Below are 72,089 nucleotides of genomic sequence, written 5' to 3' on the forward strand. Positions count from 1 at the left end.
CCTCATCAGCACGCCACTTAGTTCCCGAAACTTCTTCCATGCACATCTCACTCGAGCAACCGTTGCCGAGTCTGATCCACCTTCTCCATTCAGCATGTCTCCGAGGTAGCAAAATGTTTTCACACCTTCCAGCTTCACGCCGTCTCCAAGATCCAACTCAACATTTCCTCCATCTGCAGCTCCCTCTGTGCACACCTTACATTTGAATGTAGCTGCCACACTGGTAAATGACCCTCTCAGACCACTACATTTTTGATGAACCCAATCAGCGCACATTGTACATTGAATGGAGTTCACTCTGACACCCTTCCTGCACACAGCACACAGCCACTTCCCAGTTCTTTTCACCTCACCACATGCTTTACCACTTGCCATCACCTTCGTCTTTCCGATATTCACCTTCAGACCTTTTGTCTCCATACATTCCTTCCACTTGTTCATCTTTTCCTACAGTCCATCCATACTTTCCGCAATCAACACCAGATCATCTGCATACAACAACTCCCACGGTAAACCCTCCTTTACGTTCTGAGCCAGCACCTCCATCACAGCTACAAATAGTAGTGGACTTAGTACCGACCCCTGATGCACTCCCACCTTCACCTCAAACTCACCACTGTGTCCGTCCTTCGTCCTTACAGCTGTGCGCGCTCTTTTGTACATTGCCATCACTACTCTGATCAACCATTCCTCCACTCCTAACTTCCTCAATGCCCATGTCAATACTTTGCGTGGAACCCTATCGAATGCTTTCTCCAGATCAACAAACCCAAAAAACAACTTCTTCGTCTTCTCCATGTACTTCTCCTGCAACTGCCTCACAATGAAAAGCGCATCTGTCGTTCCTCTTCCTGGCATAAATCCAAACTGCATTTCGTCGATATTCACTTTCTTCCTTATCCTCCTCTCCAACACCCTTTCCCATACCTTCATTCCATGCTCCAATAACTTTATCGCTCGGTACGAGCCACACTCCAGAGGGTCACCTTTCCCCTTGTATAGAGGGACGAGGGTACTCATTTCCCAATCCACTGGAATGCGGCCTTCTTTCACCACCAGATTACAGATCTCTGTCATTCTCTTCACACCCCAACTTCCTGCTGCCTTCAACATATCTCCCACAACTCCCGTCGGCCCTCCCGCTTTTCCACTCTTCATTGCTTTTATCGCTTCCTCAACTTCCTTCTCAGTTATCTTCTCTGCCGGTCCTAAAACTGGGTTACTCTCTATGTTGCCATCCCATTCATTCTCTGTATTCAACAGCATTTCCATATATCTTTTCCATCTTCCTTTAATTCCATCTGGGTCGACAACGATTTGTCCCACTTCATCCTTAAAGCAACTCACCCCCATCACATCACACCTCTCTTTCGCTATGTGCTTTGCAATCCTGAATACTGCTTTCTGACCCTCTTCCGAATCCAAGCGTTCTCCGAACATTTTCCTACATGCCTCCTGCGCCTTTGCTACCTCTTTCTTTGCAGCCTTCCTGGCTGCCTTATAACTTTCATGCTCTGCTGTTTCTGCTCCCGTACCCTTCGCCTTCTGCCACTCCTTGAACTTCTTCCTCTTCTCGTCAATCCTCTTTCCAACTTCATCATCCCACCACCATGTTTCCGAGTCCCACCATCACCACCATCCCACCACCATACAAACAACTTATTTTACACACTCAGGTGCAGCGGCTATCATGAGACAAATTTCTGTTGGGGGTGTATTATTGGTCAAAATAACAGGGGATGGCACATGGTGGATGGAATATGTCTGCCTATACAGACCGACCAGCCCACAGCATCATCAGAACTACTAGTTGTCATCTGCTTTAGATGTGAACTAGAACCACACTGGCGAGAGCGCATATATCTCCACCAGGTCGAATATTTCACATTTCGCATCCCACTGATAGACCGGATCTGCATCCAGACGTGAACCAAAATCGAATCACCTTGTACTTGTCACCTACCCGACTCAAACACCAAGTTTTGTCCGAATCCGTCAATACCATTTTTTGATATCATGATGTATATTGTGCCGATTTGGGAGATCCCGGGGAGATTCATACCAACACATAAGGGAGTCCTAGTGCCGTTATCTCTGTAGTATATTGTTTAGCTAAAATACCAACTACCCTCATATCGGTGGAAAGGGAAGATGCGTTGTGTAGTTAAAGCTATCCCATTGATCTTTTTCTCACTCCCAAACTACTTCTCAAACTCCATTCTAAAACTCCCTTCTGAAACACTTCTAATTCTCAAGCACCACTAAACTCTTTAGTCTCAAACTAGATGGTATTCATAGAATACTTACTCTGCGCAGTCAACTTGTTGCGAGCCAACTCTTCTGTTTTTGAACATTTAAAAAATTTGATCCAATATGGCTGCCAGACCACGTGAGCAATGACATCATAAATTTATATTCGCTCATATAATTGTTGCATAGATCACTCTCAATAAATTTCAAACTGATCAGACCAAGCGTTGTCCCTGTCGAATTATGACGTCATAATTGTGGCACCAATGACGTCATCGTTAACAACACAGATTCCCCATATGGAGTTCTACACAATGAGCCATGTTTAAATTTTTTCCATGCAGCGGTTTTCCAGATAGAGCAGTGCAACATTTTTCGGTTTTTTCAAGATGGCGCCTGTACCACATGACCCTTGACGTCATGATTATCATTAAAATATTTAAAAGGAGGAGGCGCTCCTATGATGAAAATTTTGTGTCCATCAGACCAACAGTTGCTGAAAAAAATGTAATAATGATCGGATAAGTGTTTGTCTTGTCGAATAATGACGTCATAACGAAGGCACCGATGACATCATCATTAACATATCTTATTCCCCATGGGGAGTACTTGACAATGAGCCAGGCCTCAATTTTTTCCATGGAGTGGTTTCAGAGATGCAAAGTTTTTCAAAGATGTGCGCCTGTACCACGTGACCTATGACGTCGTAATATTCATTAAAATATTCTGCAGGAGGAGGGCCTCCTATGGTGAAAATTTCATGTCAATCGGCCAACGGTTGCCAAGAAAATAATTTTTAATATGCGGACACGTACGGCACACGGCACACGTACGTACGGACCTGAATGCTTAACCCCGTTTTCGCTTCACGAGCGCAGGGCAACAACACACAACATTCATTCCACAGACCACACCATCCATCCAGCAAAACTTCAAATGTGTGTGCTTGACATGGTGCCATCTGCAGCGAAATAGCTTTGGGTTCAGCACGGTGGCCTCGTCATCACTCATTGCCATGCCGCCGGGGAACCAGCAGCCCGCCCACTGCATTCCTGCAGCCAATCATGATGAGTGTATCACAGAGAACCAGCCAATCGGAGTTGCTTGATCATGGAAGGCGGACGTGGGAGAAGACAATAAAATGGCACAATAAAAAATGGCACAATGGCACAATGGCACAAAATGGCAAGGCACAATAAAATGCCTGGCAGAGTTGAAAATTGAGACAGAAAAAGAGGGTGGAGCTTCTGTTAAGGCGTGAACGTGGTTGGTGAGGCAGAGTAGTTGTTGGAGAAAAAAAGTCGGAGGAGTCAAAGTCAAGGTGAGCCCCACCTGGGGGACAAAGGAATAAGTGCTGGGAAAGCCACATAACAAGTGCTGTGAACGCCACAAAATGAGCGCTGGGAATGCACGGAATGAGCGGGGAGTCGCAGGCACTCAAGCATGGTCACCACCTCCTCACTGACATGACCTTACATTCTGACTTTGTTAAATCCAACCACAAACTCTCGGGCATCAAGAGAATCAACAGTGGTTCACCTCAGAGATAACTTATCTCCTTAAACACCTTACTTATGCACCTTACATTATTGCACCTACCACTGAAGGAGCTGGGGCTCCCACGTCGATCGGAAGAATGGACGCGACAAAAAGCTGGAATTCATCCGAGTTGCTTTAATCAAACCAAACACTCAGGCACTCTGAAAAGCCCGTTTATCGGGCAGCAATATATATACATATTATCCCGGAGCGTTTGCCCAGGAAAGGCGAGAGGGGGCGTGGCCCAGCATCCTGGCTGCGGCCTGGCAAGTTGAGGGCGAGCCTGCCCGGGCATGCCCGGGCGTCCCGACCGAGGCCTGGCAAGTTGAGCGCGGGCCTGCCCGGGCGTCCTGGACGAGCCCGGCATGGTGACCGCTCCGCGTCCTTGATAGGTGCAAGGCGATTGTGAAAACCCAGCGGTAGCCGCTACACCACCACACACAACTCATTGACTCGTTCGTCCTGGTTTTGCGGAGTATCAACAGAGTCCACAAGTCCTTTTCAGGACTCAGGTACACTCACCTGCATACGCAGCACGTCTCACCTGCACCTTTCACTCACACACACCACACCCTCTTCATTATTACGTGAGCTGTCTGGCTCTTGTATAGGTGAGGACGGGGTCGACATCACACCTCACCTGCCTCACTCCTTTGTCTATAACTCTTTATTATCTCATTTTCCAAGAATGAATGAGACACCTGTGTTGTCGAACCTGTGATTAAGTGGTTGACTAAAATGGGCTACTGCGCTTGGGGTAAGAGCATTCTTCTGTGACACTGTTTGTAAATACGTGCTTTTAAAATCCTTATCAACCGTTTTTCAAACTGCCCGATCGTCTTCTTCCATTGGTTAGAACATAGTGTGTGGTTGGTGACAGGGAGTTCCACCCCCACCGTTTTCTTCTGTTTCGTCATTAGTCAACGTTATGCTTCCGGTATTGCTCGGCTGGTTTTGATTAATATCAGTGGAGGACTTGGAAGCACAGACTTATCTGGGGTGATTCATTTACCGGGTAGGTAAAGTTGGATTAGAGTGCTGGATTCTACAGAAATTAAGCATCCCATTTGGTGTCGTTGTTTGCTTAGCAACCAGTCATGGTAGCAACAAACCTAGCAACCTGTTTGCCTAGCCTAGCAACCAGTCAACAAGTCACGGAGTTATCCTCGGTTCGTTGGCGTGAGGGTCATCATTTGCGAAATGGATCTGAGAACTCCCTTCGCTAACCCCATCGTACCGAACCCGCAACATTGGACGTCAGGGGTAGGATTGGACCTGAGGTGTGACCATCTGTACCTCAACATTTTATAACGGAGTGTAGCGAGGGTGAACATTTAAATAAAACTAGAAGGGCACTCAGCAGAGCGCATACCTCCTCCACCAGGCTGAACAGTTTCTGATTTCTATCTCATTGATCGGCCGAATCTGGATTCGGACGTGAAACAAAATTTAATCGGCTTCTTCTTGTCACCAAACCAACTCGTCCACCAAGTTTATTCACAACTTGTGCACAAGTTTTTTAAAATATCATGTTATATATCGCTTTCCACCTGATTCAATGGTGAAGAATCACTTCAAAATTAAATAATTCTCGTATCCGAATCCACATTCAGATTTTCACCAAAATCGAATCGATTCGGTCTTGTCACACACCCAACCTGTCCACCAAGTTTCATCCAAATCCATCCATAACTTTTTGAGATATCGTGGTCCCAAAAAGAAAGACAGACAGGGGTGAAAACATAACCTCCATCCACCTATGGTGGCAGAGGTAAAAATGTCTGATCGAGACGGGCAGGATCAGGTGGGTTTATTAGAGATGGAAGAAGGTGCGTCCCCAGATGAAACTGTAGAAATATTCCCCTTCAGAACAGAGCCGGAATGCGAGGTAGAATATAGGTTATGAACAATGCTCGAATGGCACAGTAAATTATCATTTAAAATGAAGAGCAGGGGTCAAACACTAAAATATTTATTGCTTGGGCCAGGAAATTAAAGGGGAAGATAAAGCAGGCTTGGCGGAGGAGACTGGTGGCACATGACCCATCGGTGAGCACATCCATGCAACAGGAGCCGGCAGTGTATCCCGAATGAGGTGGAGCCGGCATTGACCACGAACAGGTATATGGGCACACACACGAAGGTATTGTTACCATATGTCCGGTTTTCCCCGGACATGTCCTCCTTTTCGGTCCTTAAACGTGCGTCTGACCAGATTTTAAAAAAATACCAGATTTTAAGATTTTTTAAAAATAATTTGAATTTTTTTTTTTATTATTTGCTTTTACATTTTCAAAGGGATACATTTTATGTTTTGTGATACTTTTTTAACCTTCGCCGCTTGAAGTGCGTCAAGCAGTCGTTTCCAGTTGACTAACAGTTCGTCTACACTTGCTCCACCGCAATAGAGATAATCGGAGCAATAGAACCGCAATAGAATCGGATAATCGGACCTCGGAGGAGGAGCTACGAATCCGAGAGGATACCCAGAGGACCTCGGATGAGGAGCCACGAATCCGAGAGGATACCCAGAGGACCTCGGAGGTGGAGCTACGAATCCGAGAGCATACCCAGAGAACCTTGGAGGTGGAGCTACGAATCCGAGAGCATACGCAGAGGACCTTGGAGGCGGAGCTACGCTGCCGAGAGGCTATCCAGAGGACCTCGGAGGAGGAGCTACGAATCTGAGAGGATACCCAGAGGACCTCGGAGGAGGAGCTACGCCGCCAAGAGGCGAGGACTCGGGCTCTGTCAGCGGGCTGCCTCAACCATTCCCGTCTTATATAGGTGGGACGAGTATGCCGTAGGCCTTACCCCACCCTGCCTCATATATATACTTGAGCTCGATTCTGTCAACAAAAACAAACAAAAAAAAACCTCATCCCTCCCCACCTTATATAGGTGGAGGAGTTTGCGGGCTCTCTTGGCGTGCGACCTAACCCCACTCCGCCTTATATAAGTGGGGCGAGGACTCAAGCTCTGTCAGCGGGCGGCCTCACCCATCTCCGCCTTCTCGAGGTGGGGCGAGTATGCGGGAGGCTTTAACCCGCCCTGCCTTGTATAGGTGGGGCAACCACTCGGGTTCAGTCGCCGGGCGGTCCCAACCCACCCCGCATTTTATTTTTTATAAAAGACCTCGATATAATATACGTTTCCACACCAAAAGAAGGTTTGAAATTTAAATTTAATATGTACATCCTTTGCTCTTATGTTGTATTTTGATGATTGTATTAGATTATTAACTGATTGCAAAGTGTTTAACATGAAAGATTTCGCAAACGGATATTGGTTTTATTTTTGAAGTCCACTGAAGTTGATTCTTTGAAATTGTTTTCATGTTGAATCAATGCTATGAGACATTTTCAATCTTTGTAGACAAGTAAAAATTTGAGAATTTTCGAATAGTGTAGGCATTTTGTGTTAAAAGTGATTAAACAAGTTTTTTAGGATAATTCGAGGGTGCTGAATTCAAAAATGCTGTTTAACCGGTTCAATTTTGGAGTCTTAACCTTCAAATTGTAAAAAACAAAATGCCCGCCATTTTCAGCATATTTTTTGCCATAACTTATAATAATAATAATAATAATTATAATTCATTTATTTTGTATAGCGCTTTTCCAGAAGCCCAAAGGCGCTTTGACAGAGTGGAAAACATAATGCATAACAATACATGAAAACAACAATTGCAAAAAGACAAGAATCAAGAAAACAAACAGCAGCGATATACGGCATATATATAAGACAAGAATCAAAAAGACAAGACAAGAATCAATAGGGAAATATTTAAAGCAAAAGGAGGGAGAAGGAGAAGAGATAGTCAGGGGTTAAATGCTGTGGGTTGAATGTTGAATGCAGCGTTGAACAGGTGGGTCTTTAGTGATGTTTTGAATGTGGTGAGTGAGGAGGAGTCTCTGATGGTGTGAGGTAGTGAGTTCCAGAGGGTGGGAGCAGCGATGGAGAAGGCCCTGTCCCCCCAGGATCTGAATTTGGTCCGGATGGAGGGGGTCAGGAGGTTGGTACCAGCAGAGCGGAGGTTGCGGGTGGGAGTGTGTCTGGAGAGGAGGTCAGCCAGGTAGGATGGGGCCAGGTTATGGAGGGCTTTGTATGTCAAGAGGAGGATTTTGTACTGGATTCTCTGGGGGATGGGGAGCCAGTGAAGCTTGTAAAGGACGGGGGTGATGTGGTCACGGGTCCGGGAATGAGTGAGTAGACGGGCAGCGGAGTTCTGAATGTATTGGAGTTTATTGGTGATTTTTGAGGGTGAACCATAGAGGAGGCTATTGCAGTAGTCCAGACGGGAGGTGATGAAGGCGTGGATGAGGGTTTCTGCAGCCGTGGAGGAGAGGGATGAGCGGAGACGGGCAATGTTTTTCAGGTGAAAGAAGGCTGACTTTGTGATCTGTTTAGTGTATTTGTCGAAGGAAAGGGTTTGGTCAAAGATGACGCCAAGATTCCGGATGTGAGGGGAGGTGGATACTGGGATACCGTCGATGTTGAGGGCAAAGTTATGGGTGGATTTTGTGAGCGTTTTTGGGCCAATGATGATTATTTCAGATTTATCACAGTTAAGCTTGAGGAAGTTGATTTGAAGCCAGGATTTTATTTCAGTGATGCAGTTTGTCAGGATAGAGTGGGTGTCGGTGGAGACGGACTTGGTGGAGATGAAAAGCTGGATGTCATCGGCGAAGCAGTGGAATTGGAGACCATGACGGCGGATTAAGTGACCGAGCGGGGACAGGTAAAGGATGAAGAGGAGGGGGCCAAGAACTGAACCTTGGGGGACACCTTGGGGGAGGGGAGCAGTGGGGGATTTGCAGTTATTGATGGAGATGAACTGGCATCTGTCAGAGAGGTATGATTTAATCCAAGAGAGGGCAGTGCCGGTGACGTTAAAGGTGGATTCAAGTCGGGTGAGGAGGATAGTGTGATCGATGGTGTCAAAGGCAGCGCTGAGGTCGAGGAGGACGAGAATAACTTGAATTTTAAGCAACGTAGAAGGCTCAAAATAGTGGCAATACCCATGTTTGTGATACTGAGGATTCCAAATTTACTGTTACCTAAGTTGTAACTAGTTTGGTTGCACCGCCATGTTGAATTCCAAGATGGCCGCCATATTTTTGGTAATTTCTGGGGTGTATTTTTTTATGTACATCACTTTCACTGGTCAAATGCGCTTTTAATTTCTTTAGAACCAAAAAAATGATATTAAATCATTTCTAAAGTGCATTTAAAAAAGGGGTAAAGTTCCAAAATGGCTGCCCTTTAGTAATTATACTTTATAAATACCGTATAGCTCAATATTGGCATTCTCAAATGTTTACCTGTCTATCTTAGTCTGTTCTGTTTCTGCATTCTAGTTGTCTGTTGTATGCACATGCACATCCTCCTGTGCATGTTAGCCCAGCTTTTCTGCAGCTGCAACGGCCATTTATTTATACATCCTTTGGTACATCCGCATGTTACTATCTCGCGACACGCCTTAGGAATTGGAGATAGCGTCATCAACTTTGGCACCAAGTTCCCATCGATGTATGTCCATCCCATGTCTGTTACTTGGGGGAGTACTGGAGTAGCGATGGTTGCGCGCTTCCAAATAAAAGCCTGGTAATGTGCACGCCTTATGTGTAGTCTCACAGCATCTGATGTTGGTGGCAGAGTCTCCTGTGGACAACCCTTAGAGAAGAGTATTACACGTGCCTTGTCGCATCTGTCCACATCATCGGGTACCTTGTAAAGACGGCATATGAACTTTTCTGCATCGTTGATTACTTCTTCAGTGATATCTTCTGTGCCTAGATCTGTCAACAATTGGCTGTGTGTTTGAAACACCTTCCAGGCTGTCTTTTTGCCGTGGCCAGCAAGCTGTGACACACTGTCACAACCAGTAATTGCATGGAATGGCAGCAACGCTTCCACTTGGCAAGGTGGCAGTTTCTGGTGGAGTTTGTGGATGGGAATGTATTTTGGCTTCTTAAGAGTTCCTGCCTTCATCCACAGCTGAGTGCATGGCATCTTATCAAAATGAGCAGCTAACAAGACCAGCACGTCAGTGTCACGCACTAAAACCACCACTGTTTCAGCATTTGTGTCGACGCAATGAAGAACAAGTCGTGTGTCCGCCTCCTCATGGTTGGCCTGTAGGGATGATGTGTCCATCTCTGGATCTGAAGATTTCACGTCTGTGATCTGTGCAAATCCTCCAGCCACTACAAGTGTTGTGGGTGCAATAGACACCGCATTTGTCATGAGCTGCTGAGAAAGAAACTCTGCTAGATTTGCCTTATTCTCTCCAAGTGAGAGAAAGTTGGTCCATTTGTCTGGTAGAGGAACGTTTTGGTTTTCTATTACCCGACGTATTGGTCGAGAGGCCCGGGTACGTTTCATTCTGGTTCCAGTCTTGATGGAATCCTGCTGGTATCGGTCGAAAGTTACGTCAACTCTCTCAAATTTTTTCCCCATGGCAAACACTGAATTCACAAACGCATCTGCATATTCACCAAATGTGGTTATTCCGCTGGGCTTTCCAAGAGCCATCACCAGTGCTTGACCATCAATTACTAAGCAAGTACTTCCAGTTAATGTCACTTGTTCTGGGGTTGAGACATCTTGAATCAACTCATTTGCCAGTCGAGATTTACCGCTACTGCCTGTATGTAGACTCCCATTCATGGCAGCAAGTGAAATTGGCACAGGCATAAGCTCATGCTGCAGAATCAGGTCCAGGTTTATCACACGCCCTGCTTTGGAAGCTGTCACAAGTCGCTGTAGAATGTTTCTATCTGCCTTGATGGTCGCTTCTTTGCCTTTGCTTTCTTTGCAGTCTACAGCATACAGAGACGAGAAAGTCTGTGCTTTGTTCCTATGTAAAGCGGCATTGAAATTGATATGACATGTGCCATCAGGAGGCTGAAGAAGGCGCTGATCAACAAACTCATCCAGCTGCACCTGTCCAAGTTTTTCTGCATTAAGCAAAGAATATTGAATGCTCTCCGATGCCAAATCCTTGGTAGCAATATTCTGCAGTACAGAAGATGACATTCCCTTGCTGAATACATCGAATCGTCGGAAAGCTGAGACGACTCAGCACCTCATCAAGGTTGTCACGCCCTTTCGTGGAAGGTGTAAGCTCGTTGTACACATACTCACTTTCCTCCCCTTCGATCATCAGCATTTGTCTAGTTTTACTCGATATGCAAGTTCTCAAGTTATATGATAGTGCCCATCTGCCGAATGCAGAGATGCTTCTTGTGATGCCCACAATGCCACCGCTCTTCTTTCCAGTGCCATTCAGCCATTCTTGGCTATGATCAGGTGATACTTGATTGAATCCTCAGTATCACAAACATGGGTATTGCCACTATTTTGAGCCTTCTACGTTGCTTAAAATTCAAGTTATGGCAAATAATATGCTGAAAATGGCGGGCATTTTGTTTTTTTTACAATTTGAAGGTCAAGACTCCAAAATTGAACCGGTTAAACAGCATTTTTGAATTCAGCACCCTCGAATTATCCTAAAAAACTTGTTTAACCACTTTTAACACGAAATGCTTCCAACATTTTATATAAGCACAAATTCTCAAATTTTTACTTGTATATTACTCAATAATCTGTTTTTGGAAGATAGTTTCAATTTGATGGTAAAATACTTGTGCACTGGTGCAAACAATAGGGCCATTATAGTTGTAAAAACATCAGCATTTACATGTTATTGACTTTATTATTTTCACCAGTATCTTGACATGTTTTGGATTTTGAAATCTTCCATCACAATCTTAGCCATCAATTCCTCTCCTAAAGAAGTTCACCAATCTCTATGATTGAGGACCAGGAAGCTCAATGATAAATTGCAGTTTTGTTTTCTGTGCAAGTGAAGATTATTTTTCAGCGATAAACATGTGGCAACCCTCACTGACTGCTTGGGCTCTGGAGACCACATCAGGAAGCAGATTCTTCACCTTATTTGGTCCAAGGTTGGTGAAAAATTCTCACTTATTTCCTTTGATGGTGAAGTGGAGATGGAAGTAATAATGGATGTCCATCACTTTGACGGGCGAGTTTGGGGCCCGTCAATTTTTTCCTTCGGTGGGCATGGTTGTGGATGTCTTAGTTTTATATCTTGTTTTTTCATTCATTCAGAGATATCCTTTTTGTCTTTCGATTGTCAGAGGAAGGACCTTTTTAGGTGTTGTATTGTTTTTATATGGTTCAATCACGACTACATTTTATGAGAAACTGTCTTGCAACTTACATGAGATATATGTCCTTTCTAGTGGAGAGTAAGTGTGGTCCAACCCTCACCCCAGTGGGCGACCTCACCTCGCTGCGCCTTCCATAGGTGGGGCGAGTATGCGGGAGGCCTGACCCCGCCCTGCCTTGTATATACTTGACCTCAATTCTGTGTTTAAAAAATGTATATACATATATATATATATATATATATATATATATATATATATATATATATATATATATATATATATATATACATACATATATATATAAATATATTATATATATATACTCGATCTCAATTCTGTGTACAAAAAAAAAAAAATACATGATGATGTGACTGTGTGTATGAATGATGCATTATGATGTGACTGTGTGTATTAATGATGTATTGTAATGTGAATATGTGTACTAATGATGCATTATGATGTGAATATGTTGTCATGTATGCAGTGCAAATGTTCACCATTGTATCCCTACACCGGGACCGGGTTGTATCCCTACGCCAGAGCTCGGATGGCGCTGCTGGGAATCGGGCCTTGATCGACAGAGTGAATAAACGCGTATGACAATTGATCGCAGTTTGTCGAGATACTTTACATGGCGACGAAGGTAAACATCTAGACCATGACATCTTTCGGCCATATCGATGAATTCGACCCTCATGAGGGGGATTTTGACACGTATTCTGAGCGGTTGTCTTTCTACTTCGAGGCGAACGGCATCGCGACCGAAGGCCGGATGAAGGCCGTCTTCCTGTCCGTTTGCGGAGGTGAGACGTTCACACTCGTTAAAAACCTGATTCGGCCTCGGACAATCCAGGAGCTCACGTATGCAGAGCTCAAGGCCGCTTTGAAGGAACATTGCAACCCATCTCCTTCAGTCATCCTGTGTCGGTTTAATTTTTACATGTGCAGACAGCAGCAAGGTCAGTCGATCGCAGACTTCATTGCACACCTCAAAAAACTGTCACATCTGTGTGAGTTTGGGGACACGATCGATGACATGCTTCGTGATTTGCTGGTGGTTGGCATGTCCGATGACCGCACTCGTAGACGCCTGCTTGCTGAGAGAAGACTGACGTTCCAAAATGCCAGAGACACCGCCATTTCCATGGAAAGTGCTGAACGCAACGCTACAAGCATCGGTGCCACTCGCTCATCTGGTACCAGCCCTGCTGTGAATCGGTTGGATCATGTTCAGCCACAACGTTGGAACAAGGCTCCTCGTCAGAAGCCAGTGCAGTCTCAAACCCACAACAACTGTTTTCGGTGCAACGGAAAGCACCCTCCGGAGACGTGTCGGTTCAAAGATGCCACCTGCCATTTCTGTTCGAAAACTGGCCATATTGCTCCAGCTTGCATCACTCGCAAATCGGGAAAAGGAAAAGCTGCTGACAAGATTCATCAGTTTATCGGTTCGGAGGAACCCGAGCTTGACCAGGTGAGCTCTGTTTCCGACAACTCAGAATCGTATGACCTGCTTCATATTGATTCTCACCATAGGCGGGACCCTCTTCTTGCCAATGTTGTCGTCAACAATCGACCATTGCAAATGGAGGTCGACACTGGTGCGGCCGTCTCGCTCATCAGCCATGCTGTTTTCACAAACCTGTGGAGTGATGCTGACCGACCCCATCTGAAACCTACTACCTATGGACTCTCCACCTATACAGGTGAGAAGATTGTTCCCTGCGGTACATGTGATGTCACGGTGGGCTACGATAACTGTGAGTTTCACCTACCCCTGATCGTCATTCCTGGAAAGGGCCCTTCCTTACTCGGCAGGAGCTGGTTGAGCATAATTCGACTGAAGTGGGAAAGCATTCATCAACTCCGGGCAGCCAACGTTTCTCCTACCGCAGCATACACACTCAAAAATGTGCTGGATACGTACCCGGATGTCTTCAAGGATGAGCTTGGAACCTTGAAAGGACATACGGCTAAACTCAGGGTTGACCGGGATGCCAATCCTATATTTTGCAGGGCTCGCCCAGTCCCTTTCGCCCTGCGTGAGCGGATTGACAAGGAACTGGATCATCTTGAAAATCTGGGGATCATCGAGCAAATCCAGTATGCCGAATGGGCGGTGCCCATCGTTCCGGTCATAAAATCGGACCAGTCCATCCGCATATGTGGAGATTATAAAATGACCGTGAACAGGTGTTCTTCATTGGATAAATATCCAATCCCGAGGATCGAAGACCTCTATGCTCGTCTTACGGGAGGCAAGACTTTTACGAAAGTCGATCTCAAATCCGCCTATCTACAGCTCTGCTTGGACGAGAATTCGAAACAGTATCTTACCATCAACACGCATCGTGGGTTGTATAGGTACCACCGACTTAGTTTTGGAGTGAAATCTGCACCTGGAATTTATCAGCGTGTCATGGACAGTTTGTTTGCCGCCGAACGCAACGTCGTTTGTTACCAGGATGATATTCTGGTTACTGGTCGTACGGACGCGGAACATCTACAGAACCTGGAGAGAGTTCTGAAGAAGATTTCGGACTCCGGCCTACGTTTGCGTCGAGACAAGTGCAAGTTTATGGTGCCATCAGTCACGTACCTGGGTCATACGATTGATGCCGAGGGTCTACACCCAACAGATGAGAAAGTCCGAGCTATCAAGGATGCTCCTTCTCCACGAGATGTGACCGAATTGAAGTCATACCTCGGTTTGCTTCAGTTCTATGGTCGTTACATCCCGAATGTGACCGACGTTTTGGGCCCCCTTTATCGGCTTTTGAGGAAAGGAGGCTCCTGGAGCTGGGGGTCTACTGAACAATCAGCATTCCAGACCTCTAAGGATCTGCTCAAATCGTCCAATGTTCTCGTTCATTTTGATCCAGAGAAGGATCTTGTGCTGACATGCGATGCCTGTCGGTATGGAGTGGGGAGTGTATTATCGCACGTGATGCCTGATGGTACGGAAAGACCGGTTGCATTTGCATCCAGAACGTTGTCCCCGGCAGAGAAAAACTATTCCCAACTTGACAAGGAAGGATTGGGAATCGTTTTCGGCGTCGGCAAATTTCGCCAGTACCTTCTTGGACATCATTTCACGATTCGCACTGATCACAAGCCGCTGATCAGTCTGTTTGGTCCAACTAAGGCGACATCTGACACACTACCGCCCAGGATCATCCGCTGGTCCCTGTTTCTCGCTGCTTATGACTACACCATATGTTATAAGCCCGGTTCGTCTATCACAAATGCAGATGCCATGAGTCGGTTACCCCTTCCAGAATCCGTTGATGATTCGCCTACACCAGGATCCATTATCGCATTGATGGATCATCTGGAAGATTGTGCTGTCGATTCTGGCCAGATCCGCACTCATACTCGACGAGACCCCGTTCTGTCCAGAACTGTCCAGGCTGTACAGCTTGGATGGCATTTGCTACCTGAGGGTGACCCAGATTTTGCGGCTTTTAAAGCACGTAAAAACGAACTCAGCGTGGAAAATGGTTGCCTACTCTGGGGATCTCGTGTCGTGATCCCGAAAAATCTGCATTCCAGGGTCATGGATGAAATCCATGACTGTCACCCCGGGATTGTGAAGATGAAGTCACTCGCCAGAAACTATGTGTGGTGGCCGAATCTTGATGCTGATATCGAACATCATGTTCGACATTGTTACCCCTGCCAGAGCACCCGGAATACACCTGCGAAAGCGCCACTGCATCCCTGGGAATGGCCCAGCGAACCGTGGCATCGCCTACATCTCGATTATGCCGGGCCTATTAATGGCAGCATGATTCTAATAATTACGGACGCGCACACAAAATGGATTGATGCCTATGTGACGCGTGGTACTACGTCAGCCATTGTCATCGAAAGACTCAGACGCTGTTTCGCCACTCATGGTCTGCCCAGGATGATCGTGAGTGATAACGGTTCGTGTTTTTCCAGTACCGAGTTTGCCAAGTTCACACGTCGGAACGGCATCAAACATAAGTTTGTCAGCCCACATCACCAGGCTTCAAATGGCTTGGCCGAATGATCCGTGGGAATCATCAAATCCGGATTGCAGAAACTTCAGGAGGGAACCCTGGAAACAAAGCTGTCTCGTCTCCTGTTCAAATACCGCATCACGCCACAATCAACAACCGGTGCAGCTCCGTCTGAGTTATTGATGAAACGACACTTGAGATCGACACTTGACAATCTCAAACCAGACATATCATCAAATGTTTATCAGAGCCAGCTTAATCAAAAGTTGGTGCACGATAAGACGTCCAACAGTCGATGTATCAACATTGGAGATCCAGTGTTTGCCCGAAATTTTGGTGCAGGTGCGACGTGGCTACCGGGAGACATCATCGAGAAGCCAGGTCCACTGTCCAGTGTGATTCGCCTGCAGGACGGCCGCGAAATTCGTCGACATCAGGACCACATAACCTACCGTCACTGTGAGTCGATGGAGCCTGTAGCATCGTCACAGTCAGGACAACAGTTCGACCCGCCACTGCCGGAGATCGTCGTGGCCGCTCCAGCCGGCTCGGATGCCCCGAAAACCTCTGCAAACGCTACACCCTTTGTGGAGACCAAAGGAATCACCTCGGACTCTGTATCCACTGGTACACCGCGACCCAAAGGAATCACCTCGGACTCTGTATCCACTGGTACACCGCGACGCTCAATGCGTGAGAGAAAAGCACCCGACTGGTTGAATCTTTGAAGATGTTTTTTTTTCACGTTGACACATGTTCTATTTTCACGTATTTTCATTATTCTCATAACCGTTTGCACACATATTTTCACATGGTTTGGAAATGTTGCTTTTGAAATGTCAATTCTGGAAATCTAGCACGTATTGCTCTTGGTAATTTTGGACTTAAAGGGGAGGATGTCATGTATGCAGTGCAAATGTTCACCATTGTATCCCTACACCGGGACCGGGTTGTATCCCTACGCCAGAGCTCGGATGGCGCTGCTGGGAATCGGGCCTTGATCGGCAGAGTGAATAAACGCGTACGACAATTGATCGCAGTTTGTCGAGATACTTTACATATGTGTACTAATGATGCATTATAATGTGAATATGAATCACCCAGAGGACCTCGGAGGAGGAGCTACGAATCCGAGACGATGCCCAGAGGACCTCGGAGGAGGAGCTACGAATCCGAGAGGATACCCAGAGGACCTCGGAGGAGGAGCTATGAATCCGAGAGGATACCCAGAGGACCTCGGAGGAGGAGCTACAAATCCGAGAGGATACCCAGAGGACCTCGGAGGAGGAGCTACGAATCCGAGAGCATACCCAGAGGACCTTGGAGGAGGAGCTACGAATCCGAGAGGATACCCAGAGGACCTTGGAGGAGGAGCTACGAATCCGAGAGGATACCCAGAGGACCTCGGAGGAGGAGCTACGAATCCGAGAGCATACCCAGAGGACCTCGGAGGAGGAGCGACGAATCCGAGAGGATACCCAGAGGACCCCGGAGGAGGAGTTACGAATCCGAGAGGCTACCCAGAGGACCTCGGAGGAGGAGCTACGAATCCGAGAGGATACCCAGAGGACCTCGGAGGAGGAGCTATGAATCCGAGAGGATACCCAGAGGACCTCGGAGGAGGAGCTACGAATCTAAGAGGATACCCAGAGCACCTCGGAGGAGCTACGAATCCGAGAGGATACCCAGAGGACCTCGGAGGAGGAGCTACGAATCCGAGAGGATGCCCAGAGGACCTCGGAGGAGGAGCTACGCCACCGAGAGGATACCCACAGGACCTCGGAGGAGGAGCTATGAATCCGAGAGGATACCCAGAGGACCCGGAGGAGGAGCTACAAATCCGAGAGGATACCCAGAGGACCTCGGAGGAGGAGCTACGAATCCGAGAGGATACCCAGAGGACCTCGGAGGAGGAGCTATGAATCCGAGAGGATACCCAGAGGACCTCGGAGGAGGAGCTACAAATCCGACAGGATACCCAGAGGACCCTGGAGGAGGAGCTACGAATCCGAGAGGATACCCAGAGGACCTCGGAGGAGGAGCTACGAATCCGAGAGGATACCCAGAGGACCTCGGAGGAGGAGCGACGAATCCCATAGGATACCCAGAGGACCCCGGAGGAGGAGTTACGAATCCGAGAGGATACCCAGAGGACCTCGGAGGAGGAGCTATGAATCCGAGAGGATACCCAGAGGACCTCGGAGGAGGAGCTACAAATCCGAGAGGATACCCAGAGGACCCTGGAGGAGGAGCTACGAATCCGAGAGGATACCCAGAGGACCTCGGAGGAGGAGCTACGAATCCGAGAGGATACCCAGAGGACCTTGGAGGAGGAGCTACGAATCCGAGAGGATACCCAGAGGACATCGGAGGAGGAGCTACGAATCTGAGAGGGTACCCAGAGGACCTCGGAGGAGGCGCTACGCCGCCGAGAGGCGAGGACTCGGGCTCTGTCAGCGGGCTGCCTCAACCATTCCCGTCTTATATAGGTGGGACGAGTATGCCGTAGGCCTTACCCCACCCTGCCTCATATATATATATACTTGAGCTCGATTCTGTCTACAAAAACAAACAAAAAAAAACCTCATCCCTCCACACCTTATATAGGTGGAGGAGTTTGCGGGCTCTGTTGGCATGCGACCTAACCCCACTCCGCCTTATATAGGTGGGGCGAGGACTTGAGCTCTGTCAGCGGGCGGCCTCACCCATCTCCGCCTTCTAGAGGTGGGGCGAGTATGCGGGAGGCTTTAACCCGCCCTGCCTTGTATAGGTGGGGCAACCACTCGGGTTCAGTCGCCGGGCGGTCCCAACCCGCCCCGCATTTTATTTTTTATAAAAGACCTCGATATAATATACATGTTTCCACACCAAAAGAAGATTTGAAATTTAAATTGAATATGTACATCCTTTGCTCTTATGTTGTATTTTGATGATTGTATTAGATTATTAACTGATTGCAAAGTGTTTAGCATGAAAGATTTCGCAAACGGATATTGGTTTTATTTTTGGAGTCCACTGAAGTTGATTCTTTGAAACTTTTCATGTTGAATCAATGCTATGAGACATTTTCTATCTTTACTCAATAATCTGTTTTTGGAAGATAGTTTCAATTTGATGGTACAATACTTGGGCACTGGTGCAAACAATAGGGCCATTATAGTTGTAAAAACACCAGCATTTACATGTTCTTGACTTTATTATTTTCACCAGTATCTTGACATGTTTTGGATTTTGAAGTCTTCCATCACAATCTTAGCCATCAATTCCTCTCCTAAAGAAGTTCACCAATCTCTATGATTGAGGACCAGGAAGCTCAATGACAAAGCTTGCAGTTTTGTTTTCTGTGCAAGTGAAGATTATTTTTCAGCGATAAACATGTGGCAACCCTCACTGACTGCTTGGACTCTGGAGACCACATCAGGAAGCAGATTCTTCACCTTATTTGGTCCAAGGTTGGTGAAAAATTCTCACTTATTTCCTTTGATGGTGAAGTGGAGATGGAAGTAATAATGGATGTCCATCACTTTGACGGGCGAGTTTGGGGCCCGTCAATTTTTTCCTTCGGTGGGCATGGTTGTGGATGTCTTAGTTTTATATCTTGTTTTTTCATTCATTCAGAGATATCCTTTTTGTCTTTCGATTGTCAGGGGAAGGACCTTTTTAGGTGTTGTATTGTTTTTATATGGTTCAATCACGACTACATTTTATGAGAAACTGTCTTGCAACTTACATGAGATATATGTCCTTTCTAGTGGAGAGTAAGTGTGGTCCAACCCTCACCCCAGTGGGCGACCTCACCTCGCTGCGCCTTACATAGGTGGGGCGAGTATGCGGGAGGCCTGACCCCGCCCTGCCTTGTATATACTTGACCTCAATTCTGTGTTAAAAAAATGTGTGTATATATATATATATATATATATATATATATATATTTACATATATATATATATATATATATTGTCGCGTAACCGTGGTTAACACCACAGTTACGGATGACCGATTTGCGAGACTTTAACTCCCGAGGCGAACACTCAATGGCGGACTCAAGTTCAACACCAACGCGCGGAATGGCGGGGCGCAGCGAAGGCTCCGCAACCTTATCTATTAAAATCAAACACCCAGGAAAACTGCGTTCAGATATTATGTACAAAAAGTAATATAAGGGTTTATTAGGAAAAGTAAAGCCAGTGAAAAAGCCCGCCGGTAAATCTAATAATTCTAATAAACCTAAATCGGGACGTCCCCACACGACTGACAGCAACCACAAACGAGGGAGATTAATCACGAAAATAACACGTCCCGTCGTTCAAAATATACGCGGAGATCGGGCTTATCTGTCTTTGTCGTCTTGTATTGTTGGTGTCCAGCACCGCTCCTTCCGGCCCGATCGCACACCACGAGGCCCCTCGCTCCAAGCACCACGCGTCCGACGCAGGCCAGCGGCTCCACTTGACCAGGGACAGGAAGGACTCCTTTCAACTCCACTCGACTCGACGACGCGGGAGTGCTGGCAGCCAAGTGCCAACGAACTGCTCAGTGCCAACTGGGTGTGCTCTCGTGTGTCTCCTGCGACTCCCTACAACCCGAACTGCACTCGAACTGCGACTGGAATGGCGTGTCCTCTCCAACTCTCCACCACCGCTCAACTCTCTGGTGCCTGCCTGCGTCTCCCAGTGCCTGCCACGAACTCAACTCAACTCCTCAAATGGCGTCCGACCGTCGCCTATATTGGTGGCCGATGACGTCACTTGCGCACTCCTCAGCCAATCAAAGCCTCCCGCGACTCCTGACATCTCCCCCGTTACGCGACCCTGCGGTCCTGGCATAACACGTGCCGGCCAGGTTTGTAGGCCTTTGGAGGTGTACACGGTGGCGGCCAATCGTGGCGGTGTTTTTGACCTGGTTTCCTGTCAATTTATTACGAAGTCCTTGTCAGGGAAAGGGGGATTATTTAATGTTGCACTAAGGACCTAACTAATGTTTATGTGGTTTGCAGTGCCATAAAGGACAAAGGTTTGATTACTAGGTGATACTCACAGGGGCGTTACCTTTAATCCCTCACTATTTAACACTCGGACCTCCAGGTAGATCCACAATCATACATCTTACCCCGACAACCGCCTGAACATCAATAACTTATTACATGTAGAGTCCCTGTCACGACAGCCGAATACCTACCTATTCAGATCTACCTAGCTCTAGATGTTGCATTACCAAATTCATAACACAGCCCCCCCCCTGGAACCGTAGCTCCTGCAAGGTTCACCGCAGGGCTACCATTCCAGCCTTAACACTTACTGTCACACACTTAATTAACCTACGAAATAAATCAGGAAGGGCTGTGGGAAGTGAGTCGGACTACCTACCTACACTTCCTTAACATGCTGAACCCCTTAACCATCATGCAAGTATGTACATCTTCTTCGTTGTTCCTGTGGAGGGAGGAAACAACAACACACAACACTAACTTAACCACAAAACTTAACCATCTTTCCAAAACTCAAAACTCTAACCTTTGTACATACCCCGGTCTACAGACCGCGTCCCCCGGTGGATGCCACAAGACTCAACCTTACCTGCGGGGCCATCCCCAATGCATCCCCCCTAAATTTCCACGGGCCCTGTCCAGATGTTACAGGTGAGTGACACGGCTCGGTGGATTTCGCCCACATTCATGCTACACAGACCCCTTAACCACTCATTCTCATTCCATAGGTCATCAAGGCATTTCAAAAATCAACAAAGCACTTATTCCCAATACACCCCCTGCAGGACCATGGCATTGATGTCATTCACGTGTGTGTGCATTCCTCAACTAGGCAGCGGGGAGGTACCGCACAAAAAGATGGTGGGGGCGCATCAGGCTGTGGTGCCCGCAGTCCCAAAAACAAGTCAACCGACTTACAAATTCATTGCCCCCCCCCCCCTTTACCTCTTGGCCCCGTGACAGCCCAACAGCCCCTTTCCGCCGTTACCTCGCCGGTGAGGGTCTCCACACACACCAGGCTCCTTTGCCTCCTGCTTTCGCGCAGCAACACGGGTCACCGGGGGACTTCCTCACCCCGCGGCGCCCAACCAGACCCTCCACCGACGAGCTCCAATTTCCAGTTACCACCGGCTGCCAGGGGTAATTGCCGCAGAGGGGGGGCCCGCAGGCATCGCTCCTCAGAGCTTGCTCTGTACCTGCGGACACACACACCTTCCCCACCCACAAGACCCCAAAACACACTTCCTCCCCCGCTGCCATTCAATTCTCCACACAACTCAGCACAATTCAGTACAATTCCATAGATGGTGTAAAAGGTGTTACAAGGCTTGCCATGGCCTGCTACATGTGAAATTCCCCCAGTTCACATTTAAACCATCACATCTTCCCAAAAGCACATTTCCAAAAGCACAATTATCACCCCTCATTATCTCCAATAATCATCACACACTCTCCAGGTTCCACTCTCACGACCACATCAAAACACGTAACCACAATACAAAAACATACGCCACCCACAAGACACTGTGGCTCCCATTCCATCCCCTCACCGGCCATGTCATCACTCACACCCGCCTCCCAACTCCAATTTACATGTCCCCAATTTCCAAAGCAAATCCTGAAGCCTGGGACAGTACTCCTCAAAGCACTCACCTTAAGTGCAGGTAGTTGCAGGTTGGTCAGGTTCAAGGGTGTCATCCACCACACCTAATTTCCCCCTCGCCCTTCCAATCCACTCCGGAGCCTCTCGACCCATGTAGGAGCTCAATCTATCCCCGTGAACTATCTGTGGAAGGGTATGCGGGCCCATCTGAATTTTGAACACCACATCAGTCACCTGCCGAAGCACCACCCCCGGCCCTTTCCAAGGTGAAGTGAGTTTTGGGCACACCCCCTTCCTTCTCCGGGGCCAGTAGAGCCAAACAAGGTCTCCAGGAAGGAAACGAGGTGTGTGAGCCCGAGCGTCATACCGCGTTTTCATCTGCGCAGAAGCCAAGTCAATTTGCTTCCTCGCAAACTCATGAGCCTTTTCCATGCTCGCTTTCAAATTGGTTGCATAGCTCTCCACAGTTGGCTCACCCGGTTCCCCTGCCTCCTCCTTCTTAGCGAAAGGGAGCCGCCTCGGCGGTTGGCGAACAGGCCGAGCCTCGCCAGTGCTAATTTTGTGCCTGACGAGACTCGTGCGTCCAACATCCTCGGGGGAGAGAGAAAAAACACCCAAGTTCTTACCAACCAAATTGTGCAACGTCTCTACCTGCTCCGATGTTAGGCCCTCTTCAGAGCGTGTCATCATGTCCCGCACTCCCTCTGACCAATCACATTTCCCCAAATTTTGCCCTCCTTCCGGCTGTACTGGCAAGCATGTGGATCCACCTCCTCCGGTGACCTCTACTACACTACTGCATTTGGCTACGATGGCTCCGCCCCTTATAGTGCGGGGGCTGTCGGACAAGTTGAGCAGCCTGACTGCCAGTATAGGCCCACGGGTGTCTATGAGGGTGCGACCCACCATTAATTCCTCCGTCCCCTGCGAGGACCACGACTCCACTAGCCCCAGCTGGCCAATGGGTTGAGCACCTGCTGCTAACTCTGCCATCACGACTCTCTCGGACCTGGGAGGCACGGTCACAGTGCGCGGCACCTCCAGCCACGTCCCCTGCACCTCCTCGTCATCCCCCAGTCCCATTAACTGCAGCCTCTCGGTGCCCAACCACATATGACCACGCCCAAGGTCTAATTGGCAGTCATGTTCCACCAGGAAACTCAGTCCCAACAGACACTGATCGCACACCCCCGCCACCCACACAACCACGCTGACCTCCAGGCCACCCAACTCCATCCTCACCACTCCGCGTCCCAATATTGGTGCCGTTGCCCCCGTAGCCAGTTGAAGGCTGTGTCCTTCTACCCTATCAATTTTGTCCCAGCCTCCAACACTCTGGTCTAGCACACCCGGATTGATAATGGTGTCACTGGCTCCAGTGTCCACCACAGCCTCACAAAATTCTCCCTCAATTTTGCATCTAACCCTTAGATTACCCGTGCCAATTTGTCCGCAATTCACTACTTCCACCAAAGGAGGGCGCTTCTCCACACACTTGCCAGCCGAGCATGGCCCCGTATGCTCGGCTCGTTCTAGTTTCCCGCACACTCTACCGCTATTGGCCCAGGCGGAGGTGGTGGTCCTCTGTCTGGCACCTGTGGACCTCCTCTGTCTGGCACCTGCGGACCTACTGGGGGCCCCCTCCTTTCTGGACTGCGAAGCCTGTCAGGAGGTGGGGGCCCATATGGTTGCCGACAATTCCTCTGACTGTGCCCTCTTCTCCCACATCTAAAACAAGTCCCCAAGAACGGACCCCTCTGGTAGCCAGGCGGAGCCCCCCTTTCTCCCGGCCCAGCCCGATAAAAATCAGGCCGTCCCGATGACCAACCTGGACCACCCTGTCGTGACTCGCTCCCTGCAAATTGTCCCCCCATCAAATTTGTCAGCTGGCGGCTGATCCCCCTTAACATTCGCCCGATGTCATCCTCTGGCTTTTCCTGATCCCGCACCTCGGCCCGCCGTACCGTCACAGGTGCCCTCTCCGATGCGCGGTTCGACCTTCTCAAAAAGGTCAGTCTCGCCGCGCATTCCGCTGCCCGGTGCACCGTGGGTGGGTCCTGTAACTCCACCAACGTCCGGACCTCAGGATCAGGGAGAGCCGCCATAAATTTTTCTATCGCCAGCTTGTCCCACGCCTGTGCTGGTAGGTCCCTGTATGCTATCCTCACAGATTGGTATATATCCTGGGCCAGCTCCTGCAACGTCTCATTAGGCTTTTGCCTGCGATGCAGCAGCTGTGCCCTGACCAGGTCGCACCTTGCGCCTGTCCCGTACCTGTTATTCAAGGCCTCACAAATGGCCTTGCTGGTCAATATTCCCTCTGGGACTACGTTTAACACGTCGGCGGCTGACCCCCGCAGTGTCGCCACCAGATTCCCCATGCGCTCCCGCTCTCCCCAACCATTGAGCTGAGACACGCACTCAAATTGTGTCAGGAAAGCCTCGAGGCTCCCTGACCCGTCAAAATGTACGAGGGGGATTGTTTTTCCAGAGACTCTATTCCCCGATTCCTCTCTGTCCAAATCCAGTCCGGGGCCAAAACACCCCCCCAACTGGGTATTCCGTTTCGGAGCCTCTGGTGTCCAAATGTGGCTCGTGGTGAGGGTCTCCTGGGTCACTTTAATCTGGTCCTGAAGATGTTTAACCGACCTACTCACCTCTTCCTTCAGGCTCTCTTGAACCCGACCAACCTCCTGCTTGATGGTATTGTCCCAGATCTCCAGTCGCTCCTGCATAAAATCACTCACCCTTTCATTATCCATTAGTGGCCCCCACAGGCCTTTCTCAATTAACCCTTGCTCCTGCTCTTTTATGCGGGTTTCCAACCCCCTCACCTCCTCGGCCAATTTGCCCCCTTGTCGGTTGAGCAGTCCCCATTCCTCACTCTGCTGTAGCATTCTGGCATCCACCCGGCCCCGATAGCCTTCCAGGTCTCCATTTGCTTTATCAATTCGAGCATTTGTGGCACCAATCTGACCCTCCAACTTTTCCCCCATTTGGACAGCCTGCGTCACGCCCTCTTCTATTTTCGACATTAATTCCTCCCGTTTCAATTCAATTTCCACCCCTATGGCTTTTTCCATCTCCCCCATTTGAGTTTCTACTTTACCCTCAAATTTCCCCAGTCTGTCCGTAATTTGGTTTTGCACTCTCCCTTCTATGCCATCAATTCGTTCCCCCAGCTGCTGTGCCATTTCCCCAATTTTTCCTTCCATACTGTTTTCTAACCCCTCTAACCCATTTTTCACTCCCTCTATCTGATTCTCCTGGGCAGCCATTCTATTTTCTACCCCCATTAACCCATTTTTCACCTCTTTTATCCCGTTGTCTAACCCCTCAAAATTATTGTCTAACTTCCCGATTTTCTTGTCTAACTCCTCAAAATTATTGTCTAACTTCTCACCGGTACCCCTCGCTTCGTCCCTCATTACCCCCATTTGCACACTCTGAGCCCTCGCTTCGTCCCTCATTACCCCCATTTGGCCCTCTAATCGCTCACCCTGAGCCCTCATGTCTTTTATTAAATTTACTATGGTCTGGAGATCTATCGGGGCCGTCCCAGCGGCGGGGAAAGTTCCAACGCTATCCTCCTTATCCCCCATTTCCGGCTCACTCCCGACGCTGACGGAGGCCTCACTACGCACCTCCATTTCGTCGACCTCCGACATCCGCTTTCCGGAAGGTCGTACCCCGCGCGCGTATTTATTTTAATAATTCCTGAAACACAATTTAAATTTGACGAAGACGCGATATCGCGCTCCGTTTGCCCAATTGATTATCAAATTTCTCCGCCTCAACTATAAAAATTTTGCGTTCGAACGTCGAGCGCAATGTACGCCCGACCGTGTCGATGTTGCCCCGCGGACAAAAAAATTTGTCCGACCGTGTCGATGTCTCGCCGCGGACAAAAAAATTTGTCCGACGGGTTCAAATCCTACACTCCTGACACCACTTGTCGCGTAACCGTGGTTAACACCACAGTTACGGATGACCGATTTGCGAGACTTTAACTCCCGAGGCGAACACTCAATGGCGGACTCAAGTTCAACACCAACGCGCGGAATGGCGGGGCGCAGCGAAGGCTCCGCAACCTTATCTATTAAAATCAAACACCCAGGAAAACTGCGTTCAGATATTATGTACAAAAAGTAATATAAGGGTTTATTAGGAAAAGTAAAGCCAGTGAAAAAGCCCGCCGGTAAATCTAATAATTCTAATAAACCTAAATCGGGACGTCCCCACACGACTGACAGCAACCACAAACGAGGGAGATTAATCACGAAAATAACACGTCCCGTCGTTCAAAATATACGCGGAGATCGGGCTTATCTGTCTTTGTCGTCTTGTATTGTTGGTGTCCAGCACCGCTCCTTCCGGCCCGATCGCACACCACGAGGCCCCTCGCTCCAAGCACCACGCGTCCGACGCAGGCCAGCGGCTCCACTTGACCAGGGACAGGAAGGACTCCTTTCAACTCCACTCGACTCGACGACGCGGGAGTGCTGGCAGCCAAGTGCCAACGAACTGCTCAGTGCCAACTGGGTGTGCTCTCGTGTGTCTCCTGCGACTCCCTACAACCCGAACTGCACTCGAACTGCGACTGGAATGGCGTGTCCTCTCCAACTCTCCACCACCGCTCAACTCTCTGGTGCCTGCCTGCGTCTCCCAGTGCCTGCCACGAACTCAACTCAACTCCTCAAATGGCGTCCGACCGTCGCCTATATTGGTGGCCGATGACGTCACTTGCGCACTCCTCAGCCAATCAAAGCCTCCCGCGACTCCTGACATCTCCCCCGTTACGCGACCCTGCGGTCCTGGCATAACACGTGCCGGCCAGGTTTGTAGGCCTTTGGAGGTGTACACGGTGGCGGCCAATCGTGGCGGTGTTTTTGACCTGGTTTCCTGTCAATTTATTACGAAGTCCTTGTCAGGGAAAGGGGGATTATTTAATGTTGCACTAAGGACCTAACTAATGTTTATGTGGTTTGCAGTGCCATAAAGGACAAAGGTTTGATTACTAGGTGATACTCACAGGGGCGTTACCTTTAATCCCTCACTATTTAACACTCGGACCTCCAGGTAGATCCACAATCATACATCTTACCCCGACAACCGCCTGAACATCAATAACTTATTACATGTAGAGTCCCTGTCACGACAGCCGAATACCTACCTATTCAGATCTACCTAGCTCTAGATGTTGCATTACCAAATTCATAACAATATATATCTATATTATAATAGCCGTAGATGATTCTGTCTGTCTGTCTGTCTATCTGTTGGGTGTCTGTCCGGGGTGTGGCTTACTCGGTTTGCAGAGTAGCTCCACCCATAGCTCCACCCATTCTGGGAGTGGCTATAAACAAATATCCACCATTTTATTAACTCGCATAGCTTTGAGTCCTGTTTTGTAGGCCCGTGGTGTCTTGCTCTCCCCCAGTTTTATTTCAAATCAAATTCGATAAATCATTTCATTTTTCACAGTCGCTAACATAGTTTTAGACTCGGTTGAAAAAAAACGGGAAGAAAATCCGATGAAAGTTGCCGTTTATAGAACGAAATGAATTCTCAAAGGCCTGTAACTTCAAGGCCATTGAGTCTCTCTCACGCCTTTATCTCCAATCTAACTCACCATATGATTTCATTTTTATCGATGGTTTTACTTTTAGACTCGGTGTCAGCAATAATTGAGAACAATCCACACACGCGGGAAAATGCAGAGATATATTTTTTAAAATCGCGTCATGGTGTATCATACACCGCCCAACATGACACCGCCGGCAATGTGTCGATATATATTAAAAATTCGCTTTTGCTTTTCCGTTATGATATATTACTATTTCGTTTGATGATAGTCGTCACAAAAACGTCAACAATGATGCCGACATATATTTCTTCGTTTTTATTTCATTCAACATATTAGCCGGAAGTAAAATATGTTTCAGGAAATTACCGAGAGATATTTCTTCGTTTTTTTTATTAGTTATGTGCGCATACACTTTAAATAGGTTTATTTGAAATCTTTAATTTTCCACAAACATTCCACACACGCGGGAAAATGCAGAGATATATTTTTTAAAATCGCGTCATGGTGTATCATACACCGCCCAACATGACACCGACGGCAATGTGTCGATATCTATTTTAAATTCGATATATCATTTCATTTTTCACAGTCGCTAACATAGTTTTAGACTCGGTTGAAAAAAAACGAGAAGAAAATCCGATGAAAGTTGCCGTTTATAGAACGAAATGAATTCTCAAATGCCTGTAACTTCAAGGCCATTGAGTCTCTCTCACGCCTTTATCTCCAATCTAACTCACCATATGATTTCATTTTTATCGATGGTTTTAGAGTCGGTGTCAGCAATAATTGAGAACATTCCACACACGCGGGAAAATGCAGATATATTTTTTAAAATCGCGTCATGGTGTATCATACACCGCCTAACATGACACCGACGGCAACGTGTCGATACATATTAAAAATTCGATATATCATTTCATTTTTCACAGTCGCTAACATAGTTTTCGACTCGGTTGAAAAAAAACGGGAAGGAAATCCAATGAAAGTTGCCGTTTATAGAACGAAATGAATTCTCAAACGCCTGTAACTTCAACTTCAAGGCCATTGAGTCTCTCTCACGCCTTTATCTCCAATCTAACTCACCATATGATTTCATTTTTATCGATGGTTTTGGACTCGGTGTCAGCAATAATTGAGAACATTCCACACACGCGGGAAAATGCAGAGATATATTTTTAAAAATCGCGTCATGGTGTATCATACACCGCCCAACATGACACCGACGGCAACGTGTCGATATATATTAAAAATTCGCTTTTGCTTTTCCGTTAAGATATATTACTTTTTCGTTTGATGACAGTCGTCACAAAAACGTCAACAATGATGCCGACATATATTTCTTCGTTTTTATTTAATTCAACATTATTAGCCGGAAGTAAAATATGTTTCAGGAAATTACCGAGAGATATTTCTTCGTTTTTTAAAATTAGTTATGTGCGAATACACTTTAAATAGGTTTCTTTGAAATCTTTAATTTTCCACAATATAATTTACTTGCCATTTATCATTTGATGATTACGAGACAAATTCCTCTTGAGGATCGTGACAATTCATGCGCTGCGTGGAAACTTCTATTTCCAAAATGAATGAGACGATCGATGAAGAACGCAGACTTGAACAGGATGCAGCAAGAAAACGAATGAGACGGGCGAACGAGTCCATCGACGAACGTCAATGCAAACTTGCGGGGTCACCCGTGGGAATCCCACGGGCATGGATGTGTGTGACATTTCGACATATTGAGTTAGATGCTGCACATTCATTTTTACAAAATGGTTACTGGCAAGTCATCAGATCCAGAAATGGTGTAAAAACCACCGTTTAGAGGCCATTTTTCCCCGCAAAGCGGGGGTTGGCCTTTTCGGGGACCGTGGTAGTTGTTGTTTTTTTGTCCCCTTTTTGAAGCAATGTTTTACGGCCGGATGCCCTTCCTGACGCCAACCCTTTTTGCCGCCTTCAACGACAAACAGGGAATTACCAGTGAACTGGTACTCAATTAGCCGACCTCGGAAGGATGACAGGCTGAGTCAACCCCCCTGGCATTAATTCGGCGATCGACCGAGATTCGAACCCAGGATCCTAAGCCGGCACCCTAGCCGCTAGCCCAACACCAGAAATGGTGTCATGAACACAATTTATTTACGCACAAGCACAAAAGCAAGACGGGCCGATTTCCGATTCCGACGGGCCGACGGGCGAGACGGGCCGATTTCCGATTCCGACGGGCCGATTTGGAGCAAGAAAAAGAACGAGATGGGAGAAAAAGGAGAGAAACGAGACGGGGAAAGCCGATTGGAGAGGCGAGTGAGGCGCGATTGGAGAGGAGTGTGAGGCGCGATTGGAGAGGAGTGTGAGGCACGATTGGAGAGGAGTGTGAGGCGTGATTGGAGAGGAGTGTGAGGCACGATTGGAGGGGAGTGTGAGGCACGATTGGAGAGGAGTGTGAGGCACGATTGGAGAGGAGTGTGAGGCGCGATTGGAGAGGAGTGTGAGGCGCGATTGGAGAGGAGTGTGAGGCGCGATTGGAGAGGCGTGTGAAGGATTGCAGAGGAGAGGAGTGTGAGGGATTGGAGAGGTGAGGGATTGGAAAGGAGAGGGATGTGAGGGTTTGGAGAGGAGAGGAGTGCTAGGTGGAGAGAGGAGAGTGTCAGGTGGAGACAGGAGAGTGTCAGGTGGAGACAGGAGAGTGTCAGGTGGAGAGGAGTGAGGGGTCACATATTATGTGAAATAACTAAATTCACACCATTTCTGGATCTGATGACTTGCCAGTAACCATTTTGTAAAAATGAATGTGCAGCATATAACTCAATATGTCGAAATGTCACACACATCCATGCCCGTGGGATTCCCACGGGTGACCCCGCTAGTCTATATTATAATAGCCGTAGATGATTCTGTCTGTCTGTCTGTCTATCTGTTGGGTGTCTGTCCGGGGTGTGGCTTACTCGGTTTGCAGAGTAGCTCCACCCATAGCTCCACCCATTCTGGGAGTGGCTATAAACAAATATCCACCATTTTATTAACTCGCATAGCTTTGAGTCCTGTTTTGTAGGCCCGTGGTGTCTTGCTCTCCCCCAGTTTTATTTCAAATCAAATTCGATAAATCATTTCATTTTTCACAGTCGCTAACATAGTTTTAGACTCGGTTGAAAAAAAACGGGAAGAAAATCCGATGAAAGTTGCCGTTTATAGAACGAAATGAATTCTCAAAGGCCTGTAACTTCAAGGCCATTGAGTCTCTCTCACGCCTTTATCTCCAATCTAACTCACCATATGATTTCATTTTTATCGATGGTTTTACTTTTAGACTCGGTGTCAGCAATAATTGAGAACAATCCACACACGCGGGAAAATGCAGAGATATATTTTTTAAAATCGCGTCATGGTGTATCATACACCGCCCAACATGACACCGCCGGCAATGTGTCGATATATATTAAAAATTCGCTTTTGCTTTTCCGTTATGATATATTACTATTTCGTTTGATGATAGTCGTCACAAAAACGTCAACAATGATGCCGACATATATTTCTTCGTTTTTATTTCATTCAACATATTAGCCGGAAGTAAAATATGTTTCAGGAAATTACCGAGAGATATTTCTTCGTTTTTTTTATTAGTTATGTGCGCATACACTTTAAATAGGTTTATTTGAAATCTTTAATTTTCCACAAACATTCCACACACGCGGGAAAATGCAGAGATATATTTTTTAAAATCGCGTCATGGTGTATCATACACCGCCCAACATGACACCGACGGCAATGTGTCGATATCTATTTTAAATTCGATATATCATTTCATTTTTCACAGTCGCTAACATAGTTTTAGACTCGGTTGAAAAAAAACGAGAAGAAAATCCGATGAAAGTTGCCGTTTATAGAACGAAATGAATTCTCAAATGCCTGTAACTTCAAGGCCATTGAGTCTCTCTCACGCCTTTATCTCCAATCTAACTCACCATATGATTTCATTTTTATCGATGGTTTTAGAGTCGGTGTCAGCAATAATTGAGAACATTCCACACACGCGGGAAAATGCAGATATATTTTTTAAAATCGCGTCATGGTGTATCATACACCGCCTAACATGACACCGACGGCAACGTGTCGATACATATTAAAAATTCGATATATCATTTCATTTTTCACAGTCGCTAACATAGTTTTCGACTCGGTTGAAAAAAAACGGGAAGGAAATCCAATGAAAGTTGCCGTTTATAGAACGAAATGAATTCTCAAACGCCTGTAACTTCAACTTCAAGGCCATTGAGTCTCTCTCACGCCTTTATCTCCAATCTAACTCACCATATGATTTCATTTTTATCGATGGTTTTGGACTCGGTGTCAGCAATAATTGAGAACATTCCACACACGCGGGAAAATGCAGAGATATATTTTTAAAAATCGCGTCATGGTGTATCATACACCGCCCAACATGACACCGACGGCAACGTGTCGATATATATTAAAAATTCGCTTTTGCTTTTCCGTTAAGATATATTACTTTTTCGTTTGATGACAGTCGTCACAAAAACGTCAACAATGATGCCGACATATATTTCTTCGTTTTTATTTAATTCAACATTATTAGCCGGAAGTAAAATATGTTTCAGGAAATTACCGAGAGATATTTCTTCGTTTTTTAAAATTAGTTATGTGCGAATACACTTTAAATAGGTTTCTTTGAAATCTTTAATTTTCCACAATATAATTTACTTGCCATTTATCATTTGATGATTACGAGACAAATTCCTCTTGAGGATCGTGACAATTCATGCGCTGCGTGGAAACTTCTATTTCCAAAATGAATGAGACGATCGATGAAGAACGCAGACTTGAACAGGATGCAGCAAGAAAACGAATGAGACGGGCGAACGAGTCCATCGACGAACGTCAATGCAAACTTGCGGGGTCACCCGTGGGAATCCCACGGGCATGGATGTGTGTGACATTTCGACATATTGAGTTAGATGCTGCACATTCATTTTTACAAAATGGTTACTGGCAAGTCATCAGATCCAGAAATGGTGTAAAAACCACCGTTTAGAGGCCATTTTTCCCCGCAAAGCGGGGGTTGGCCTTTTCGGGGACCGTGGTAGTTGTTGTTTTTTTGTCCCCTTTTTGAAGCAATGTTTTACGGCCGGATGCCCTTCCTGACGCCAACCCTTTTTGCCGCCTTCAACGACAAACAGGGAATTACCAGTGAACTGGTACTCAATTAGCCGACCTCGGAAGGATGACAGGCTGAGTCAACCCCCCTGGCATTAATTCGGCGATCGACCGAGATTCGAACCCAGGATCCTAAGCCGGCACCCTAGCCGCTAGCCCAACACCAGAAATGGTGTCATGAACACAATTTATTTACGCACAAGCACAAAAGCAAGACGGGCCGATTTCCGATTCCGACGGGCCGACGGGCGAGACGGGCCGATTTCCGATTCCGACGGGCCGATTTGGAGCAAGAAAAAGAACGAGATGGGAGAAAAAGGAGAGAAACGAGACGGGAAAGCCGATTGGAGAGGCGAGTGAGGCGCGATTGGAGAGGAGTGTGAGGCGCGATTGGAGAGGAGTGTGAGGCACGATTGGAGAGGAGTGTGAGGCGTGATTGGAGAGGAGTGTGAGGCACGATTGGAGGGGAGTGTGAGGCACGATTGGAGAGGAGTGTGAGGCACGATTGGAGAGGAGTGTGAGGCGCGATTGGAGAGGAGTGTGAGGCGCGATTGGAGAGGAGTGTGAGGCGCGATTGGAGAGGCGTGTGAAGGATTGCAGAGGAGAGGAGTGTGAGGGATTGGAGAGGTGAGGGATTGGAAAGGAGAGGGATGTGAGGGTTTGGAGAGGAGAGGAGTGCTAGGTGGAGAGAGGAGAGTGTCAGGTGGAGACAGGAGAGTGTCAGGTGGAGACAGGAGAGTGTCAGGTGGAGAGGAGTGAGGGGTCACATATTATGTGAAATAACTAAATTCACACCATTTCTGGATCTGATGACTTGCCAGTAACCATTTTGTAAAAATGAATGTGCAGCATATAACTCAATATGTCGAAATGTCACACACATCCATGCCCGTGGGATTCCCACGGGTGACCCCGCTAGTATATATATATTTACATATATATATATACATATATATATATATATATATATACATATATATATATATATATATATATATATATATATATATATATATATATATATATATATATATATATATATATACATATATATATATACTAGCGGGGTCACCCGTGGGAATCCCACGGGCATGGATGTGTGTGTGACATTTCGACATATTGAGTTATATGCTGCACATTCATTTTTACAAAATGGTTACTGGCAAGTCATCAGATCCAGAAATGGTGTGAATTTAGTTATTTCACATAATATGTGACCCCTCACTCCTCTCCACCTGACACTCTCCTGTCTCCACCTGACACTCTCCTGTCTCCACCTGACACTCTCCTCTCTCCACCTAGCACTCCTCTCCTCTCCAAACCCTCACATCCCTCTCCTTTCCAATCCCTCACCTCTCCAATCCCTCACACTCCTCTCCTCTGCAATCCTTCACACGCCTCTCCAATCGCGCCTCACACTCCTCTCCAATCGCGCCTCACACTCCTCTCCAATCGCGCCTCACACTCCTCTCCAATCGTGCCTCACACTCCTCTCCAATCGTGCCTCACACTCCCCTCCAATCGTGCCTCACACTCCTCTCCAATCACGCCTCACACTCCTCTCCAATCGTGCCTCACACTCCTCTCCAATCGCGCCTCACACTCCTCTCCAATCGCGCCTCACTCGCCTCTCCAATCGGCTTTCCCCGTCTCGTTTCTCTCCTTTTTCTCCCATCTCGTTCTTTTTCTTGCTCCAAATCGGCCCGTCGGAATCGGAAATCGGCCCGTCTCGCCCGTCGGCCCGTCGGAATCGGAAATCGGCCCGTCTTGCTTTTGTGCTTGTGCGTAAATAAATTGTGTTCATGACACCATTTCTGGTGTTGGGCTAGCGGCTAGGGTGCCGGCTTAGGATCCTGGGTTCGAATCTCGGTCGATCGCCGAATTAATGCCAGGGGGGTTGACTCAGCCTGTCATCCTTCCGAGGTCGGCTAATTGAGTACCAGTTCACTGGTAATTCCCTGTTTGTCGTTGAAGGCGGCAAAAAGGGTTGGCGTCAGGAAGGGCATCCGGCCGTAAAACATTGCTTCAAAAAGGGGACAAAAAAACAACAACTACCACGGTCCCCGAAAAGGCCAACCCCCGCTTTGCGGGGAAAAATGGCCTCTAAACGGTGGTTTTTACACCATTTCTGGATCTGATGACTTGCCAGTAACCATTTTGTAAAAATGAATGTGCAGCATCTAACTCAATATGTCGAAATGTCACACACATCCATGCCCGTGGGATTCCCACGGGTGACCCCGCAAGTTTGCATTGACGTTCGTCGATGGACTCGTTCGCCCGTCTCATTCGTTTTCTTGCTGCATCCTGTTCAAGTCTGCGTTCTTCATCGATCGTCTCATTCATTTTGGAAATAGAAGTTTCCACGCAGCGCATGAATTGTCACGATCCTCAAGAGGAATTTGTCTCGTAATCATCAAATGATAAATGGCAAGTAAATTATATTGTGGAAAATTAAAGATTTCAAAGAAACCTATTTAAAGTGTATTCGCACATAACTAATTTTAAAAAACGAAGAAATATCTCTCGGTAATTTCCTGAAACATATTTTACTTCCGGCTAATAATGTTGAATTAAATAAAAACGAAGAAATATATGTCGGCATCATTGTTGACGTTTTTGTGACGACTGTCATCAAACGAAAAAGTAATATATCTTAACGGAAAAGCAAAAGCGAATTTTTAATATATATCGACACGTTGCCATCGGTGTCATGTTGGGCGGTGTATGATACACCATGACGCGATTTTTAAAAATATATCTCTGCATTTTCCCGCGTGTGTGGAATGTTCTCAATTATTGCTGACACCGAGTCCAAAACCATCGATAAAAATGAAATCATATGGTGAGTTAGATTGGAGATAAAGGCGTGAGAGAGACTCAATGGCCTTGAAGTTGAAGTTACAGGCGTTTGAGAATTCATTTCGTTCTATAAACGGCAACTTTCATTGGATTTCCTTCCCGTTTTTTTTCAACCGAGTCGAAAACTATGTTAGCGACTGTGAAAAATGAAATGATATATCGAATTTTTAATATGTATCGACACGTTGCCATCGGTGTCATGTTAGGCGGTGTATGATACACCATGACGCGATTTTAAAAAATATATCTGCATTTTCCCGCGTGTGTGGAATGTTCTCAATTATTGCTGACACCGACTCTAAAACCATCGATAAAAATGAAATCATATGGTGAGTTAGATTGGAGATAAAGGCGTGAGAGAGACTCAATGGCCTTGAAGTTACAGGCATTTGAGAATTCATTTCGTTCTATAAACGGCAACTTTCATCGGATTTTCTTCTCGTTTTTTTTCAACCGAGTCTAAAACTATGTTAGCGACTGTGAAAAATGAAATGATATATCGAATTTAAAATAGATATCGACACATTGCCGTCGGTGTCATGTTGGGCGGTGTATGATACACCATGACGCGATTTTAAAAAATATATCTCTGCATTTTCCCGCGTGTGTGGAATGTTTGTGGAAAATTAAAGATTTCAAATAAACCTATTTAAAGTGTATGCGCACATAACTAATAAAAAAAACGAAGAAATATCTCTCGGTAATTTCCTGAAACATATTTTACTTCCGGCTAATATGTTGAATGAAATAAAAACGAAGAAATATATGTCGGCATCATTGTTGACGTTTTTGTGACGACTATCATCAAACGAAATAGTAATATATCATAACGGAAAAGCAAAAGCGAATTTTTAATATATATCGACACATTGCCGGCGGTGTCATGTTGGGCGGTGTATGATACACCATGACGCGATTTTAAAAAATATATCTCTGCATTTTCCCGCGTGTGTGGATTGTTCTCAATTATTGCTGACACCGAGTCTAAAAGTAAAACCATCGATAAAAATGAAATCATATGGTGAGTTAGATTGGAGATAAAGGCGTGAGAGAGACTCAATGGCCTTGAAGTTACAGGCCTTTGAGAATTCATTTCGTTCTATAAACGGCAACTTTCATCGGATTTTCTTCCCGTTTTTTTTCAACCGAGTCTAAAACTATGTTAGCGACTGTGAAAAATGAAATGATTTATCGAATTTGATTTGAAATAAAACTGGGGGAGAGCAAGACACCACGGGCCTACAAAACAGGACTCAAAGCTATGCGAGTTAATAAAATGGTGGATATTTGTTTATAGCCACTCCCAGAATGGGTGGAGCTATGGGTGGAGCTACTCTGCAAACCGAGTAAGCCACACCCCGGACAGACACCCAACAGATAGACAGACAGACAGACAGAATCATCTACGGCTATTATAATATAGACTAGCGGGGTCACCCGTGGGAATCCCACGGGCATGGATGTGTGTGACATTTCGACATATTGAGTTATATGCTGCACATTCATTTTTACAAAATGGTTACTGGCAAGTCATCAGATCCAGAAATGGTGTGAATTTAGTTATTTCACATAATATGTGACCCCTCACTCCTCTCCACCTGACACTCTCCTGTCTCCACCTGACACTCTCCTGTCTCCACCTGACACTCTCCTCTCTCCACCTAGCACTCCTCTCCTCTCCAAACCCTCACATCCCTCTCCTTTCCAATCCCTCACCTCTCCAATCCCTCACACTCCTCTCCTCTGCAATCCTTCACACGCCTCTCCAATCGCGCCTCACACTCCTCTCCAATCGCGCCTCACACTCCTCTCCAATCGCGCCTCACACTCCTCTCCAATCGTGCCTCACACTCCTCTCCAATCGTGCCTCACACTCCCCTCCAATCGTGCCTCACACTCCTCTCCAATCACGCCTCACACTCCTCTCCAATCGTGCCTCACACTCCTCTCCAATCGCGCCTCACACTCCTCTCCAATCGCGCCTCACTCGCCTCTCCAATCGGCTTTCCCCGTCTCGTTTCTCTCCTTTTTCTCCCATCTCGTTCTTTTTCTTGCTCCAAATCGGCCCGTCGGAATCGGAAATCGGCCCGTCTCGCCCGTCGGCCCGTCGGAATCGGAAATCGGCCCGTCTTGCTTTTGTGCTTGTGCGTAAATAAATTGTGTTCATGACACCATTTCTGGTGTTGGGCTAGCGGCTAGGGTGCCGGCTTAGGATCCTGGGTTCGAATCTCGGTCGATCGCCGAATTAATGCCAGGGGGGTTGACTCAGCCTGTCATCCTTCCGAGGTCGGCTAATTGAGTACCAGTTCACTGGTAATTCCCTGTTTGTCGTTGAAGGCGGCAAAAAGGGTTGGCGTCAGGAAGGGCATCCGGCCGTAAAACATTGCTTCAAAAAGGGGACAAAAAAACAACAACTACCACGGTCCCCGAAAAGGCCAACCCCCGCTTTGCGGGGAAAAATGGCCTCTAAACGGTGGTTTTTACACCATTTCTGGATCTGATGACTTGCCAGTAACCATTTTGTAAAAATGAATGTGCAGCATCTAACTCAATATGTCGAAATGTCACACACATCCATGCCCGTGGGATTCCCACGGGTGACCCCGCAAGTTTGCATTGACGTTCGTCGATGGACTCGTTCGCCCGTCTCATTCGTTTTCTTGCTGCATCCTGTTCAAGTCTGCGTTCTTCATCGATCGTCTCATTCATTTTGGAAATAGAAGTTTCCACGCAGCGCATGAATTGTCACGATCCTCAAGAGGAATTTGTCTCGTAATCATCAAATGATAAATGGCAAGTAAATTATATTGTGGAAAATTAAAGATTTCAAAGAAACCTATTTAAAGTGTATTCGCACATAACTAATTTTAAAAAACGAAGAAATATCTCTCGGTAATTTCCTGAAACATATTTTACTTCCGGCTAATAATGTTGAATTAAATAAAAACGAAGAAATATATGTCGGCATCATTGTTGACGTTTTTGTGACGACTGTCATCAAACGAAAAAGTAATATATCTTAACGGAAAAGCAAAAGCGAATTTTTAATATATATCGACACGTTGCCGTCGGTGTCATGTTGGGCGGTGTATGATACACCATGACGCGATTTTTAAAAATATATCTCTGCATTTTCCCGCGTGTGTGGAATGTTCTCAATTATTGCTGACACCGAGTCCAAAACCATCGATAAAAATGAAATCATATGGTGAGTTAGATTGGAGATAAAGGCGTGAGAGAGACTCAATGGCCTTGAAGTTGAAGTTACAGGCGTTTGAGAATTCATTTCGTTCTATAAACGGCAACTTTCATTGGATTTCCTTCCCGTTTTTTTTCAACCGAGTCGAAAACTATGTTAGCGACTGTGAAAAATGAAATGATATATCGAATTTTTAATATGTATCGACACGTTGCCGTCGGTGTCATGTTAGGCGGTGTATGATACACCATGACGCGATTTTAAAAAATATATCTGCATTTTCCCGCGTGTGTGGAATGTTCTCAATTATTGCTGACACCGACTCTAAAACCATCGATAAAAATGAAATCATATGGTGAGTTAGATTGGAGATAAAGGCGTGAGAGAGACTCAATGGCCTTGAAGTTACAGGCATTTGAGAATTCATTTCGTTCTATAAACGGCAACTTTCATCGGATTTTCTTCTCGTTTTTTTTCAACCGAGTCTAAAACTATGTTAGCGACTGTGAAAAATGAAATGATATATCGAATTTAAAATAGATATCGACACATTGCCGTCGGTGTCATGTTGGGCGGTGTATGATACACCATGACGCGATTTTAAAAAATATATCTCTGCATTTTCCCGCGTGTGTGGAATGTTTGTGGAAAATTAAAGATTTCAAATAAACCTATTTAAAGTGTATGCGCACATAACTAATAAAAAAAACGAAGAAATATCTCTCGGTAATTTCCTGAAACATATTTTACTTCCGGCTAATATGTTGAATGAAATAAAAACGAAGAAATATATGTCGGCATCATTGTTGACGTTTTTGTGACGACTATCATCAAACGAAATAGTAATATATCATAACGGAAAAGCAAAAGCGAATTTTTAATATATATCGACACATTGCCGGCGGTGTCATGTTGGGCGGTGTATGATACACCATGACGCGATTTTAAAAAATATATCTCTGCATTTTCCCGCGTGTGTGGATTGTTCTCAATTATTGCTGACACCGAGTCTAAAAGTAAAACCATCGATAAAAATGAAATCATATGGTGAGTTAGATTGGAGATAAAGGCGTGAGAGAGACTCAATGGCCTTGAAGTTACAGGCCTTTGAGAATTCATTTCGTTCTATAAACGGCAACTTTCATCGGATTTTCTTCCCGTTTTTTTTCAACCGAGTCTAAAACTATGTTAGCGACTGTGAAAAATGAAATGATTTATCGAATTTGATTTGAAATAAAACTGGGGGAGAGCAAGACACCACGGGCCTACAAAACAGGACTCAAAGCTATGCGAGTTAATAAAATGGTGGATATTTGTTTATAGCCACTCCCAGAATGGGTGGAGCTATGGGTGGAGCTACTCTGCAAACCGAGTAAGCCACACCCCGGACAGACACCCAACAGATAGACAGACAGACAGACAGAATCATCTACGGCTATTATAATATAGATATATATATATATATATATATATATATATATATATATATATATATATATATATATATTGTTGCGGATATGAGGACTGTATTTTTTTTGATTGTGTTGTATCGTGGTAAATTGGTGATGAGTTTGCTTGAGTCTGCGCCTCCTGCCTCCGGAGCTGTGTTAAGGTCAAAAGGGCGTCCCATAATTAGTCCACAAGCATACACGTCAGCCAATCATAGAATACCCCTGTTCGATAGTTATATCTTATTCTGTGTTTTAGGGTAAGGCTGTGTCTCCCATTAATTGAAATACTCCATTGCACCAGTGAAAGAGATAGATTCCCTTCATTCCCACTCCCAAAACTTCATTCCCACTCCCAAAACTTCATTCCCACTCCCAAAACTTCCATTCCCATTCCCAAAACCTCCCTTCCAATTGCCAACTGCATTTTGGGCGGTTTTCTTCAACCACCATTGGCCACGAGGCAGGGTTGGGGAAGAAAGGCGTGTCTCCACCTCGTCATAGAGGGGAGGAGTGAGCCAGCCCCGAACAACCAACCGAGCACGAGGGGTTTGGTTTGAGAGGGCGGAGGAAGAGCGATCGGGGAGGTTCGCAAAGGTTCAAGGGTGGGGCTATATATAACCCATGAGAGATGCCCCCAAGGGAGATGAGCTTTTACAGAGGAGAGACGAGTACAAAGGAAAGAGCTGGGTCGTCAGAGCAAGAGCGCGTAGAGAGGTCCATGACAAGAGCTGAGTTGGTCGTCAGGGGTGGTCAGTGGTTGCGTTCAGTGGTTGCGTTGAGTGGTTGCGTTGGAGAAAGAGTGGTTGGACAAACAAAAGAGCAAGGAGAGAACCCGTCACGCCAGACCCCCCACCAGCGCGTCGGCTCTGACCGTGATCCGACCCGTGATCCGACCCGTGATCCGACCCGTGATCCCGCGCACACGACAGGATCGGTGGCATCAGCGGCCATCGAGGTCCAGCACGATGTCCCGTGCGGGATCAAGCTCCAGCCAGCTCCGTGCCATCCTCCCCCTCCAGCTACACACCTCCTTCCAGCCAATCCACTCTGCAATTCCCCGTGTGAGTCGTCTTTGTTTGTTCTGTCCTGGGTAGGTAATTAAGCTTGTATAAGGAATTCACTGTGTCACCTGCGTCTCATGTCCCTGTACATAATAGTGACTGCTCCTTCTTGATTATATGTGTAAATAATAAATCCAATTACTCTTCTGTACGTCTTCTCGTCTTATTCCTTTTTCCTCTTTGTATTCGGTCGCTTTAGAGTTTTCCCGATTGAATAGCGGTGGCGCGATCCAGCCAAAGTTTGGGGTGAATCGGGTGAGTTGGGGAAGAATCGGGGGAACTGTTAGGTCGCGGTAATACACCACCGCTCGGTCAAAATAACATCTTGTCCGCGACCCGTAACAATATATTGTAACGATTTTGAGAAGTGTGTAACGAATTTGAGAAGTGTAACGGTTTTGGAGGAAGTGTAACGAATGTGGAAACGTTACAATGTGAACGTTACAAAAGTATGGTAACATCCTCATAATGTAAATAATGGTCGCAGCCGTCGTCCTAGTTAATTCCATGAAACTTACACGCAGGTCACGATATATCTTTTAAATAGTGTATTTCCTTATTCCATGTAGGCTAAATATGTGTTTCCCACTAGATTGACTTTGCATTGTATCAAACAAAATAAGCGTAGGCCCTTCCAATTTCCCCAAAACCTCCCTTCCAATTGCCTTCCGCATTTTGGGCGGTTTTCTTCAACCACCATTGGCCACGAGGTAGGGTTGGGGAAGAAAGGCGTGTCTCCACCTCGTCATAAGGGGGGAGGAGTGAGCCAGCCCTAACAGCCAATCAGCACCGCGGTGAGCGACCCGGTAGGCGTGCCCTCGGAGCCGGCGGCTTGATTTCGCCTGAGGTGATAAAAGCGACTGTAAGGGACTGCTTTACGAGAGGCCTTGGGAGATGACCTGGGAGATGAGCAAAGAGGCTGCACCAAGAGGAGCGGTGAGATGCGAAACGCTCCAAGCCAAAGAGGAGAGGTACTCGGCAAGGAAACCAGCTTTGGAGAGACGCGCTGAAAGGAGGGAGATGGCTCCACCACAAGAAGAGGAGCAGGTGTGCCGAACCAGCGCGTGACGTCTACCGCAGCGGATACACGACGGAGGGTTTCCCGCCAAAACCGCGAGGAATTGCGAGCTGCTGCCTCCCGACTTTGCCTCCCTCTCAAGCAATCCACCTCAAGCCCTACCTGCCTGCATTATCCCCTGTGTAAGTGTGAACGTCCTGTCCTGCTCGTTGTCTTGGGGTTAAGTAAAAATGAATAGTGTAAGTTAACGATTCGCTGTGTTACTGCTTCTTCCATCCATTGCTTGTGTGTGTATAATAAATCTGTTCTTCCTCTGTATTCTTCTTCTTCTTTTTCATTCTCTTTCGGTCGCTTTAGAGGTTTCCTGATTGAACATCTGTGGGGCGATCTGGTCAACGTCGGGTGGAATCGGGTTCTAATCGGGGAGTAACTGTTCGGACGCGGTTAAATACACCACCGCTCGGTCAATATAACATCTAAAGCCGCGTCGGTAACATTTGGTGTCAGGAGTGGGATTCGGACCTGGGACTAAATTTGTTAGGCCCAAATTTTGGAACACCAATTGTACTATTAGAGTAACAATTGGTGTCGAGGAGGGAGATCGGACCCGAAATCGGACCCGAAGCGCGCTTAACGCGCTCAAAATTACAAGCTGCCGAAATTTATTTTGTTTTATAAAGCAAAACCCGAATTTTGAGATCGCGCCATGGACAATCAAGGCGATCAGATGTCGGTGGGAGAGATAGACAGGGTGGAATCGACCCAGGACCTCGGGGAAATGTATGTGGAGGAAAGGGAGGAGAAAAAAATGGCAATGTGGTTGTGGGAGTATCAGACGCACAAAATGGCGCTCTCGCGCACGAGGTTTCAGGCGCGCAAAGAGGCGCCTCGCACGAGCGCGCGGTAGCCGAGCCCGCTGTATCAGCGGGCTTTAACATGCAGCAGTTCATGGCACGGTTTAGCGAATACATGGCACAGTCGAAGTGCGACAACGAAAAAAGAGCCAGGGAAATGGAGGGAATGGAAAACAGAATGGGGGAGCGACTAGACAAGAAAATTGGGAAGTTAGACAATAATTTTGAGGAGTTAGACAAGAAAATTGGGAAGTTAGACAATAATTTTGAGGGGTTAGACAAGAAAATTGGGAAGTTAGACAATAATTTTGAGGGGTTAGACAACGGGATAAAAGAGGTGAAAAATGGGTTAATGGGGTTAGAAAATAGGATGGAGGACAAATTGTGGGAAATAGGGGAACAATCTGCCAGGGAAATCAAACAAATGGGAGAGCAGATAGAGGAGGTGAAAATCGGGGTAGAAACCAAACTGGATGCTCAGAGGGATGAATTGGGACAGATGAGGGTGGCATCTACAAAAGAGATGGAGGAAATACGACGAGGGGTAAGTGAGGAGGTTTCGGGGCTACGCGAGGAGGTAAAGCGAGGTGAGAAGCGTATGGAGAAAGAGGTGAGAAATAATACGGCTAAGTTACAAGGGGGAATAGAAGATCTGACGAAGGGAGTAGAACAGCTGACAGTTGGACAAAGGGAACTAGCGGACCAAGTGGAAAAGAACACTGCAATCATCGGGGGTTTGAAAGCGACACAAAAGGACATTAAAAACGAATTAAAAGCAACACAAAAGGAATGTCAGATGGTACATGAGGGGTTGACGAAGAAGTTGGAGGAGGTGACAGAGATAATGGAGACAAAGGACCGGCAGGTGAGGATGCACATAGAGACGGTCACGGTAGCCCTAGAGGACGAACTTGAGGAGACGCACCGAGAAACAAAAGAGGTTAAACAAAAACTAGAGGAAGTGGAAGAAGAGGTGAGTGAAATTAAGAAGGGACGGACAGAAACTAAGAGAGAAATCCAGGAGGAGGTAATGGAATATGTACAAGGTCTGTGTTCAAATCATGATGAGGTGCTCACTAACCAAATAAAAAGTTTGCAGGTGGCAGAGGAGGTGCGACGACGAAGTACGGAGGTGAGTGGCAATGTATATGATGTGAGGAAAGCTTCAGTCGGCTTGGGGATTGGTTTGGATCCGGGTGTTCGTGAGAGGCCGTTGGTGAAGTGTGCGACAGGTCTGGTGTGCGGAAAAAAGAGGTGTGCGAGAATGTCCGACCATGGGGTGTGTGAGGAAAATGTGCACGCCAAGGAGTGAGTGTGCCGTCAAGAGTGAGTTGGTCGAAGCGCGTGTGCGAGGGGGTACATGGAAGCGCGGTGTGGTGAGTGTTACGGAGGAAGTAACGAAAAAGTGTGCGCGAGAGAGGTGTGTAACGGACGGGTGCATGAGGAAAGAGTGCGCTGTCGAGAGGAAGGGTGAGTGCGTTGTCAAGAGTGGAGGTGAGAGTAGTGAGAGTGAAACGGAGCGTGAGTTGGTTGTGACAGGTGAGCGAGGATGTACACCTGGAATGGAAGGATGCACACCTGGAATGGTAGAGCGTGTGTGGGGATGCACACTTGAGTTGGTCGTGAGGCACGCGGTTGGGTGTGCGGGTGAGAGCACACCTGTGATTGTCACAAAGGAGGTGACCGAGAAAGGGGCGCGAAGAGGTGTGTTGGTGAGGTGTGCGAGCGACGAATGTGTGCCAAGGTGTTCGGTGGTCAGGTGTGTGACCAAGTCGGTGAGCGGAATGAGTGTACCGAGGTGTGTTAGAGAAGGTACGACCAAGAGCAGGGAGACGGCTGCATGTATGAGCAAGAAAGGGGTAGCGTATGCATGTAAGCGTCCAGGTGAAGCGTCGACGGTAACCGGTTTAGCGGTTAGGGCGACTTATAGCCGAATCGGGCCCTCGGTGCGCGTCGGGCAGCTTCGCGTGCCGCGAGGACCAGTGGGGATCCGAACCACGGCGGTTTCGAAAGAACCGCCGTACGCGATCCACACTGTGCCTCGCTTGGAACGGCCGCGTCCGGGCTCCACTAGGCGGAGCGGGCAGCTGGATAGGAAGGGTCGTCATGGCGACCACGTTTTGTTGAGACGTGCCGGCAGGTCGAGATCGGGACATTGGATGGCTCCACGCCGAGGTGGTGCGTGGGATCTCTGCCCGGGTAAGCCCCCGCCCCTGCCCCGAATGCGGGACGCATCCAGCCGCCGGCACAAAAGAATCCGCGTTCATTGCTCGGCTGTACGAAGCCGGGCTGTAGACGTGAATTGGCGCACCGAGAGGATGTAATAAGTAGACGGGTGATGGTGATAGTGATAGTGATTTAAAACGAAATTTAGAAAAGTGAGTAGAATTGGCAGTAAATGGAAAATTTTTGAATTGGTTGGAATCTGGACGAACAAAATTGATAGTGAGAGACCCCCGATGTGGTGGGATGGCAAATCCACCATCCCTCACAGACGTGGGGGCAAATGCGCAATAGTTTATGGGGTGGCTATGACAACCGAGCCAGGGAGGGCTTGGATAATTGTAGGGATCTAGCGAAGATGACATTAGGTAACGTTAAGTTTAGTTAGTGACTGATACCTGTAGTGGGGACGCAGGTAGATTAGTGCGGATTATAATGACGTGGGAGCGCAATAGTTTAAAGGGACGACTGGGAAGCGCAAGTTTCAGAGGGGAGTAGTTAGCTGAGATGATGCCGTGTGTGTGAGGATTGAACAGGTGAGAATGGAACAGGTGTGATTGCACAGGTGTGCAACTGAACAGGTGTGTGGAGCAGTGTATGAGGGAGTAGTGGTGATTGCGTGTTGTGTTGACCAAATGGTCCAGGAAGAAAGGAGGGTGCAGGTGGCACCAGGTGTGAGGGCACAGGTGTGCAACAACAGGTGTATGTGGCTGTGTGGAATAAATGGTAGTGTGGAATATCTGGAGTATTGGAATGGATGGTCGTGGAGTGAGTATGGTGGAAATTGTGGAGTGGAGTGGATGGTGCGAAGGTGTGAATGGGGGAAGAGTGCACCCCCATCACGGATACCCGGGGCGGGTAGTGTAAGTGTTAGGTAGAGGGTACAGGTAAATTGTGGTTGGATATTGGCATCTGTGATGCGGGTGACAGAATGGTATTTGGATGGGTGCATTAGTGTTGTGGAAATGGCTGGGCGTGTAGCCTGTTAGTGTGTGTAGTTGGTTTGGGCACTCCACCACTGTAAGGATGTCGGCCAGGTGAGGCCGCAGGTGGGCTCTGGGAGCCGGTAGTAGTTGTTGTGGATGGGGCCCGAGGATCCGGAGGACGGACCCGGGTAGCCCAGTGCCAGAGGGCACCGAGTGGGGTGACAGAGCCAGGAGGGGCTGTCCCCAGTTAGATAGGTTAGGGTGAGGAGCAGGTAAGCTCGGGTGGCAACTGCAGTGGTGGAGGTGTGCAGGTGGGTAGACCTGCTGGGAGAGGTACACGTCGCAGCCCAGAAGTTGTGCTAGAGCACCGGGAGATGAATCGGGGGAGTGAGACCCCAAATGGAGAAGCACCACAGTTTGGTCAATGGGAATTGGTTATTAGAACCCATAGTGTAAGTTGGCCAATGAATTGGCAGGGAAAGACCCCGGGTAGTGTAAAGTGTGTTAAAGTCATTTAGAAAATAGTTAGGATGAAGGATCTCCTCGCACCATCTGCATCCACTCACCTGAGGTGACAGGTACTCCACACCATGCCATGTTTTGATTATTTTTTATGATGCAAATGTTTGGATTGTGAGACGCATCATGACGTGGGTGTGACATTGTGCGTAATTCCATCTCTCCCTCCTTATGAGGATTGATGATGAATTGGTGATGGCAAATTTTGAAGTAGAGGGATTGTGGTGACGAATTTGGTATAGGGGAAATATGGGGAAGACGTGACAGTAGTGACGAATTGGTAATGTGTAGATTTTGTACATATGGGGTAAGGGCAAGGGCAAGGGTAGGGTAGGTGACAGGGGGGTGACGTACGGTAGGGACGAGCTTTCTCACTTCGCCCTCCGTACGCATTTCGCCTTGCATTGCCTTATTGACGTGTACCCTTGTGACCTTACCCCTCACTCAATTGTCTTTCTTTTGTCTCCCACATGACCTGTGCGCCATTGGGTGCCGATGGGAGCGTGCGTGAGGTGGCCATTGTGCGCCCGAGATTCCCAGAACCAGCATGCATTGCGTTGATGTACCACTGTATGGACCGCTGTTCTGCGGCCAAGTACCACTTGATGGACCCCAGTTTCTGGGGCAGGACACCTCTGTTGGAGACCGGCCATAGTGGCCAGGGAATCTTGCTTGCGGACCTCGGTAAGGTGGCACCTATGCCAAACAGGTGGACCACCCTTAGTTGGCCCCTGAGGCCCTAAATAAAAACGGACACAAGTTGTGCTTTTTATTATTTCCAACTAGGCCGCATGAAGCCAGAAGACGTCAGGAAGAACATCGGCCCAGCAGAGAAAGAGAAGACCACCACCAGTTGTTTTGTTGTGTTTATTATGAACCATGGTGACTGCGCACCGAGTGGTGCTTTTGGTGCTTTGTGGTGCTTTGGTGCTTTGTGGTGCTTTTGGTGCTTTTGGGTGCTTTGGTGGTATTGGTACTGGTGCATCGATGCAATGCGTGCTGTCTCCTCCCTCCCAACAGGAATTTCTTTCTCTTGTTCCCTAAAAAAAAAAAAAAAAAAAAAAACACAGGTCCTGGGTTGCGTTGTAAATAAGAAATCACGTCATTGTAAATAATGCTCCCCACCGTAAATGTATAGTTTGAGAATAATTCCGTAATTCGGTTAGCTGTGGGCTTGAGTCTGTTAGACAGGGTGCAATGCAATAGGGGGACATACTTATTTGTGTTTTAAGATTGTCACACTCAGGGTCAGGTTAATTGTAGAGGGAATTACACCTACGTGTCACACTAAGTTAAAGTTTAGTAGGCCTGAGGACGGGCCTGAAGAAAGGAGGGTGCAGTGTAACGATTTTGAGAAGTGTGTAACGAATTTGAGAAGTGTAACGGTTTTGGAGGAAGTGTAATGAATGTGGAAAAGTTACAATGTGAACGTTACAAAAGTATGGTAACATCCTCGTAATGTAAATAATGGTCGCAGCCGTCGTCCTAGTTAATTCCATGAAACTTACACGCAGGTCATGATATATCTTTTAAATAGTGTATTTCCTTATTCCATGTAGGCTAAATATGTGTTTCCCACTAGATTGACTTTGCATTGTATCAAACAAAATAAGCGTAGGCCCTTCCAATTTCCCCAAAACCTCCCTTCCAATTGCCTTCCGCATTTTGGGCGGTTTTCTTCAACCACCATTGGCCACGAGGTAGGGTTGGGGAAGAAAGGCGTGTCTCCACCTCGTCATAAGGGGGGAGGAGTGAGCCAGCCCTAACAGCCAATCAGCACCGCGGTGAGCGACCTGGTAGGCGTGCCCTCGGAGCCGGCGGCTTGATTTCGCCCGAGGTGATAAAAGCGACTGTAAGGGACTGCTTTACGAGAGGCCTTGGGAGATGACCTGGGAGGAGCAAAGAGGCGGCACCAAGAGGAGCGGTGAGATGCGAAACGCTCCAAGCCAAAGAGGAGAGGTACTCGGCAAGGAAACCAGCTTTGGAGAGACGCGCTGAAAGGAGGGAGACGGCTCCACCACAAGAAGAGGAGCAGGTGTGCCGAACCAGCGCGTGACGTCTACCGCAGCGGATACACGACGGAGGGTTTCCCGCCAAAACCGCGAGGAATTGCGAGCTGCTGCCTCCCGACTTTGCCTCCCTCTCAAGCAATCCACCTCAAGCCCTACCTGCCTGCAATATCCCCTGTGTAAGTGTGAACGTCCTGTCCTGCTCGTTGTCTTGGGGCTAAGTAAAAATGAATAGTGTAAGTTAACGATTCGCTGTGTTACTGCTTCTTCCATCCATTGCTTGTGTGTGTATAATTAATCTGTTCTTCCTCCGTATTCTTCTTCTTCTTCTTTTTCATTCTCTTTCGGTCGCTTTAGAGGTTTCCCGATTGAATATCTGTGGGGCGATCTGGTCAACGTCGGGTGGAATCGGGTTCTAATCGGGGAGTAACTGTTCGGACGCGGTTAAATACACCACCGCTCGGTCAATATAACATCTAAAGCCGCGTCTGTAACAATATATATATATATATATATATACATACATATATATATATATATATATATATATATATATCTATATATATATATATATATATATATAAATATATATATATATATATATATATACATATATATATATATATATATATATATATATATATATATATATATATATATATATGTATATATACTCGATCTCGATTCTGTGTATAAAAAAAAACAAAAAACGATGATGTGACTGTGTATGAATTATGCATTATGATGTGAATGTGCGTACAAATGATGCATTATGATGTGACTGTGTGTATTAATGATGTATTATAATGTGAATATGTGTACTAATGATGCATTATGATGTGAATATGTGTACTAATACAACAACAACATGCATTTTAAGGCCATTTTCCCTGCTAGAGCGGGGGTTAGCCTTGCGGTCCCCATGACAATCTTCTCCATTTTGCCCTATTTTCTGCATCTCTCCTTGTTAACCCCCTTGCCCGCATTTCTTCTTCCACCATCTTTAGCCAAGTCTTTCTCGGTCTTCCCCGTCCTCTACTTCCTTCTACATTAACTTCCATCACTCTTCTCAAACAGTCACTGTCATCCTTCCTGAGCACATGACCAAACCATCTCAACCTGTTCCTCTTCACAGCATCAATCACAGGCAATATTCCCATCATCTTTCGCAATTCATCATTTGTCTTCCTCTCTCTCAACCATACTCCGCACATCCATCGAACCATTCGCATTTCCACCCTTTCCAGCCTTCGTTGCTGCTCTACGTTCATTACCCATGTCTCGCTCCCATAAATCATAACACTTCTCACACATGCAGCATACACCTTTCCCTTCAGCTTCAGCGACACTCTCCTCCTCATCAGCATGCCACTCAGTTCCCGAAACTTCTTCCATGCACATCTCACTCGAGCAACCGTTGCCGAGTCTGATCCACCTTCTCCATTCAGCATGTCTCCGAGGTAGCAAAATGTTTTCACACCTTCCAGCTTCACGCCGTCTCCAAGATCCAACTCAACATTTCCTCCATCTGCAGCTCCCTCTGTGCACACCTTACATTTGAATGTAGCTGCCACACTGGTAAATGACCCTCTCAGACCACTACATTTTTGATGAACCCAATCAGCGCACATTGTACATTGAATGGAGTTCACTCTGACACCCTTCCTGCACACAGCACACAGCCACTTCCCAGTTCTTTTCACCTCACCACATGCTTTACCACTTGCCATCACCTTCGTCTTTCCGATATTCACCTTCAGACCTTTTGTCTCCATACATTCCTTCCACTTGTTCATCTTTTCCTACAGTCCATCCATACTTTCCGCAATCAACACCAGATCATCTGCATACAACAACTCCCACGGTAAACCCTCCTTTACGTTCTGAGCCAGCACCTCCATCACAGCTACAAATAGTAGTGGACTTAGTACCGACCCCTGATGCACTCCCACCTTCACCTCAAACTCACCACTGTGCCCGTCCTTCGTCCTTACAGCTGTGCGCGCTCTTTTGTACATTGCCATCACTACTCTGATCAACCATTCCTCCACTCCTAACTTCCTCAATGCCCATGTCAATACTTTGCGTGGAACCCTATCGAATGCTTTCTCCAGATCAACAAACCCAAAAAACAACTTCTTCGTCTTCTCCATGTACTTCTCCTGCAACTGCCTCACAATGAAAAGCGCATCTGTCGTTCCTCTTCCTGGCATAAATCCAAACTGCATTTCGTCGATATTCACTTTCTTCCTTATCCTCCTCTCCAACACCCTTTCCAATACCTTCATTCCATGCTCCAATAACTTTATCGCTCGGTACGAGCCACACTCCAGAGGGTCACCTTTCCCCTTGTATAGAGGGACGAGGGTACTCATTTCCCAATCCACTGGAATGCGGCCTTCTTTCACCACCAGATTACAGATCTCTGTCATTCTCTTCACACCCCAACTTCCTGCTGCCTTCAACATATCTCCCACAACTCCCGTCGGCCCTCCCGCTTTTCCACTCTTCATTGCTTTTATCGCTTCCTCAACTTCCTTCTCAGTTATCTTCTCTGCCGGTCCTAAAACTGGGTTACTCTCTATGTTGCCATCCCATTCATTCTCTGTATTCAACAGCATTTCCATATATCTTTTCCATCTTCCTTTAATTCCATCTGGGTCGACAACGATTTGTCCCACTTCATCCTTAAAGCAACTCACCCCCATCACATCACACCTCTCTTTCGCTATGTGCTTTGCAATCCTGAATACTGCTTTCTGACCCTCTTCCGAATCCAAGCGTTCTACGAACATTTTCCTACATGCCTCCTGCGCCTTTGCTACCTCTTTCTTTGCAGCCTTCCTGGCTGCCTTATAACTTTCATGCTCTGCTGTTTCTGCTCCCGTACCCTTCGCCTTCTGCCACTCCTTGAACTTCTTCCTCTTCTCGTCAATCCTCTTTCCAACTTCATCATCCCACCACCATGTTTCCGAGTCCCACCATCACCACCATCCCACCACCATACAAACAACTTATTTTACACACTCAGGTGCAGCGGCTATCATGAGACAAATTTCTGTTGGGGGTGTATTATTGATCAAAATAACAGGGGATGGCACATGGTGGATGGAATATGTCTGCCTATACAGACCGACCAGCCCACAGCATCATCAGAACTACTAGTTGTCATCTGCTTTAGATGTGAACTAGAACCACACTGGCGAGAGCGCATATATCTCCACCAGGTCGAATATTTCACATTTCGCATCCCACTGATAGACCGGATCTGCATCCAGACGTGAACCAAAATCGAATCACCTTGTACTTGTCACCTACCCGACTCAAACACCAAGTTTTGTCCGAATCCGTCAATACCATTTTTTGATATCATGATGTATATTGTGCCGATTTGGGAGATCCCGGGGAGATTCATACCAACACATAAGGGAGTCCTAGTGCCGTTATCTCTGTAGTATATTGTTTAGCTAAAATACCAACTACCCTCATATCGGTGGAAAGGGAAGATGCGTTGTGTAGTTAAAGCTATCCCATTGATCTTTTTCTCACTCCCAAACTACTTCTCAAACTCCATTCTAAAACTCCCTTCTGAAACACTTCTAATTCTCAAGCACCACTAAACTCTTTAGTCTCAAACTAGATGGTATTCGTAGAATACTTACTCTGCGCAGTCAACTTGTTGCGAGCCAACTCTTCTGTTTTTGAACATTTAAAAAATTTGATCCAATATGGCTGCCAGACCACGTGAGCAATGACATCATAAATTTATATTCGCTCATATAATTGTTGCATAGATCACTCTCAATAAATTTCAAACTGATCAGACCAAGCATTGTCCCTGTCGAATTATGACGTCATAATTGTGGCACCAATGACGTCATCGTTAACAACACAGATTCCCCATATGGAGTTCTACACAATGAGCCATGTTTAAATTTTTTCCATGCAGCGGTTTTCCAGATAGAGCAGTGCAACATTTTTCGGTTTTTTCAAGATGGCGCCTGTACCACATGACCTTTGACGTCATGATTATCATTAAAATATTTAAAAGGAGGAGGCGCTCCTATGATGAAAATTTTGTGTCCATCAGACCAACAGTTGCTGAAAAAAATGTAATAATGATCGGATAAGTGTTTGTCTTGTCGAATAATGACGTCATAACGAAGGCACCGATGACATCATCATTAACATATCTTATTCCCCATGGGGAGTACTTGACAATGAGCCAGGCCTCAATTTTTTCCATGGAGTGGTTTCAGAGATGCAAAGTTTTTCAAAGATGTGCGCCTGTACCACGTGACCTATGACGTCGTAATATTCATTAAAATATTCTGCAGGAGGAGGGCCTCCTATGGTGAAAATTTCATGTCAATCGGACCAACGGTTGCCAAGAAAATTAATTTTTAAAATGCGGACACGTACGGCACACGGCACACGTACGTACGGACCTGAATGCTTAACCCCGTTTTCGCTTCACGAGCGCAGGGCAACAACACACAACATTCATTCCACAGACCACACCATCCATCCAGCAAAACTTCAAATGTGTGTGCTTGACATGGTGCCATCTGCAGCGAAATAGCTTTGGGTTCAGCACGGTGGCCTCGTCATCACTCATTGCCATGCCGCCGGGGAACCAGCAGCCCGCCCACTGCATTCCTGCAGCCAATCATGATGAGTGTATCACAGAGAACCAGCCAATCGGAGTTGCTTGATCATGGAAGGCGGACGTGGGAGAAGACAATAAAATGGCACAATAAAAAATGGCACAATGGCACAATGGCACAAAATGGCAAGGCACAATAAAATGCCTGGCAGAGTTGAAAATTGAGACAGAAAAAGAGGGTGGAGCTTCTGTTAAGGCGTGAACGTGGTTGGTGAGGCAGAGTAGTTGTTGGAGAAAAAAAGTCGGAGGAGTCAAAGTCAAGGTGAGCCCCACCTGGGGGACAAAGGAATAAGTGCTGGGAAAGCCACATAACAAGTGCTGTGAACGCCACAAAATGAGCGCTGGGAATGCACGGAATGAGCGGGGAGTCGCAGGCACTCAAGCATGGTCACCACCTCCTCACTGACATGACCTTACATTCTGACTTTGTTAAATCCAACCACAAACTCTCGGGCATCAAGAGAATCAACAGTGGTTCACCTCAGAGATAACTTATCTCCTTAAACACCTTACTTATGCACCTTACATTATTGCACCTACCACTGAAGGAGCTGGGGCTCCCACGTCGATCGGAAGAATGGACGCGACAAAAAGCTGGAATTCATCCGAGTTGCTTTAATCAAACCAAACACTCAGGCACTCTGAAAAGCCCGTTTATCGGGCAGCAATATATATACATATTATCCCGGAGCGTTTGCCCAGGAAAGGCGAGAGGGGGCGTGGCCCAGCGTCCTGGCTGCGGCCTGGCAAGTTGAGGGCGAGCCTGCCCGGGCGTCCTGGACGAGCCCGGCATGGTGATCGCTCCGCGTCCTTGATAGGTGCAAGGCGATTGTGAAAACCCAGCGGTAGCCGCTACACACGTCCCCCCAGAATCGACTTGCACCGGCAGGGTCAATTTGAGGGGGGTCCTGATGACCCGGCCGAAGCGACCCCTGGCTGGTCGTGGGAGGGGGTCCGGTGTGGTGGTGGGCGGTCGAGTGGACGGCCTCGCCGTGGACGGGGGGCGGCCTCGCCGCGGCGGAAGGGCCACCCGTGGTGGGTGGTCGACGTCCACGTGCGCCGGCTTGAGGCGGTCCACCGCAATCCGGTCCGACTTGCCGCCGATGTCGATGACGAACGACTTGTCGTCCCGTCGCAGCACCCGGAAGGGCCCGTCGTACGGCGGCCGGAGTGGCCCCCGATGTGCGTAGTGACGCACAAAAACATACTCCGCTGTGCGAAGTGCTGGGGGGACGTAGGACTGGGGGTCACCGTGGTGGGACGTTGGCACGGGGGCAAACCGTCGGGCGGCCTCCTGGAGGTCCGAGCGCTGGTGAGCTGCGGACCAGGGACTGGTAGCGTCGGGCACGAATTCGCCCGGGACGCGTAGCGCCTGGCCATAGACAAGCTCGGCGGTGGATGCCTGGAGGTCCTCCTTGGGGGCCGTGCGGAGGCCCAAAAGGACCCATGGCAGCCGGTCGGCCCAACTGCCGTCTTGAAGGCCGGCCATGAGCGCGGCCTTCATGGAGCGGTGGAATCGCTCGCACAACCCGTTTGCTTGGGGGTGGTAGGCCGTAGTACGGTGGAGCTTGACCCCCAGGTTGCGGGCGACCGCGCCCCACAGCTCGGAGGTGAACTGTGGTCCGCGGTCTGACGAGATGTCCGCCGGTGCGCCGAAGCGGGCGACCCAGGTGGCGATGAAAGCCTGCGCCACGTCGGCTGTGGTGGTGGAGACGAGGGGAACGGCCTCCGGCCACCTGGTGGTCCTGTCCACCATGGTGAGCAGGTGTGTGAACCCCCGTGACGGGGGGAGGGGGCCCACCAGATCCACGTTGACGTGGTCGAAACGTCGTTCGGGCACGGTGAAAGGTGCCAGCGGGGCCTGGGTGTGTCGGTGGACCTTGGCCCGTTGGCAGGCCGTGCAGGTGCTGGTCCAATCGCGGACGTCCCGACGAAGGCCGTGCCAGACGAATCGCGCCGACACCAGCTTCTGGGAAGCTTTCCGGCCCGGGTGGGAAAGGCCGTGGAGGGAGGCGAAGATGCGGCGTTGCCAGGTGACGGGCACGATGGGGCGAGGCTGGCCTTGGGAGACGTCGCAGAGCAGGACAGTGTCCGCGAAGGGGATGTCGGCCAGGCGGAGGCCCGTGTCCGCTGCCCGGAGGGCTTGCACCGTGGTGTCGGTGGTTTGGTCCGCCGCCATAAGCGCAAAGTCCATGCCCAGGTGGACCGCGTTCGCGCTGGCCCGGGAAAGACAGTCGGCCACGGCGTTGTTTTTGCCGGCGACGTGCCGGATGTCCGTGGTAAACTCCGACACGGCGGAGAGGTGGCGCTGTTGGCGGGCCGACCACGGCTCCGTGACCTTGGCCATGGCGTAAACCAACGGCTTGTGGTCGACGAATGCCGTGAAAGGTCGGCCCTCCAGGAGGTGGCGGAAATGGCGGACGGCCAGGTGTAGACCGAGGAGCTCCCGGTCAAACATGCTGTATTTGAGCTCGTTCGGCCGGAGCTGCCGGCTGAAAAAAGCGAGTGGCTGCCAAACCCCGTTCACCCATTGCTCATGTACGGCGCCCACCGCGTAGTCGGAGGCATCCGTGGTGAGGGCGATGGGAGCGTTGAGCACCGGGTGAGCGAGCAGTGTTGCGTCGGCGAGGGCCCGCTTTGAGCTTTGGAAGGCCGCATCCATTGCTGCGGACCAGGCAATGTCGTGCTTGGCCGGCTTGCCCTGGAGGGCTTCGTAGAGGGGCCGCATGAGTTGAGTAGCGCGGGGCACGAAGCGGTGATAAAAATTCACCATTCCCAGGAATTCCTGCAGGGCCTTTATGGTGCGGGGACGCAGGAACGTGGTGATGGCCTCGACCTTGGTTGGCAGCGGCACGGCCCCGTTCTTGGTGATGTGGTGGCCCAAAAAATCAACGGCCGTCGTGCCGAAGTGGCATTTGGCCGGGTAGACGATGAGGCCGTGCTCGCTGAGGCGCCCGAACAGTGTTCGGAGGTGGAGGAGGTGCTCGGCCCGGGACGTGCTGGCGACGAGGATGTCGTCCAGGTAAACGAAAAGGAACGGCAGGTCACGCAGCACGCCGTCCATCAAGCGCTGGAACGCCTGAGCCGCATTCTTGAGACCAAACGGCATCCGCAAGAATTCGAATAAGCCGAACGGCGTGATGACTGCCGTTTTAGGGACGTCGGCCGCCCTGACAGGTACCTGGTGATATCCCCGTATGAGATCAATTTTCGAAAAAATGACCCGTCCCACCAGACGGGCGGAGAAGTCTTGGATATGCGGGATCGGGTACCTGTCGGGGGTGGTAGCGTCATTGAGACGGCGGTAGTCACCACACGGGCGCCATCCACCCCCCGGCTTTGGCACGATGTGCAGTGGCGAGGCCCACGCGCTATCGGAGCGCCGCACGATGCTGAGGTGCTCCAATGCGTCGAATTCGGCCTTCGCCACGGCGAGCTTGGCTGGGTCGAGGCGGCGGGCCCTGGCGTAGACCGGCAGGCCCGTGGTTGGTATGTGGTGCTCGATCCCATGCCGTACTGCGACGGCCGAAAACGTCGGCTGCGTGAGGGCCGGGAACTCCGTGAGCAGGCGAGCAAACTCGTTCGCCGCCGGGACGGCGCATGCCAGCTCGGTTGGCGCGGAGCTGCTCAATGTGCATACCAGGAGCTGAAGATTTCGGCGTTGATTAAACGACGCCGTTGGACGTCCACCAGCAGTCCGTGTGCGCAGAGGAAGTCGGCGCCTAGCAGAGCCATGGGCACGTTTGCGGTTACAAATGTCCAAGCAAAGCGTTGGCCGCCGAAGCAGAGGGTGACGTTGCGCGGGCCGAAGGTGTGGATGGTCGATCCGTTGGCCGCAACCAAGGAGGGGCCGCAAACCGCGGATTGCCTGTCCTGGTCAGAGGCGGGTATGACGCTCAGTTGGGCGCCGGTGTCGCACAGGAAGCGCCGTCCGGACGCTTTATCCGTGATGAACAGTAAGTTGCCCGTGTGGCCGGCGCTCATGGCTGGTAATGAACGCCGGCCCGGCCGTTTCCCGGCCTGCCGAAGGTGCACGGGGGTCGGCATGTCCGGGCCTTCTGTCCGAACCTGGCATGATAGTAACACCACGCTTGGTCAGGTGGAGGCCCCGGTCGTCGTGCTGGAGGTGGTCGGCTCGGTGTAGCGGCCGCCAATTGCGTCAGCAGTTCGGTCGTCGACCGTGCCGGGTGCTCGGGCGCCATGGGTGTTGCGTCAGACGGCGGTGGGTCCCATGTCGCCGTTGTGATGCGCTGTTCTGTGGCGGAGATCTTGTCGGCTTCTCTGGCAAGGGCCCGGGGATCTGTGATCGTGATCTGTGATCTGTGATCGACGGAGGAACAGCTCCCGGAACAGGAATGCCGGAGAGTGCTCGCCGAGCAGTGAAAGCATGTAGTCCATTCGCTCGGAAGGGCGCGTGTCGCCGAGCTCGGGCAGGTCGAGCAGGCGCCGTGCGCGTTCCGCCGATGGGAGGGCGAAAGCGTCGAGGAGAAGCTTCTTAATCGCGCCGTATTTGTCAGCAGCTGGCGGGCTCTCGAGGAGGCTCAGGGCGCGGGCCGCGGTGGCCGAACCGAGCGCTGCTACCACATGGTGGAAGCGGGTGTCGTCGGCCGTGATGCCTCGCAGGGCGAACAGGGAATCCGCCTGTGCGAACCAAACCGCCGCGTGAGCCTCCCAGAAGGTAGGCAGTTTAAGGGCGACTGACGTGTCCATGTCGGTAGGTCACCAATGAAGGAGCTGGGGCTCCCACGTCGATCGGAAGAATGGACGCGACAAAAAGCTGGAATTCATCCGAGTTGCTTTAATCAAACCAAACACTCAGGCACTCTGAAAAGCCCGTTTATCGGGCAGCAATATATATACATATTATCCCGGAGCGTTTGCCCAGGAAAGGCGAGAGGGGGCGTGGCCCAGCGTCCTGGCTGCGGCCTGGCAAGTTGAGGGCGAGCCTGCCCGGGCATGCCCGGGCGTCCCGACCGAGGCCTGGCAAGTTGAGCGCGGGCCTGCCCGGGCGTCCTGGACGAGCCCGGCATGGTGACCGCTCCGCGTCCTTGATAGGTGCAAGGCGATTGTGAAAACCCAGCGGTAGCCGCTACACCACCACACACAACTCATTGACTCGTTCGTCCTGGTTTTGCGGAGTATCAACAGAGTCCACAAGTCCTTTTCAGGACTCAGGTACACTCACCTGCATACGCAGCACGTCTCACCTGCACCTTTCACTCACACACACCACACCCTCTTCATTATTACGTGAGCTGTCTGGCTCTTGTATGGGTGAGGACGGGGTCGACACCACACCTCACCTGCCTCACTCCTTTGTCTATAACTCTTTATTATCTCATTTTCCAAGAATGAATGAGACACCTGTGTTGTCGAACCTGTGATTAAGTGGTTGACTAAAATGGGCTACTGCGCTTGGGGTAAGTGCATTCTTCTGTGACACTGTTTGTAAATACGTGCTTTTAAAATCCTTATCAACCGTTTTTCAAACTGCCCGATCGTCTTCTTCCATTGGTTAGAACATAGTGTGTGGTTGGTGACAGGGAGTTCCACCCCCACCGTTTTCTTCCGTTTCGTCATTAGTCAACGTTATGCTTCCGGTATTGCTCGGCTGGTTTTGATTAATATCAGTGGAGGACTTGGAAGCACAGACTTATCTGGGGTGATTCATTTACCGGGTAGGTAAAGTTGGATTAGAGTGCTGGATTCTACAGAAATTAAGCATCCCATTTGGTGTCGTTGTTTGCTTAGCAACCAGTCATGGTAGCAACAAATCTAGCAACCAGTTTGCCTAGCCTAGCAACCAGTCAACAAGTCACGGAGTTATCCTCGGTTCGTTGGCGTGAGGGTCATCATTTGCGAAATGGATCTGAGAACTCCCTTCGCTAACCCCATCGGACCGAACCCGCAACATTGGACGTCAGGGGTAGGATTGGACCTGAGGTGTGACCATCTGTACCTCAACATTTTATAACGGAGTGTAGCGAGGGTGAACATTTAAATAAAACTAGAAGGGCACTCAGCAGAGCGCATACCTCCTCCACCAGGCTGAACAGTTTCTGATTTCTATCTCATTGATCGGCCGAATCTGGATTCGGACGTGAAACAAAATTTAATCGGCTTCTTCTTGTCACCAAACCAACTCGTCCACCAAGTTTATTCACAACTTGTGCACAAGTTTTTTTAAATATCATGTTATATATCGCTTTCCACCTGATTCAATGGTGAAGAATCACTTCAAAATTAAATAATTCTCGTATCCGAATCCACATTCAGATTTTCACCAAAATCGAATCGATTCGGTCTTGTCACACACCCAACCTGTCCACCAAGTTTCATCCAAATCCATCCATAACTTTTTGAGATATCGTGGTCCCAAAAAGAAAGACAGACAGGGGTGAAAACATAACCTCCATCCACCTATGGTGGCAGAGGTGAAAATGTCTGATCGAGACGGGCAGGATCAGGTGGGTTTATTAGAGATGGAAGAAGGTGCGTCCCCAGATGAAACTGTAGAAATATTCCCCTTCAGAACAGAGCCGGAATGCGAGGTAGAATATAGGTTATGAACAATGCTCGAATGGCACAGTAAATTATCATTTAAAATGAAGAGCAGGGGTCAAACACTAAAATATTTATTGCTTGGGCCAGGAAATTAAAGGGGAAGATAAAGCAGGCTTGGCGGAGGAGACTGGTGGCACATGACCCATCGGTGAGCACATCCATGCAACAGGAGCCGGCAGTGTATCCCGAATGAGGTGGAGCCGGCATTGACCACGAACAGGTATATGGGCACACACACGAAGGTATTGTTACCATATGTCCGGTTTTCCCCGGACATGTCCTCCTTTTCGGTCCTTAAACGTGAGTGTGACCAGATTTTAAGATTTTTAAAAAATAATTTGAATTTTTTTTTTTATTATTTGCTTTTACATTTTCAAAGGGATACATTTTATGTTTTGTGATACTTTTTTAACCTTCGCCGCTTGAAGTGCGTCAAGCAGTCGTTTCCAGTTGACTAACAGTTCGTCTACACTTGCTCCACCGCAATAGAGATAATCGGAGCAATAGAACCGCAATAGAATCGGATAATCGGACCTCGGAGGAGGAGCTACGAATCCGAGAGGATACCCAGAGGACCTCGGATGAGGAGCCACGAATCCGAGAGGATACCCAGAGGACCTCGGAGGTGGAGCTACGAATCCGAGAGCATACCCAGAGAACCTTGGAGGTGGAGCTACGAATCCGAGAGCATACGCAGAGGACCTTGGAGGCGGAGCTACGCTGCCGAGAGGCTATCCAGAGGACCTCGGAGGAGGAGCTACGAATCTGAGAGGATGCCAAGAGGCGAGGACTCGGGCTCTGTCAGCGGGCTGCCTCAACCATTCCCGTCTTATATAGGTGGGACGAGTATGCCGTAGGCCTTACCCCACCCTGCCTCATATATATACTTGAGCTCGATTCTGTCAACAAAAACAAACAAAAAAAAACCTCATCCCTCCCCACCTTATATAGGTGGAGGAGTTTGCGGGCTCTCTTGGCGTGCGACCTAACCCCACTCCGCCTTATATAAGTGGGGCGAGGACTCAAGCTTTGTCAGCGGGCGGCCTCACCCATCTCCGCCTTCTCGAGGTGGGGCGAGTATGCGAGAGGCTTTAACCCGCCCTGCCTTGTATAGGTGGGGCAACCACTCGGGTTCAGTCGCCGGGCGGTCCCAACCCGCCCCGCATTTTATTTTTTATAAAAGACCTCGATATAATATACATGTTTCCACACCAAAAGAAGGTTTGAAATTTAAATTTAATATGTACATCCTTTGCTCTTATGTTGTATTTTGATGATTGTATTAGTTTATTAACTGATTGCAAAGTGTTTAACATGAAAGATTTCGCAAACGGATATTGGTTTTATTTTTGGAGTCCACTGAAGTTGATTCTTTGAAATTGTTTTCATGTTGAATCAATGCTATGAGACATTTTCAATCTTTGTAGACAAGTAAAAATTTGAGAATTTTCGAATAGTGTAGGCATTTTGTGTTAAAAGTGATTAAACAAGTTTTTTAGGATAATTCGAGGGTGCTGAATTCAAAAATGCTGTTTAACCGGTTCAATTTTGGAGTCTTAACCTTCAAATTGTAAAAAACAAAATGCCCGCCATTTTCAGCATATTTTTTGCCATAACTTGAATTTTAAGCAACGTAGAAGGCTCAAAATAGTGGCAATACCCATGTTTGTGATACTGAGGATTCCAAATTTACTGTTACCTAAGTTGTAACTAGTTTGGTTGCAACGCCATGTTGAATTCCAAGATGGCCGCCATATTTTTGGTAATTTCTGGGGTGTATTTTTTTATGTACATCACTTTCACTGGTCAAATGCGCTTTTAATTTCTTTAGAACCAAAAAAATGATATTAAATCATTTCTAAAGTGCATTTTAAAAAGGGGGTAAAGTTCCAAAATGGCTGCCCTTTAGTAATTATACTTTATAAATACCGTATAGCTCAATATTGGCATTCTCAAATGTTTACCTGTCTATCTTAGTCTGTTCTGTTTCTGCATTCTAGTTGTCTGTTGTATGCACATGCACATCCTCCTGTGCATGTTAGCCCAGCTTTTCTGCAGCTGCAACGGCCATTTATTTATACATCCTTTGGTACATCCGCATGTTACTATCTCGCGACACGCCTTAGGAATTGGAGATAGCGTCATCAACTTCGGCACCAAGTTCCCATCGATGTATGTCCATCCCATGTCTGTTACTTGGGGGAGTACTGGAGTAGCGATGGTTGCGCGCTTCCAAATAAAAGCCTGGTAATGTGCACGCCTTATGTGTAGTCTCACAGCATCTGATGTTGGTGGCAGAGTCTCCTGTGGACAACCCTTAGAGAAGAGTATTACACGTGCCTTGTCGCATCTGTCCACATCATCGGGTACCTTGTAAAGACGGCATATGAACTTTTCTGCATCGTTGATTACTTCTTCAGTGATATCTTCTGTGCCTAGATCTGTCAACAATTGGCTGTGTGTTTGAAACACCTTCCAGGCTGTCTTTTTGCCGTGGCCAGCAAGCTGTGACACACTGTCACAACCAGTAATTGCATGGAATGGCAGCAACGCTTCCACTTGGCAAGGTGGCAGTTTCTGGTGGAGTTTGTGGATGGGAATGTATTTTGGCTTCTTAAGAGTTCCTGCCTTCATCCACAGCTGAGTGCATGGCATCTTATCAAAATGAGCAGCTAACAAGACCAGCACGTCAGTGTCACGCACTAAAACCACCACTGTTTCAGCATTTGTGTCGACGCAATGAAGAACAAGTCGTGTGTCCGCCTCCTCATGGTTGGCCTGTAGGGATGATGTGTCCATCTCTGGATCTGAAGATTTCACGTCTGTGATCTGTGCAAATCCTCCAGCCACTACAAGTGTTGTGGGTGCAATAGACACCGCATTTGTCATGAGCTGCTGAGAAAGAAACTCTGCTAGATTTGCCTTATTCTCTCCAAGTGAGAGAAAGTTGGTCCATTTGTCTGGTAGAGGAACGTTTTGGTTTTCTATTACCCGACGTATTGGTCGAGAGGCCCGGGTACGTTTCATTCTGGTTCCAGTCTTGATGGAATCCTGCTGGTATCGGTCGAAAGTTACGTCAACTCTCTCAAATTTTTTCCCCATGGCAAACACTGAATTCACAAACGCATCTGCATATTCACCAAATGTGGTTATTCCGCTGGGCTTTCCAAGAGCCATCACCAGTGCTTGACCATCAATTACTAAGCAAGTACTTCCAGTTAATGTCACTTGTTCTGGGGTTGAGACATCTTGAATCAACTCATTTGCCAGTCGAGATTTACCGCTACTGCCTGTATGTAGACTCCCATTCATGGCAGCAAGTGAAATTGGCACAGGCATAAGCTCATGCTGCAGAATCAGGTCCAGGTTTATCACACGCCCTGCTTTGGAAGCTGTCACAAGTCGCTGTAGAATGTTTCTATCTGCCTTGATGGTCGCTTCTTTGCCTTTGCTTTCTTTGCAGTCTACAGCATACAGAGACGAGAAAGTCTGTGCTTTGTTCCGATGTAAAGCGGCATTGAAATTGATAATGCATGTGCCATCAGGAGGCTGAAGAAGGCGCTGATCAACAAACTCATCCAGCTGCACCTGTCCAAGTTTTTCTGCATTAAACAAAGAATATTGAATGCTCTCCGATGCCAAATCCTTGGTAGCAATATTCTGCAGTACAGAAGATGACATTCCCTTGCTGAATACATCGAATCGTCGGAAAGCTGAGACGACTCAGCACCTCATCAAGGTTGTCACGCCCTTTCGTGGAAGGTGTAAGCTCGTTGTACACATACTCACTTTCCTCCCCTTCGATCATCAGCATTTGTCTAGTTTTACTCGATATGCAAGTTCTCAAGTTATATGATAGTGCCCATCTGCCGAATGCAGAGATACTTCTTGTGATGCCCACAATGCCACCGCTCTTCTTTCCAGTGCCATTCAGCCATTCTTGGCTATGATCAGGTGATACTTGATTGAATCCTCAGTATCACAAACATGGGTATTGCCACTATTTTGAGCCTTCTACGTTGCTTAAAATTCAAGTTATGGCAAAAAATATGCTGAAAATGGCGGGCATTTTGTTTTTTTTTACAATTTGAAGGTCAAGACTCCAAAATTGAAGCGGTTAAACAGCATTTTTGAATTCAGCACCCTCGAATTATCCTAAAAAACTTGTTTAACCACTTTTAACACGAAATGCTTCCAACATTTTATATAAGCACAAATTCTCAAATTTTTACTTGTATATTACTCAATAATCTGTTTTTGGAAGATAGTTTCAATTTGATGGTAAAATACTTGTGCACTGGTGCAAACAATAGGGCCATTATAGTTGTAAAAACATCAGCATTTACATGTTATTGACTTTATTATTTTCACCAGTATCTTGACATGTTTTGGATTTTGAAATCTTCCATCACAATCTTAGCCATCAATTCCTCTCCTAAAGAAGTTCACCAATCTCTATGATTGAGGACCAGGAAGCTCAATGATAAATTGCAGTTTTGTTTTCTGTGCAAGTGAAGATTATTTTTCAGCGATAAACATGTGGCAACCCTCACTGACTGCTTGGGCTCTGGAGACCACATCAGGAAGCAGATTCTTCACCTTATTTGGTGCAAGGTTGGTGAAAAATTCTCACTTATTTCCTTTGATGGTGAAGTGGAGATGGAAGTAATAATGGATGTCCATCACTTTGACGGGCGAGTTTGGGGCCCGTCAATTTTTTCCTTCGGTGGGCATGGTTGTGGATGTCTTAGTTTTATATCTTGTTTTTTCATTCATTCAGAGATATCCTTTTTGTCTTTCGATTGTCAGAGGAAGGACCTTTTTAGGTGTTGTATTGTTTTTATATGGTTCAATCACGACTACATTTTATGAGAAACTGTCTTGCAACTTACATGAGATATATGTCCTTTCTAGTGGAGAGTAAGTGTGGTCCAACCCTCACCCCAGTGGGCGACCTCACCTCGCTGCACCTTCCATAGGTGGGGCGAGTATGCGGGAGGCCTGACCCCGCCCTGCCTTGTATATACTTGACCTCAATTCTGTGTTTAAAAAATGTATATACATATATATATATATATATATATATATATATATATATATATATATATATACATACATATATATATAAATATATTATATATATATACTCGATCTCAATTCTGTGTACAAAAAAAAAAAAATACATGATGATGTGACTGTGTGTATGAATGATGCATTATGATGTGACTGTGTGTATTAATGATGTATTGTAATGTGAATATGTGTACTAATGATGCATTATGATGTGAATATGTTGTCATGTATGCAGTGCAAATGTTCACCATTGTATCCCTACACCGGGACCGGGTTGTATCCCTACGCCAGAGCTCGGATGGCGCTGCTGGGAATCGGGCCTTGATCGACAGAGTGAATAAACGCGTATGACAATTGATCGCAGTTTGTCGAGATACTTTACATGGCGACGAAGGTAAACATCTAGACCATGACATCTTTCGGCCATATCGATGAATTCGACCCTCATGAGGGGGATTTTGACACGTATTCTGAGCGGTTGTCTTTCTACTTCGAGGCGAACGGCATCGCGACCGAAGGCCGGATGAAGGCCGTCTTCCTGTCCGTTTGCGGAGGTGAGACGTTCACACTCGTTAAAAACCTGATTCGGCCTCGGACAATCCAGGAGCTCACGTATGCAGAGCTCAAGGCCGCTTTGAAGGAACATTGCAACCCATCTCCTTCAGTCATCCTGTGTCGGTTTAATTTTTACATGTGCAGACAGCAGCAAGGTCAGTCGATCGCAGACTTCATTGCACACCTCAAAAAACTGTCACATCTGTGTGAGTTTGGGGACACGATCGATGACATGCTTCGTGATTTGCTGGTGGTTGGCATGTCCGATGACCGCACTCGTAGACGCCTGCTTGCTGAGAGAAGACTGACGTTCCAAAATGCCAGAGACACCGCCATTTCCATGGAAAGTGCTGAACGCAACGCTACAAGCATCGGTGCCACTCGCTCATCTGGTACCAGCCCTGCTGTGAATCGGTTGGATCATGTTCAGCCACAACGTTGGAACAAGGCTCCTCGTCAGAAGCCAGTGCAGTCTCAAACCCACAACAACTGTTTTCGGTGCAACGGAAAGCACCCTCCGGAGACGTGTCGGTTCAAAGATGCCACCTGCCATTTCTGTTCGAAAACTGGCCATATTGCTCCAGCTTGCATCACTCGCAAATCGGGAAAAGGAAAAGCTGCTGACAAGATTCATCAGTTTATCGGTTCGGAGGAACCCGAGCTTGACCAGGTGAGCTCTGTTTCCGACAACTCAGAATCGTATGACCTGCTTCATATTGATTCTCACCATAGGCGGGACCCTCTTCTTGCCAATGTTGTCGTCAACAATCGACCATTGCAAATGGAGGTCGACACTGGTGCGGCCGTCTCGCTCATCAGCCATGCTGTTTTCACAAACCTGTGGAGTGATGCTGACCGACCCCATCTGAAACCTACTACCTATGGACTCTCCACCTATACAGGTGAGAAGATTGTTCCCTGCGGTACATGTGATGTCACGGTGGGCTACGATAACTGTGAGTTTCACCTACCCCTGATCGTCATTCCTGGAAAGGGCCCTTCCTTACTCGGCAGGAGCTGGTTGAGCATAATTCGACTGAAGTGGGAAAGCATTCATCAACTCCGGGCAGCCAACGTTTCTCCTACCGCAGCATACACACTCAAAAATGTGCTGGATACGTACCCGGATGTCTTCAAGGATGAGCTTGGAACCTTGAAAGGACATACGGCTAAACTCAGGGTTGACCGGGATGCCAATCCTATATTTTGCAGGGCTCGCCCAGTCCCTTTCGCCCTGCGTGAGCGGATTGACAAGGAACTGGATCATCTTGAAAATCTGGGGATCATCGAGCAAATCCAGTATGCCGAATGGGCGGTGCCCATTGTTCCGGTCATAAAATCGGACCAGTCCATCCGCATATGTGGAGATTATAAAATGACCGTGAACAGGTGTTCTTCATTGGATAAATATCCAATCCCGAGGATCGAAGACCTCTATGCTCGTCTCACGGGAGGCAAGACTTTTACGAAACTCGATCTCAAATCCGCCTATCTACAGCTCTGCTTGGACGAGAATTCGAAACAGTATCTTACCATCAACACGCATCGTGGGTTGTATAGGTACCACCGACTTAGTTTTGGAGTGAAATCTGCACCTGTAATTTATCAGCGTGTCATGGACAGTTTGTTTGCCGCCGAACGCAACGTCGTTTGTTACCAGGATGATATTCTGGTTACTGGTCGTACGGACGCGGAACATCTACAGAACCTGGAGAGAGTTCTGAAGAAGATTTCGGACTCCGGCCTACGTTTGCGTCGAGACAAGTGCAAGTTTATGGTGCCATCAGTCACGTACCTGGGTCATACGATTGATGCCGAGCGTCTACACCCAACAGATGAGAAAGTCCGAGCTATCAAGGATGCTCCTTCTCCACGAGATGTGACCGAATTGAAGTCATACCTCGGTTTGCTTCAGTTCTATGGTCGTTACATCCCGAATGTGACCGACGTTTTGGGCCCCCTTTATCGGCTTTTGAGGAAAGGAGTCTCCTGGAGCTGGGGGTCTACTGAACAATCAGCATTCCAGACCTCTAAGGATCTGCTCAAATCGTCCAATGTTCTCGTTCATTTTGATCCAGAGAAGGATCTTGTGCTGACATGCGATGCCTGTCGGTATGGAGTGGGGAGTGTATTATCGCACGTGATGCCTGATGGTACGGAAAGACCGGTTGCATTTGCATCCAGAACGTTGTCCCCGGCAGAGAAAAACTATTCCCAACTTGACAAGGAAGGATTGGGAATCGTTTTCGGCGTCGGCAAATTTCGCCAGTACCTTCTTGGACATCATTTCACGATTCGCACTGATCACAAGCCGCTGATCAGTCTGTTTGGTCCAACTAAGGCGACATCTGACACACTACCGCCCAGGATCATCCGCTGGTCCCTGTTTCTCGCTGCTTATGACTACACCATATGTTATAAGCCCGGTTCGTCTATCACAAATGCAGATGCCATGAGTCGGTTACCCCTTCCAGAATCCGTTGATGATTCGCCTACACCAGGATCCATTATCGCACTGATGGATCATCTGGAAGATTGTGCTGTCGATTCCGGCCAGATCTGCACTCATACTCGACGAGACCCCGTTCTGTCCAGAACTGTCCAGGCTGTACAGCTTGGATGGCATTTGCTACCTGAGGGTGACCCAGATTTTGCGGCTTTTAAAGCACGTAAAAACGAACTCAGCGTGGAAAATGGTTGCCTACTCTGGGGATGTCGTGTCGTGATCCCGAAAAATCTGCGTTCCAGGGTCATGGATGAAATCCATGACTGTCACCCCGGGATTGTGAAGATGAAGTCACTCGCCAGAAACTATGTGTGGTGGCCGAATCTTGATGCTGATATCAAACATCATGTTCGACATTGTTACCCCTGCCAGAGCACCCGGAATACACCTGCGAAAGCGCCACTGCATCCCTGGGAATGGCCCAGCGAACCGTGGCATCGCCTACATCTCGATTATGCCGGGCCTATTAACGGCAGCATGATTCTAATACGGACGCGCACACAAAATGGATTGATGCCTATGTGACGCGTGGTACTACGTCAGCCATTGTCATCGAAAGACTCAGATGCTGTTTCGCCACTCATGGTCTGCCCAGGATGATCGTGAGTGATAACGGTTCGTGTTTTTCCAGTACCGAGTTTGCCAAGTTCACACGTCGGAACGGCATCAAACATAAGTTTGTCAGCCCACATCACCAGGCTTCAAATGGCTTGGCCGAACGATCCGTGGGAATCATCAAATCCGGATTGCAGAAACTTCAGGAGGGAACCCTGGAAACAAAGCTGTCTCGTCTCCTGTTCAAATACCGCATCACGCCACAATCAACAACCGGTGCAGCTCCGTCTGAGTTATTGATGAAACGACACTTGAGATCGACACTTGACAATCTCAAACCAGACATATCATCAAATGTTTATCAGAGCCAGCTTAATCAAAAGTTGGTGCACGATAAGACGTCCAACAGTCGATGTATCAACATTGGAGATCCAGTGTTTGCCCGAAATTTTGGTGCAGGTGCGACGTGGCTACCGGGAGACATCATCGAGAAGCCAGGTCCACTGTCCAGTGTGATTCGCCTGCAGGACGGCCGCGAAATTCGTCGACATCAGGACCACATAACCTACCGTCACTGTGAGTCGATGGAGCCTGTAGCATCATCACAGTCAGGACAACAGTTCGACCCGCCACTGCCGGAGATCGTCGTGGCCGCTCCAGCCAGCTCGGATGCCCCGAAAACCTCTGCAAACGCTACACCCTTCGTGGAGACCAAAGGAATCACCTCGGACTCTGTATCCACTGGTACACCGCGACCCAAAGGAATCACCTCGGACTCTGTATCCACTGGTACACCGCGACGCTCAATGCGTGAGAGAAAAGCACCCGACCGGTTGAATCTTTGAAGATGTTTTTTTTTCACGTTGACACATGTTCTATTTTCACGTATTTTCATTATTCTCATAACCGTTTGCACACATATTTTCACATGGTTTGGAAATGTTGCTTTTGAAATGTCAATTCTGGAAATCTAGCACGTATTGCTCTTGGTAATTTTGGACTTAAAGGGGAGGATGTCATGTATGCAGTGCAAATGTTCACCATTGTATCCCTACACCGGGACCGGGTTGTATCCCTACGCCAGAGCTCGGATGGCGCTGCTGGGAATCGGGCCTTGATCGGCAGAGTGAATAAACGCGTACGACAATTGATCGCAGTTTGTCGAGATACTTTACATATGTGTACTAATGATGCATTATAATGTGAATATGAATCACCCAGAGGACCTCGGAGGAGGAGCTACGAATCCGAGACGATACCCAGAGGACCTCGGAGGCGGCGCTACGAATCCGAGAGGATACCCAGAGGACCTCGGAGGAGGAGCTATGAATCCGAGAGGATACCCAGAGGACCTCGGAGGAGGAGCTACAAATCCGAGAGGATACCCAGAGGACCTCGGAGGAGGAGCTACGAATCCGAGAGCATACCCAGAGGACCTTGGAGGAGGAGCTACGAATCCGAGAGGATACCCAGAGTACCTTGGAGGAGGAGCTACGAATCCGAGAGGATACCCAGAGGACCTCGGAGGAGGAGCTACGAATCCGAGAGGATACCCAGAGGACCTCGGAGGAGGAGCGACGAATCCGAGAGGATACCCAGAGGACCCCGGAGGAGGAGTTACGAATCCGAGAGGCTACCCAGAGGACCTCGGAGGAGGAGCTACGAATCCGAGAGGATACCCAGAGGACCTCGGAGGAGGAGCTATGAATCCGAGAGGATACCCAGAGGACCTCGGAGGAGGAGCTACGAATCTAAGAGGATACCCAGAGCACCTCGGAGGAGCTACGAATCCGAGAGGATACCCAGAGGACCTCGGAGGAGGAGCTACGAATCCGAAAGGATGCCCAGAGGACCTCGGAGGAGGAGCTACGCCGCCGAGAGGATACCCAGAGGACCTCGGAGGAGGAGCTATGAATCCGAGAGGATACCCAGAGGACCCGGAGGAGGAGCTACAAATCCGAGAGGATACGCAGAGGACCTCGGAGGAGGAGCTACGAATCCGAGAGGATACCCAGAGGACCTCGGAGGAGGAGCTATGAATCCGAGAGGATACCCAGAGGACCTCGGAGGAGGAGCTACAAATCCGAGAGGATACCCAGAGGACCCTGGAGGAGGAGCTACGAATCCGAGAGGATACCCAGAGGACCTCGGAGGAGGAGCTACGAATCCGAGAGGATACCCTGAGGACCTCGGAGGAGGAGCGACGAATCCCATAGGATACCCAGAGGACCCCGGAGGAGGAGTTACGAATCCGAGAGGATACCCAGAGGACCTCGGAGGAGGAGCTATGAATCCGAGAGGATACCCAGAGGACCTCGGAGGAGGAGCTACAAATCCGAGAGGATACCCAGAGGACCCTGGAGGAGGAGCTACGAATCCGAGAGGATACCCAGAGGACCTCGGAGGAGGAGCTACGAATCCGAGAGGATACCCAGAGAACCTTGGAGGAGGAGCTACGAATCCGAGAGGATACCCAGAGGACATCGGAGGAGGAGCTACGAATCTGAGAGGGTACCCAGAGGACCTCGGAGGAGGCGCTACGCCGCCGAGAGGCGAGGACTCGGGCTCTGTCAGCGGGCTGCCTCAACCATTCCCGTCTTATATAGGTGGGACGAGTATGCCGTAGGCCGTACCCCACCCTGCCTCATATATATATATACTTGAGCTCGATTCTGTCTACAAAAACAAACAAAAAAAAACCTCATCCCTCCACACCTTATATAGGT

The sequence above is a fragment of the Myxine glutinosa genome, chromosome 4 (assembly GCF_964187855.1).
Source record: "Myxine glutinosa chromosome 4, kmMyxGlut1.1, whole genome shotgun sequence".
NCBI lineage: Eukaryota > Metazoa > Chordata > Myxini > Myxiniformes > Myxinidae > Myxine > Myxine glutinosa.